Raw genomic sequence first — 52,848 nt, 5'->3', positions numbered from 1 at the left:
AAAAAAAAAAAAATCCCACAAGGACTCAGAGGCAGAGAATATACAAATCAATTTTCACTGCAAAGTAAAGGAGCTGTTACAGTGGAGGATTACTGGACTGAATGTCAATATTATGACATAGTATGAGTGTGTTTCATGTTTGGTAATTGCAATCATTGTTGCTTTTGTTGTGGTCATCCATGTACAATGCTTGGTGTCAGTCTATTTATCTCTTGTAAAAATAAAATACAGTGTGTGTGTGTGAAAAAAAAAAAAAATAACTTCAGCTTGAAAACTTAATGTGTTTCTGCTTGTTGAAATATGGCTTTGTTCTCAAATAATTGTATTTTGGCTTCTTCAAGTAGGGTTGTAAGAAGACAGATGCACATTCCTTTTTTATTTCCCTTTCTCCTCCCTTACCCAAGTATTTTATGTAATGTGCACTCATTTGTTTATTTATTCAGTGAACAATTGCTGAGGGCACCACTACATTGAACAAACTACGCATTCCTGGGTGCTTATGAATCAAACATGATCACTGATGACTGGTCTTATTTTAAATTCAGGTCCACAACGTTCAAATGGGTGTTCCTGGGAGTCTCAGGTGTTCCTTGGCTTGGAGACAACCATCTTCTCCCTGTGTCTCTTCACCTGTCTTCCCTCTGATCATGTCCACCTTTGTGTCCAAATTGCCCCTTTTTATAAGGACAACCAGTCATACTGGATTAATGACTTAATGACCTCGTTAACTTGATCATCTGCAAAGACCCTATTTCCGAACAAGGTCCCACTCACAGGTACTGGGGGTTAGGACTTCAACATCTCCTGGGAGAACGCAATTCAACTCATAACACCTACCATTATCTGAAATCACCTTATTCATTTGTTTACATGTTTATTGTCAAATTCTCTCCTCAAGAATATAAACTATTAGAGCAGTTCACCACTGTATCCTCCCAGACCGAGACGAGTGACTGGCACATAGCAGGTCTTCAATAAATATTTGTTGAATTGATGACAAGATGTTGATTATTCACAATCCCTCAGGCACTACACATACTGATTGTCATATATTCTCCAAGCAGCAGAGCACACAGAGAGTTTACTACGTGCTGGACATTGCTCTTTGTGCTTCATATTATTAGTTCATTTAATCATCACACTACCCTATGTGACGTACACTATTATTCTTATTTTAATCTTTTCTCTTTTTTTTTCTTTTCTTGGCCATGCCACACAGCATGTGGGATCTTGGTTCCCCAACCAAGGATCGAACCCATGTCCCCTGAAGTGGAAGCACGGAGTCCTAACCACTGGACCACCAGGGAATTCCCTATTAATCTCATTTTACAAATATGAAAACAAGGTACAGAGTAGATGAAGAACTTGCTCAAGGTCAGGGTTGGTAAATGACAAAGACAGACTTCCAAACGCACAGTTGTCGTCTCTATAGGCCCTACCTCTCTAGAAGCCCTTTACGTCTCCACGCCTTTCTGAGATGGTGTTAGTGGCAGCCACACAGGAAGAAATGTAGGACTATGAATCGGCCACACGAGGCCTAGGTGAAAATTCTTTGAGGATGATTCCACCCGTCTCCTCTAGAGGGGGTCTCATGCTGAAAGATCCAAGAGGAATAAGGGTTGTAAAGACCATCTCTAATTAGCAATACCAGGAGAAAATCAATCTAGTCCCACATATTACATGTGATGCTAATTATAGGAGGATCGTACACATTTAAAATATTAATAGGAAAGTCACTTCTGGAAGTGGGAACAACTTTCTAAGCAATATAAGTCATCAAGAAAAATAGCAGATTTGAATTCATAAAAACATAAAACGTCTGCACATCTGGAAAACACCTTAGTTAAACAGACCATTCATACAAATTAATGAAACATACTGAGAAAAATACTAAGAACCTAACAGACAAATGAGTAAAGGACACAAACGAATTTCACAAAAGAGGAAAACCTTCACAAAAGAGTCAATATTTACAAGTAACCAATGATATATCAACTAAAATAACAAGGAAGTGCCATTTTTTGCCCTCGTTCCTCAACTATATGATAACTAATACTGGCCAAGGCATCGTGAAATAGGCTCTCTCATACATTACTGGAGGTAGAATATAATTATGTGCAACCACTTTGGAAAACAATTGCTAATGTTAATCAAGAGACCTGAAATAGCCAAACTCAGTAATCCCAGTTGTGAGGTTCTATCATTAGGAAACAGTAAGCTCTTCACTGCAGCATTATTGTAATCACCAAAACTGGAAGCAATGGAAATTTCCAGCAACTAAGAAACACATTAAGGTAGCGCACTTGATGCAGTGTAATGCAGTCATGAGAATGACAATTACAAAAACTGTGTAGCAACATGGGAAAATATTTATTATGTAATGTTAAATTTTAAAAGCAGGATTCAAAAACTACATATAGATTACAAACATAAATACAGCCTTGTTAAAATACATAGGGAAAAAAACATCGTAATGGAAAACATAAAAATTATAGTGTGGTGAGATTATGGGTAATTTCCTGACACTATTGCCCTAACTTCCTGTATTGTTATATTTTCTTTCTGTAAAAAGTTTAATTTTGCTGTAAATGAATTATAGGCTTGTTGTTAAAAAAAAATCTAACAGTACAAACTTGTATGCAGTAGAAGTCTCTGTCCCGTTGTTCAGTGAAGGACACTGCTTGCTGTACATCATTTCATATAACATTTAACATGTCATGTTATATACCACATATTTTACGTTGTTTTTTGTACAAATGGAATCGTATCATGTTTACTGCCTATAACTTTTCTTATTTCAATTGATAATCATCTCTTGCCTCAATTCAGGCAAAACCTCCCAACTGGTCTCCCTGCTTCTACCCTTGCCCTCCTTCAGACCATTCTCAAAGTAGTCAAAGGAACCAAGTAAAAAGCAAGTTACTTCATTCTTTCTAATGGTTGCATAGTATTCTGCTGAATGAACAATACCATAATTTATTTAAACAATCCCTATTACTGAAGGAAATTTAGCCGTGAACTTTCTTGTACATCTATATTTGATCACTTGCATATCTATGAGGAAAATTCCTAGAAAGAAATTTTATGAATCAAAGACTATGAACATTTAAATTTTTGAAAGACATTCCCAAATTGACCTCCAAAAAGATTATGCTAGTTTACGCATGGAGTTCCCCAACTGCTCATCAACACTCGATGTTATCACCTGGTTCAGCCTTTACAATCTCATAAATGAGAAATGCTGCCTGACTTGTTTGATTTTCACTGACTTAAGTACAAGTAAAATGAAATATCTTTTAATTTTTTTAATCAACCATTTGTTTTTCTGTGAGCTTTTTCATATTCTTTGCCCATTTCATTACTGGCCTATCGGTATTTTTATTGATTGAATAGACTTCTGTATATTAAGAAAACTTACCTTCTTTCTTATGAGCTGCAACTATTTTCCATATTTTTCTTTCATAACTTTTTTTTACAGTGTCTTTGATAGTTCAGAAAGTTTCAATTTTTGAGTAAAATTCAGTAGTTTCCTTTTCAGCTTCTGATTTTCATGTCATGCTTAGACAGACCTTCTTTACTTCAAGATTATAAAAAATATTCACTCATGCTTTCATCTAGTACCTTTAATCATTGTATTTTTGACACTGAAATTTGTGACTAACTTGGTATAAAGTGAAGTAGAAGATTCAGCTCACCACCATTAACATGGCTCTTTGGCCCCACCCATCACTTACTAAGTAGTTCATTTCCCCACTGATTTGAAATACTAGCTTTATCACATACTAAATCCCCCTGTACACTTGGTCTATTTTTGAACTCTATTCTGTTCCACTGATATTCCTGCACCAAGACAAAAATGGTTTAGTTTTATAATTTCATAATACGTTTCAATATCTGAAGTGTTCGGCTTTCCCTAATTATAATTGAAATTTTAAAATATAAAATGAAACAATAAAGTTTACCTCCTCACTTTCCCCTCTAAGTGTGTCTACCACTCTCTCGGGCGCCCAGCTCTCCCAACGAGAAACTTTAAAAACTAACACAGCAGTGAATAATGAAAGTGGCTCCGCTCTGAAGTGACAAATCTGAAGAAAAGTCACTGCATTAGAAAACGGGAGAGTGTCCTGACTCCCTCCCAACTCGGTCCTTCCACTTCCCCTCGCAACATCAGCCCGCCGGCCGACGCCTGCCGGGATTCCCAGCTCAGCCTCTAGAGGTGGCAGCCGGTCGGAAGCGAGTGGACCAAGATTGACTCCCAGAGCAGCTGCAGCCGTCGTGACGTCACGTCCGGTCACGGCGGAAGTCCTCCGCTGGCCGATCGGGAAGTAGCTGAAGGCTGGGCGATGGCAGTCCTGGAGGCCCCGCACCCGGACAGACCCGAGGCCACAGTGCCCCCGCGGTAGGCCGGACCAGGGTGGCGGGCTCCGAGGCCCGAGATGAAGAGCGTCGGGGGCTGAACCGCTACCTTAGAAGGGAACCTGGGAACCCTCACGGCCCCTATTGCAGACCCTCCCTGACTTTGAGCTGTAAACTGCCTTTGCCGGGGCTGCCCCGGAAGCAGGTCCGCCTGGTATCCTACCGCTCCTACAGGGAACGGTGCGGGCGGAGATTTTACCCCTTCACCATAATAGTTAGGCTGGTGGTAGCCCCGGGCCGGGGGCTCAAGGCCGCCGATTCTCCCTAACATCGTCTCCTTTCCACCGCCGTAGGGATGGAGGGGTCTAAGACATCCAGCAGCACCATGCAGGTGAGCTTCGTGTGTCAGCGCTGCAGCCAGCCCCTGAAACTGGACACGAGCTTCAAGATCCTGGACCGTGTCACAATCCAGGAGCTCACAGGTCAGCGAGACCCTTAGAGGGTGGTCAAGATCGTTGAAAGTGGGCAGCTTTGGAGATGAAGGTCTTAAAGACTGCACATAGCTTGCCACAGACACGCCCTGTGAGCCTCAGAAGTCGCGTCATCTCTCTGGCTTCTTGTTTTCTTATCAAGAACATAAAAGAATTTTGACACTGTGTGCTTCTGAGAGCTTTCTATAGCAAGGAAAGGTCCTTAGTTTTCTGCTTCTGTTGTTTCAGAGTAAAGGAATATGTACATTTAAAAATAAACGGCAATTGTTGAGGACTTACATACCAAGTGCGTTACATGCACTACTTTTAACCCCTGTGGAGTAGTACAGTTATACTCCCCTATGGAGTAGTAGTAAAATTATCATTTTATCCATGAGGAATTGAGGCTTAGAGAGGTTAAGTGACTCACCCAGTGGCCAACAGCTGATAAGTAGAGGAACAGAGTCTCAAAGTCCCAAGAAGTGAGATGAAGCTAGAAAAAAAGAAAAGACTGAATAGACAGTTAAAATAAGCTCATGGGTCTAGAGTCAACCTGCTTAGATTTAAATCCTGTCATTTACTAGCTGAATGACTTTTTGCAAGTTACTTCATCTCTCTTAACCCTGGTCTCTTGGTTTTCTTTATCTGTAAAATGTAAAACAATCTCAAGGTAGTTGTAAGGATCAAATATGACAGACCATAAATACTTAAGAATATGCTGGGGAAAAGTACTCAGTAAATACTAACTATTATTATTAATACCTGATTTTTCTTTTCTGAGGGGAATTATCTCTTTAATATATTTTAAACTTTTTTTTTTTAATTTTTTTAATGTATGTATGTATGTATGTATTTATGGCTGTGTTGGGTCTTCGTTTCTGTGCTAGGGCTTTCTCTAATTGCGGCAAGTGGGGTCCACTCTTCATCGCGGTGCGCGGGCCTCTCACTATCGCGGCCTCTCTTGTTGCGGAGCACAGGCTCCAGATGCGCAGGCTCAGTAATTGTGGTTCACGGGCCTAGTTGCTCCGCAACATGTGGGAATCTTCCCAGACCAGGGCTCGAACCCGTGTCCCCTGCATTGGCAGGCAGATTCTCAACCACTGCGCCACCAGGGAAGCCCTAAACTTTTTATTATGAAAAATTTCAAACATACAGTCAAGAGAATAGCATAGTGAACTCCCTTGTATCCATCATCCAGCTTCAACAATTAGCTACATCCTGCCATTCTTGTTTTCTCTATACCTCCATTCACCTCCCATCTCCACTCAGTTACTTTGCTCTTTACTTCCTTTTTTTTTTTAAGGTAAATTGTCATAAATTGACAATTTTAAATTGTCAAGTTTTTTGGTTTTTGGCCACGCCGTGCAGCATGTGGGATGTTAGTACCCCAACCAGGGCTGGAACCCGCGCCCACTGCAGTGTAAGTGCGGAGTCTTAACCACTGGACCGCCAGGGAAGTCCCTAATTGTCAAGATTTATACATTACAAATCGTAGCTTTTTTTTTTTGGCTATGCCACACAGCCTGTGGGATGTGGGATCTTACTTCCCCAACCAGGGATTGAATCTGGGCCCTTGGCAGTGAGAGCGCGGAGTCCTAACCACTGGACCGCCAGGGAATTCCCCTTAGCTGTATGTTTTTGACAAGTGTATGCACTCATGTAACTTAGATTTCCATTGTGATGTAGAAAGCTTTCATCTTCCCAGAAAGTTCTCTCATGTTCCTTCCCACTTATTCTGAGGGAAAGGGGATATTAACTTTTGTTATGGAAAACTTCAAAGTTTATGATGAACCCCCATGTACTCATCACTGATCTTCAACAATTATCCATACAAGGACTTCCCTGGTGGCGCAGTGGTTAAGAATCCGCCTGCCAATGTAGGGAACACGGGTTCGAGCCCTGGTCTGGGAAGATCCCACATGCCACGGAGCAACTAAGCCCGTGTGCCACAACTACTGAGCCTGTGCTCTAGAGCCCGCGAACCACAACTGCTGAGCCCATGTGCAACAGCTACTGAAGCCCGCGTGCCTAGAGCCCGTGCTCCGCAACAAGAGAAACCACTGCAGTGAGAAGCCCACGTGCCACAGCAAAGAATAGCCCCCGCTCGCCGCAACTAGAGAAAGCCCGCGTGCAGCAACGAAGACCCAACACAGCCAAAAATTAATTAATTAATTAATTAATTAAAATTATCCATCCATATTTAACCATGTTTTCATCTACAGCCCCATCCATTCCCCTCCCACCCCAAATTATTTAGAAGCAAATCCCAAACATATAAATACCATAAATATTTTAGTAAGTATTTTTGAAAGGTAAGGTGTCTCTTTAAAGACATAATCATACCATTATACTGGAAAAAATTTAATAATCCCTTAATCCAATTTAAGGGGTGTAAGGGAAAAAAGACAACAGATTCTTCTTTCTATAAATTGTACTTTAAGAAAAAGGTGGAGGATATTTCTGATTCTTATACTGTCGTACATGCTTCTGCTCTGAGAAGACTCTTTCTGAAAGCTTCGATATTTTCCTTGCTCTTAGCTCCATTACTTGCCACAGCCCAGGTGAAACCAGGAGAGACCCAGGAGGAAGAGGCTAACTCAGGAGAGGTATGAAAACACTGGAATGCAAGGTGGATTTCTGCAGGGTACTTGGTGCTCTTAGAGCCCCCAGATGTTTCGGATCTCTGGTTAACATGAGACGTTCTGCATGATCAGGCCGCTGTGGATCATTGGAGACACAGAAGTGCACCTGAGGTCACAGGGTTGCTGAATGAGGCCTCCATTCAAAACTGTGAAGAGAGGCTCTTCTTTATTTGAAGTGGAATTATAAGCCATTATAGGTGGGAGATGGGATGACCTGGATACACAGGTCATCCCAGGGCATTCCTGGTTTACCTGGTGTTGTCCTAGCTAATTGTTAATATCCACTCCTCTCTAGTGTCAAAAGTATCTTGGTTTGGACATTGAATTGTGTGACTACACTAGTTAGAAAGGGTTGTCAGTGTTAGAGAATGTGTAATTTTTTTAAATGTGATAACATGAGTGATAATTTTCATTGTCAGAGATCAATGTCATAAGATTTTGATCACATATAAATTATATCAAAGTATGGAAAACACAAAGTATCTACTTTGTTCTATGCCATGGTAAACTTCATTGCAGTCTGCTCTGGCTTTTTCCTTGTGCCATGATTTAGGGCATTCTCTCCCCTACCTTGACTGGTAAATGCAAATATAATAGAGTATAACATAGTTAGGAAATGCTGTTCCTCACAAAAAATCAAATGGGACTTGGGGTTTGTCTGTACCAAGGGTCCTTTCTTAGTGCAAGTATCCAAGGATTGGCTATATAACACCCATTTCTTAAGTCTCTGTGGTTTCTCAGGTCTTGTAGTTATCAATCAAGGGTAAAGCCAAATAGTTCTGAGGCCACTGGGGAAATAGACTCCATCTCTAAGCTGCCAGGATTCTAATGCTCTCTTATTTCCTCCCCAGGAGCCATTTATTGAAACTCGCCAGGATGGTGTCTCTCGCAGATTCATCCCCCCAGCCAGGTGCCTACTACTCCTCAGCCCCCTGTTCCTTGCCAAAGGCCAGTAGAATTTTAATTAAACCCAGAATTGAGACCTGGAGCCAGGTGATGAAGATGAATCATCACCTAGCCTTTTGGCTCTTCCAGAAAAGACATATTCCCTTATACCTGGCCCATCACTTTCCAGTATTGATTGAGTTTTTCCTGTAGCCATTCACACAGTGGGAAAGGACAGTATCTCTCATGATGAAGAATTGAGAAAAGTTGAGAGCGTGATTGACTAATAAAAGAGATGGGCCCTCGAAAAGTTTTAAGGTAGCAAATGTTGTTAGATGTTCAGGTTCTTAGTTATTGATGCATGTGAAGGTGGCTGGCAAGGGGTGTAATATTAAGAAATGGTCTTTCCTGATTCTCCTTACTTTTCTGCTATAGACACACACATATCAGTTTTTGATGCCCCGTCTCCCCCCTTAGTCCATCCAGGCCAACCTTCGTGCTGAGTGTCCCTGTGGAAGACCAGCATGGCCTTCCCTTGGGAGAGAGGTACCCTTGGGAGGTCAGTCGGGCTAGGAGTGGGTATGTGCCTTGAGGCCCCTCAGCCGGTGCTTGAGAGTCTCTGCCACTGGCACTGCAGTAGGTGGAGGAGGCCTCTCTGCTCCCTCATGAGGCCCGTGGGCGGGGGGCTGTCTGCAGGATGATGTCTACAGAAAGTGCCAACAGCTTTACTCTGATCGGGGAGGCATCCGACGGTGGCACCATGGAGAACCTCAGCCGAAGACTGAAGGCAAGTCTGCCTCATTCTGGTGTCAGGCAGTGGGCCTGGCTGGTAGAGGGGGTGCCTGGGCAGGTAGCATGGGGCAAGCCCTACCCTGACTCTCCCACACTTCCAGGTCACTGGGGACCTTTTCGACATCATGTCAGGCCAGACAGATGTGGATCACCCACTATGTGAGGAATGCACAGATACTCTTTTAGACCAGCTGGACACTCAGCTCAACGTCACTGAAAATGAGTGTCAGAACTACAAGTGAGTACCTCCAGAGCCTGGGCCCGGGAACGGAGCTCTGAATCTTAGAGCTCTCACTGCTCTGGGGCTGCGTGGCCCTTACCCAGGAGCTGTGCTCCACACAGATAAAAGGAATAACAGTTTCCCTCTGATAAGCTTTCCCTGCCTGTGTCCTTGGCAGACGCTGCTTGGAAATCTTAGAGCAAATGAATGAAGATGACAGCGAACAGCTCCAGATGGAGCTAAAGGAGCTGGCATTAGAGGAGGAGAGGCTCATCCAAGAGCTGGAAGATGTGGAAAAGAACCGTCAGATAGTGGCAGAAAATCTCGAGAAGGTCCAGGCTGAGGCTGAGAGGTTGGATCAGGAGGAAGCGCAGTGAGTGATCACCCTGTTCTTCTACCTTCCTGCCCTCAAGGCTCCAGGAGCGGACACGGCTTCCAGCTGAATGTGTCTGATTAGTTTGTAAACCGCAGTGAGCTGTCATTCAGCAGCATGTCTGCTCTGGATCCTGCATATTGCTTCCAGGCCCTGTTTCTAGAGGTTGGTTGGGAGGATTACGTATGAAGGGTCAGCATGATTAAGTGGCAAAAGCGTTGGTTAAACAGAGAGCCGAGAACCAGGCCTGTAGTCACAGCTCTGTCCTGTAGGGACCTGGGCTCGTCTGGCTGAGTCAGCCACTGAACCCGGCATCCTCCTCTGGAGAGGTGAGCCTGTTGGCCCACGTTCGTTCTTTTCCGGCTCAGGAATTTCAGTGGTGCTCTTGACCTGAGAGAACCCTCTGTCTAGTGGAGGAGGCAGTGTCCACAGTAACTAAGGGTGGGCAAGTGAAAGACATTGAACAAAGTTAATTTTTTCATGGGATAGTGTAACAAGTTCCATTAGAAATGATGTATACTAACCATTTAAAAGTCAATAAGGATATAGAGGTGAAGTGATAGACGCTCAATTATGGCCAATTCAGGGAAGAAACCACCATTGACTAACTCACCTTGTTTCTGGAAAAGATCAGAAATCCAAGAGGTGTCTGGTCCTGGTTTGGGAGAGTCCTGTTTTCCTCCCCGTTTTCCATATGGGCAGCTGGAATTTGAGACATTTCTGTCCCTCCCAGGCAAAACATCTAGGGCAAGTATGTTCCTGTGAGTGGGATCTTTGCCAAATGTAAAAGATGCTGTAACTAGAAGTGACCATAATCACTAGAAGAAATCATTCAGGGGGGTGGTGGGAGAGACATTTTAGCCCCCAAACAGCCTTTCATGGTCACCTTGGCTGTTCACAGGTATCAAAGGGAATATAGTGAATTTAAACGACAACAGCTAGAACTGGATGATGAGCTGAAGAGTGTAGAAAACCAGATGCGTTACGCCCAGATGCAGCTGGACAAGCTGAAGAAAACCAACGTCTTTAATGCAACCTTCCACATTTGGTAATGAGGGTTGGAGGGTGAGGAGCGTCTGGGAAGCACCACGTACCTGGACGTTAGCTGCTGGCTGCTACGCCAGGGTGCCCACCTCCCACGGAATAGGGGTCTGTGTCATTTTCACCCCATCTAGGTTTCTTTCACTCCTTGTGACGGGGTAGGCACAGTCAGGGGATTGGAATTCTAGAGCTCGGTGACTTCCATTCTTCCAAGGAAAGGGAAGGATTGGAGCTCTCCAGCTACGTGAAAATCTGGTCATCTGCCTGGTGCTGATTTCTTGCCCCCCGGGGTCATTTGTTTATTCATTTATTTGACATTTTATCCATTTCAAATGGTATCTTTTGAGCATCTACTGTGTGGTGGCACTGTGCTAAGCACGAGGAAGGCAACAGCAAGCAACATCCGTTTTGCTTGGGCGAGAAGGCTCGGTAACAGGCACTTGTAATGCAGTGTGGTCGTGGTGAACCCTGGGTGCTGGGAGAACACATAAGGGCACTTTACCCAATGTGAGGAGGCTGCGTGGAACGACTCCCCCAGAGGAGGTTGATGTTTAGGCTGAGATATGGAGTATAAGTCTGCAGAAGAGGGGCGTTGTTCCTGGCAGAGAGAACATCACGTGCAAAGAAACAGAGGAAAGTGGGAGTGGTAATCTCCCACTGAACTGAACGGAGCTTATTGTGACTGGAGATTGAGGGTGAAGCAGAGAACGACAGGATATGAAACTGGAGCGTTACCAGTTCCTAAAGGATCTTGTAGGCCTCATTAAGGGATATGGACTTTGTCCAAAAGGCAGTGGGAGCCACTGAAGCATTTTAGTCAGGAAAGTGACATAAGTACAGTTGCATTTGTGAATGATGGCTTTACCTGTAATGTGAGAAATGACTTGGGGTAAGAGGGCAAGATTGTTGGTAAGGAAACTTGTCAGTAGGAATCTAAACAGGAGAGGGTAGAGTCGTAGCATTGAGTCTGAAGAGAAGTGGACAGATTTAAGAGGTTTAGGAGGTAGACTCAACAGAGCTTGGTGGTGTTGGGGGGAAGGGAGCTGAGAGAGAGAGCATTCAAGGATGATGCCCAGGTTTCTACTTTGGCGTCTGAGCAGCAGGGAGAAAGATGATGACTCACGTTTTAGACATGTGTTTAAAGAACCAAGTAGGGCTTGGATATATGAATCTGGAGATAAGGAGAGAGATTTTATGCCAGGTTTGAGGTGAGAGCAGGAAATTTCAGAATTTGCTAAGTTTTAAATTCTGTCTGTATTTTTCCCTGCCCTTCTCCTGTAGGCACAGTGGACAGTTTGGCACAATCAATAACTTCAGACTGGGTCGCCTGCCCAGTGTCCCCGTGGAATGGAATGAGATCAACGCTGCTTGGGGCCAGACAGTGTTGCTGCTTCATGCCCTGGCCAATAAGATGGGCCTGAAATTTCAGAGGTAAGAAATGTAGTCCTTTCTTGAGTGTGGTGTGTCTGTGATATAATCTGTATCTCCCACCTGGTACTCTTGTCCACTATGGCAAGAGCCCTTGCTCCCAACGAACTGGGAGTATTCTGTCCATGGAGACTGTCTGCTTCTGGTTTTCCCCTCACCACAGGCCCTTTCCAATGACTGAGCAGTCCTTGAACTGCACAACCACAGCAGTGGTCCCCAACTTCCTGTCTCCATAACCTTAGTGTTCCTAAAGCTGTTTTTCAGTTTTTGTTTCTAAATCTAAACCAGGACATACATGCATCCATAAAAGGCCCCCAGATAATTATCTAATAAATGTAGTTTGTTCGGGAAACGAAACCTTTTAAACATGGAGCCCATGGGGAGGTGAGAAAGGAGTGGAAATAATAATAGAGGTCCTCGGGTAGCTGAAGACTGAAAATCACTGGGTTATAATGTCCCAGTAATCACTTTAGGAGGAGTCCTGTATCCATCTCTGTCTGCATCTCCATTTTAGGTATCGACTTGTTCCCTATGGAAACCATTCGTATCTGGAGTCTCTGACAGACAAATCTAAGGTACCCAGGAAGGTCCACTTTCACTGGAATACAGAATCCTTGTACCTCCTAACGGAATGGTTTAGTTTTGATAATGGCATTATTTAGTTTCTTTCTTAGACTGAGATATCTCATGTTGAGCCAATGTCTGGTTCAATGTCCTGTCTAGTTCAGGATTAGCTCTTTGGGGCCTGTAGAGAAAATTAAATTTTTACAGTTGTTGAGAAGGGATATGGGCAGATCAGAGGAGAATGTGTGCACCAGGATGGGGAAGGCATCACTGGGCGGTAGATGTTTAATACATTTCCACTGATGGTGAAACAGTTTCAGGTGCATTGTTATTTGCCCAAGGTTACTGTTGCCAGTGGAATACAGACATAACATGACTTGAGAGATGGATAGGATTGGGAACAATCTCCGGTAGCCTGTGTTAGGGCCACACCTATAGCCAGTTCTCTTTTCTCGGGCAGGAGCTGCCGCTGTACTGTTCTGGGGGGCTGCGGTTTTTCTGGGACAACAAGTTTGACCACGCAATGGTGGCTTTCCTGGACTGTGTGCAGCAGTTCAAAGAAGAGGTTGAGAAAGGCGAGACACGTTTTTGTCTCCCTTACAGGTCAGTATCCCCCGGTGCTGAATGAACCTAGAGCAGGACCAGAGTGAGCAGAATGGAAGGGACAGTAAGGATGGAGGCAAAACTAGTACACATAGTGGGAAAGCAGAAAATGGAGTAAGATCACATTGACACTGATGGGCAGAGACTGATCCAACACTGCAAACAGGACAGAATGTAACCACCTGGTCCCTGGAGAAAAAGAATGTTGACTTAGATGGTGTGGGGGATTTCCTTGGTGCAGAGCTCAAGCCTGCTCTCCAATTTCAGGGAGGTTTTTCCCTTACACCCTTGGAAATATACAGGAGTGCTTCCTTTGATCAAATTTTGTAGGAGCCCAGAGATGGATGGACACCTTAGTTAAGAGAGTAAGGCTGAGCTGCTTCCATCACCCCAAAACAAAGCATTTCTTTTCTTCTGCCTCCCTTCTCTCTCCATAAGTGAGGAATGCCTAGGAAAACAGTGAGGAGTACTGTAACCGTCACTTACCCTCTGCTCCAGGCTTCTCATCTGTTTGGGGGTGTGTCTTGTCCCTGTACTCCGCAATGACAATGAGGCTCTTGTGACAGCCTTCTTGATATTGGGCTTTCAAGCAAATCCAAAATACACTACCATTCCTTGCCAAGAGTTCTTTAGTAGATAAAATGACGTGAATGGTCCCATGATCAAGTCCCTGCCCATTTGCCTGAACTGACTTAACTCGGATCTCAGTTACTAATGAGTTCTGCTGTGTTCATTTGCAGGATGGATGTGGAGAAAGGCAAGATTGAAGACACAGGAGGCAGCGGTGGCTCCTATTCCATCAAAACCCAGTTTAACTCTGAGGAACAGTGGACAAAAGCTCTCAAGTTCATGCTGACGAATCTTAAGTGGGGTCTTGCTTGGGTATCCTCACAGTTTTATAACAAATGACTTTCTTTTTTCCTTAGGGGTTTGTTTGCTTTAAAGGCTTTAAATTTTGTTTTGTTTGCAAAAAAAAAAAAAAAGGGTTAAATTAAATTCGGGTACTATTAAACAGCACATGTTTACAAATACCAAAAAAGAAAAAAATCCACAAAAGCCACTTTATTTTAAAATATAACAGATACTTTCCAGAGCTACAACATGCCATGTATAGTAACTGGCCTTTGTCACAGTTTTGACTCTTAACCCCATGCCTTCCTTTCCCTTTGTCCCCGCAAAACAACTAATTTAAGTTTGCCTTTTTTTTTTTTTTAAACTGAGTTGAATTGAGATTGATGTGTTTTCACTGGATTTTATCTCTCTCAACTTCCTGCACTTAGAATATGAAATAGAAACTTTTGTCTCCACTGAGACTACAAGATGTGTGAGATGCACAGTTGGATAACGTGAGAAAATGACATGTAAGCTTTGGTCACCATGTGAGGTGATCAGAAGCTTGAAATTTAACACTTCTCACTTGATTCTAGTACTGAATGCCTGCTCTGCTCTGTGTTAGAGATATGATATTGTGTTTGATACTGTTTGAGACCTTATGGAGAGATTTAATTATTTGTAATAAAAGATTTACTGCAGTCTGATAACTGCCCAGAGGTGCACTGTTGGGTTTTTCTTTAACTAGAATAGAGTACTTTGTATTCTGGGAGAATTGAGTTCAAGTGCAGGTATGTGGAAAGTCTGTTGAAACATGTTTAGAGATGGGTGTTAGTTTTTTAAAAAGACTCTAATGAAAAGTAGACAGCTGTAGAGAAAGCCCTATTTGTGTAGCTCTCAGTAACAGAACAGAGATGTTTAACTTTAAGGGGAAATAAAGGCTACCTCCTTGATGCTCAGTCAAGGTCACCCAGATGGTCTCAGTTTTTGAGCCCCTGGTTAATACTAATCTCCATGTCTGATGTTCTCCCTTAATAAAATGAACAGTTAAGAGGAAAGCCATAAATATCTTGTTAAACGAAAATAAACTAATTTCACTGATATTCTAATATCTTGTCCCAGCTCTTGGACATTTTCAGTCTGGTACGACGAAAAGGACATGCTTATTCACCTTAACTCTTTCTCTGATGCAGAAAAATAAGCATCAAGTTGGAATATAAAACACAGCTCAGAAGATACTTGGAACTCCTGTACCCTGAGTATGAAAGTAAGGAAAGGGAGAGATGAGTGCAGTGACAGAAGGCTGTTTACTTTGGGTGGATTCCGCCTGCCTTATGTGTTGGAGAAGTAGCAGCCCTCAGTGCTCCGGCCACCAGGTGGGGAGGAACAGGCCGCTGTCGACCTGGAGTGCTGGCTCCCACGCTGTGAGTCAGGATTGCATAAGAGAGTTCGGCAATGCTCTCCAAGGCAATGCCAGTGATGCTTTGCAAATGCCCCGCAACCTTCAGAAACAGAGACAGATTTCTTATTACTAAATAAACGTGTTAGTGCACAGACACATTGCTGGGGCTGTTTTCTCAAGCCAAATGTAAATTTTTTCATTTCTCTGAGCTTACAGAGAAGATTAAATCCAGATCCCAGTGTTTGCCGATGGCCAAATTACACTAGGATACCTTTGCCCTGATAGTGTTAGCATGGAAAGTTTCTGGTAGACATTTCCCTCTGCTGGAGATAAGTTTTGTGAAATATGAGAGGGTTATTTGGGTCTTGACATTTTTTCTATTTGGGAGGATACACTTATTGGACTCTAACATAGTAGCAGATTATCATAATGGGAAATGAACAAGCTGAACTTGGGCCTCCATTTCCAATTTCATAAGAGGAAAACTGGAGAACATTTTTCAGTCCCACCGTAGTTTTTTCTCTCCCAAATCCTGCTTATTCATCCTAATCCTGGGTCTTGGCACTTACCTTTTATAGCTTGTCTTCTGTTTTCCTTTAACTGAGGGGAGAATGCTTTCTATTAAATGAATTCTGACCATGCTGGTCCTGCTCAGTGGTGCATACCTGGCTCCAACACTCATGGTTTTGGATGAAAGCACTTGCTGCAATGATTCCTACTGCCAACAGCATGAAGTCTTCCTTCACGGAAATAAACTTTTCCCTAAGTGATTAAAACCATATTAATTTTGGAGCTAGAATGACACTTGATCTTCCAAATCCTAGGGTTATGGGACTTCAACTATGAGTTGTTTATGTTGATCATGGAATTTTTATAGATGGAAAGAAATGGTCAAATAATAGCTAATTGATTCCCTCTTCCAACCTCCCCCAAGTCAGCGGATTAAAACATGAGCCTCCTGTCTGAATGGTTTACGAACCTTTTGTTGTTCCATCTGTCTCCCTAACAAATGTAACTGTGAGGCTTTTTACCATTCTGACTTTACAGTAATCAAACACTTTTGTCCAAGTTGCAACCCTGTGACTGGCTTTTTTTCCTAAGTGGCTATAAAAGCAGTTCAGTAATCTCAAATTATGAGCAGCTATAAAAGAAGAACTAGGAATGAAAGTATGTTAATTACTAGAAGTCATTTAAATTTTAAAAGTAAAAGCCTTTAGGGTTTTGCTGATTGGGCTCAGTCATCCATCCAAACAACATACTGGATGTTAATTAGAACAAGATAACCCATGCAGGTTATCTGTGGACTGGGTGCCTTGCTAGGTAAATTCCATTTACCAAGTTCTTGTGGTATGTTACCGACTCCCTGTTTCCGGAAGGAGCCTACAATAAAGGAGTTGCCTTACCCTTGCAGCTGACTGGGTGTGGAGTTCTCGATTGAAGCCCTCAGCAGGCTCTCATATACAGGTTCATGGAGAAGATAGACTAGGTCAAGTAGGGTCAGGCAGGTTGCATACAGCTGTGTGGCTGGCACCAAACAGCCGTTGTATCCTGGATGGAGTATGCGCATGGTAAAGAGCATTATGTACCCTCTTCTTGGATCCTAAGCACAGTTGTCATGTGACACAAAGCTGTTGAGCTGCTCATGTGCTTCCTGGTTGCCGTGTTCCACTGTAAGAAACCTCTGTAGCTGGAGGTCGATTTTAAAGGACAAAGGGAGAGGTAGAAAAACCTCCAGCTACAGTATATATACAACTGGAGTGTATTTGTTTGTTCCCCTCTTATCTCACGCCTCTCTACAAAGTCAACTCTTTGATGCTACACTAAGAGTGTGCTTAATGAGGCCAAATATAAACCACGTGCGGAGACTGGCGTTTGTTTCCCTGACAAGTACTAGAGGAAACTACTTTCCTCAGTCAATGCGCGCTTCCTGCTGTTCCTCATTGGCAGGTTCTGCCCACTGCCCTCAAACCCCTAGGCACATTCTTACTGCCTTCTATGGAAGACTCCAACCCACATGCCCGACACACTTAATAAAGTACCTAAAACCTCCAAGAGCATCTCCACGTATGCCAGGGGAGTAGGCAGATTGATTTGGAAGTTCAGGGACTTCAAAACATCAAGCTCTGACTCCAGCAGTTCTTCTTTAGTGTGTAGATACCCTAGAGCCTGGAGGAAATTCAGGACTGTAACGTTGCTGATTTTCTGAGCAAAGAAAACCAAAACAGAGTGAAAGAGCAGGGTGTCAGAATAGAGGTCATACATCTTGGCATAGTAAACAAAGCCCTTCACAATCCAGTCCATGCCTTTATCTCATCTTCTCTCTTGGTAATTCCCCCTTACGCTCTACACTTGTCATATAGAATTACTTGCACTCCCCAAACCCACATGCTCTCCAAGCCTCTACACATGCTCTTTCCTGTATCTGGATCTCCCTCCTCACCCCCAGCACCCCCAACACCCCCACTGCTCTCCTTACCTCTTCTCCCTCTTTCCTTAGGATCCACCCATCTCCCCCACCCTCCCCTGCAAGAAGTCTTTTTCTCTATTGGTTAAAGTGCACGTACCAGGGACTTGCCTGGTGGCGCAGTGGTTAACAACAGGTGGAAGATAATGAATAAATATTCTGTTGTTTGTTCCCCAAAAAAAGTCATTTTCTCTAAATACACTTCCTTGACTCTCCAAGGCTGATTAGGTATATTCAGAGCCCTCTGTATTTACACTAATCAGAACACTTGCTCACATTATTTGCCTGTGTGTCTTCTCCCATTAGGTAATAAATTCTTTGAGAGCACAGACAATATTTTTACTCTTGTAGCCATGGCACCTAGTGCAGCATCTGGCCAGAGAAGACAATAAATATTTGTTGAATAAATGATACTATACAGACATCGCATAGTGATGTGGAAACATTTTATCCTTTATAAATGTAATAGTTTGCCTTTAATACTAATAGGTATGTTGGCAATTCAGGCACCTTAACTGTCCTTGAGTCCAAGGGGAGGAAAGGTGACCTGTATGAATGATGGCATCCGTCCAGCAATTATACTTTGGGAACAGAACTTCAGACTATTTAATAACTGCTTCTGTGTGACTCGTGTGTGTGTGTGTGTGTGTGTGTGTGTGTTTAGGAGGTATGCTTAGGAAGCATAATTACACTCCGGAATTTCTGCATGAGTAGTATCACCTAGCCTAGGAGTGGGTTTCTCAAAGCCACCTTTGTATGAACTGGTTTCTCTCTAACACTCAGGTGCCCATGCGCAACCCCAGCTCCTTACTTTGTAGTGGAAGGAAAGTTTGCTTGCCAGCTGAACACATGACACAAGACGCAGGATAAACTTGTTGAAAAGCTGCTCTTTCAGAGCCCTCCAATTCTGAGGCTCTGTCTTCTCTCTCAGCTGGATTGAGGCTTGCCTGCAGATGTTCTCTGCCTGCTTAATCATAAACCTATAAAGGGAAAGGGGAAAGGAAACAATTCACACTCAAACTAAATGGAGTTTGTGCTTCAAACCATGTTACACCTCATCTTCTCCAATATCAATCGCTGGCTAAAAAATTTTACATTTGCAAGAAAAAGAGGGTGCAAACCAGGTCTCATGGTAAAGGGCAACTAGCTTTTTTTTTTTTTTAAAGGTCTGGGTACATTAGGCATTCTGAGAGGTACCCCTCACAAAGGCCTTATGCTCAGGGCTTTACCTTTCTAGGATTTCTACAGCCTGGTAGCTCACGGATTTCTCCAGACACCATTGTTCAGACAGGAGAAAAACAAACTCTGCCAAAACAGGAAAGAAGAGCTTAATTCATAAGGTGCAACCAAAACGACTCTGTGAACTCTTGGCGTTGTGTAAAAGCCATGATGGGGCCCAGGGAAGAGGGTCAGGAGGTGAGAAAGATGAGACGGAAACAACCCAAGCTGAACCTGTTTCCCTTTGTTGCCAATAGGCAAATGAGAGGCATGAAAAGGAGGCTGACTGCGTGCAAAAACAAAGGCTTACTGAGCCCCCTCAGGGCCCCTTGAGCCTTCCTATGGGTCTCAGCTGATAAAAGGCTTGGCCAGCTACACACAAACAAACCAGCTGGTCTAGTTGGCCTTTACACCATGCTGGGAACCTCCAGCTTCAAGAGAGATTCTTGGATGGATAAAAACCCTAACCCCTGTATTCTGTTTTCAGTGGAATGTTGATAGGAACAGAAAGGTCCCTCCTGGAGCTTTGATATTCTTTATAACACTGTTTGTTTAGTAACCACCCACTGGAGAACTCCCATTGCTTTACAAACACAATTCACCTTACAGCTGGACACCACTTATCTACCACCAGTTTGTTGGGTAAATCTGTGGTGGCTGAGCCTCTCACCAGGAGCAAGCTTGTTACTCTGAAGTGGCTTGTTTGGAAGCAGCATCCCCTAAATCAGGGAACATAGCCCAACTTGGGTGGGGGAAGTCATTGGGAAGGTGGGAAGGGTAAGATACCTTGGCAAGATTTTAGGCTGCCTGTGTTTCTCTTTGAAAGAACAGCCCCAGATAGAATTCTATTTAGTTAGCAATATCATTAGAGGGTGGAAACAAGGATAAACGTTAGTTCTCAAAGCTCCTGCAGAACTAGGAACTTTTAGCATTGATCAGCAAAGAATTACATATAGTCAAATTTCCATTACCATATGTCGTCAGAGAAAATCTGACTTAGAGGAAAAAAAATCTGTAAAAGTTAAGCTAGCACAAGACAGTCTAACAATCTACTTGACAGAGGTTACACATAGATACATGTACAAAACCTTATCATTACAGAGGCCAAAGCTCTGCTAACAGTGTCCAATGAAGAAGATAATTAGTTTAAGCAATTAAGCAAAGTATCCTAGAACACATAATGTGTGTTATTAGCCAGTCCTTTTATTTGCTGGAACTTAGGTTTTATTTCTTTGTTTTCGTGTGTGTGTGTGTGTGTGTGTGTATAGTTGTTTGGTTTTATTTTGTTTTTGATCTGAATCATCTGGGCAATTGTTTCTATTTTCCATTTTAATTTGCCAAGAAAACAGTTTGGGTTAGGTGGAATGGATGAGGGTTACACCTCTCGCCTGCTACTGGCTCCACTTCCGTACAAACATACTCAGATCTATTAACTAAAAGACCCTCCCGTTCTATTCTCTTAAGCTAGGGCTCTATCTCTCTAGCTTCCATGACTGTGAAATTTCTTGAAAGCCTAGCTTACACCTGCTGCTTCCACTTCATCATTCACTCCCTAATGTTCTGCAATTTGGCTTCTATTTTTTACAACTTGCTGAAATGATTGTCTCAAAGGTCAGAAAATACATCCAAATTGTTAAATATCATGGCCCTTTGGCAATCGTCATTCCTGGTGTTCATATCTGTGAAGTATCTGAAATTGCTGACCATGAAACTCTCCTCTTGCTTCCAAAGGTCTCTAGGTTCTGTTCCTAACCCCCCAACCATTCCATTTATTTCCTTCATGACTCTTCCTCCTACTCCACTTTTCTGAACACAAAATGTCTCCCAAGGAACTGTACTGGACCCGCTTCTCTTCTCTCCCTCTAGGAGCTCATCCTCTTCCACAGTTTCAACAGTATCATTATGGAGAGAACTCCCAAACCCTTATCTCTAGTTTGACCTCTCTTCTGACATACTCTTTAAACAGCCTACCAGAAACCTTCCTCTAGATGTCCCACAAGCACTTGAAACTCAGTAGATCTCAAATCAAAGCTATTTTCTTGGGCTTCCCTGGTGGTGCAGTGGTTGAGAATCCGCCTGCCAATGCAGGGGACACGGGTTCGGGCCCTGGTCTGGGAAGATCCCACATGCCGCAGAGCAACTAGGCCCGTGAGCCACAACTACTGAGCCTGCGCGTCTGGAGCCTATGCTCTGCAACAAGAGAGGCCATGATAGTGAGAGGCCTGCGCACAGCGATGAAGAGTGGCCCCCGCTTGCCTCAACTATAGAAAGCCCTCGCACAGAAACGAAGGCCCAACACAGCCAAAACTAAATAAATAAATAAACAAATTTTTAAAAGAAAAGATGACTACTATCTTGAAAAAAAAGAAAAACAAAAACCCAAGCACCCTCTAATGACTAAAAAAAAAAAAGCTATTTTCTTTCCCAAACAAGTCACATTTCCTCCCGTTTTATTTATTTTAATATATGTGTGTGTTTCTCTTAATGGCACCACTATATTTCTAGGCTCAACCCTTTGGCATACTCATCTTCGCCTTCTTCACTTCTTAAAATTCATCCATTGCAGAACCCTAGATTTTACCCTGAAATGTTTTTAATCCAACCTCCCTTGTCATTCCCTCTGCCCTATCACCTAAAAAACTACTCACAAAGACTACACTGGTCTTCCTACCTCCCATCTCTCTCTACTCCAGTCCATCCTTTACATCACAGCCAAAATAATTTTTTCTAAGGCAAAGGTTACAGTTATATCACTCCCATATGAAAAAAAAAAAAAGACAAAAACAAAAACCCTCAGTGCCTTCTTGTTTTCCTATTAAGTCAGGTATAAACTCCTCACTTTGGCGTTCAAAGTTCCACGTGGAATGTCTCCAAACCACTTTCTGGTCTGGATTTCAACTACTCTTCCACAGGTTCTGGCCAACCTGGATGACATGGTACCCACATTCACCCAAAATGTCCCTATTTCCATAGCTTGACTCATGTTATCCCCTTTTAGTAGAACCATGGTCCTGGGAGTTCCCCGGTGGTCTAGTGGTTAGCATTTGGCGCTTTCACTGCAGAGGCCTGGGTTCAATCCCTGGGTGGGGAACTCCCACAAGCCGCCTGGCGCAGCTAAAAAAAAAAAAGAGAGAGAGAGAGAAAGAAACACGGTAAAAAGGAAGGAAAGAAGGAAGGAAGGACGGGAGGAAGACGGTCCGTATCCACCACCTTCACCAGCCAAAATGTTATCCTTCCTTCAGGGTCTACCTCAAATGCCACGAGGCCTGGAGGACTCCTTAATTCATCCTACCCCCACCTCACTCCATCTCTCCTTTCAATCCCCATAAAAGCTTGTTTAATCTGGTATGTCACTTATCTAACCATACTTGTACCTAGTCATTTGCAGATTTGTCCTAATATCCTCCAAAGATTATACACATGGTTTGAAAGCGGGGACTAGATCTCTCGTTCATCTTTCTAACCCAGGAAACAGGGAGAATAAGTACTCTATACGTGTTGAAATAAAGGGTAGGGTGCTGGTGAGTCTTGCTCATCACTGTACCCCCAGCACCTGGCAAAGAGTAGGTACTAACGAGTAGGTAAACTTATTTGAATGAATAAGGGACACTGAATCTCAAGGTCGGTGCCTCAAAGAGAGGTGGTCCAGTCTCCCATAAGCCCAGCTCCCCGGCCTGCATCCCCACCCACGATCCGGGTCTCCCTGAAGCTGCCCATCCGGCCCGCAGCCTCCTGCACGGCTTGCTCATTCTGATGGGCGAAGTGGAGCAGAGCGTCTTCGATTGTCTCTGTGGCAACAGCTCCAAACTGAAAGTCACTGAGCGAGGCCAATCTTGGCCTCACAGGTCGGTCCATTTTCAGAACCTTGTTTGTTGCCCCCGACGTCTCGCTGGATCCGTCCCCCTTAGCTTCCCTTCAGAGTCTTCTGCCACACCCTGGATTCTTCGTCCCCTTCCGTGTGCTTGTCCTCCTGGCCTCAAGTCTGACGAAGACTCATTTCCCAGCACAGCCTCGATCCTTCCACAGCCTTTTCCCCGCCCTAACGGACGCGGACCCTTCAGCCAATCGGAAAGCACGGCCTCTTCCCGCCTGCCCCGCCCTTTCCCTTGGGCCGGGAGCCGCACTCTTTGTGAAAGGAAATGCGGACTACATCTCCCAGCGTTCCCTGCGGCGACCATGGACTGCTATTCCCAGCAAGCCCCGCGCCCCGGGAACTGCGGAGGGCGGAGCGGTAACATGGCGGCCCCGGGAGCTGGAGACCCTCTGGATGCTAAGAGCGGAAAGGCCCCCCTGGCCCAGCGCATCGACCCGACGCGGGAGAAGCTGACTCCTGCGCAACTACAATTCATGCGGCAGGTGCAGCTCGCCCAGTGGCAGAAGATGCTGCCACAGCGGCGGACCCGGAACATCGTGACCGGCCTGGGCATCGGGGCCCTGGTGTTAGCAATTTGTATCCGTCTGGACTGTAGACTCAGGGAGACCGCATTTGGGGGCAGGAGAAGGGCAGCAGAGGCGTGTAGGCGTGCAGTGTGGGGGTGGCAGAAAGAGCCCGAGCTGTGAAAGTCTTGGCTACTTGTAACGCTGAGCCAAGCGTTTAAGTGTACCTTACTTTGTCATTTTAAAGGTGCTCTTTTAATATAATTTATTAATGATAACGGAGTCGGGGTCAGGGCTCAGAAGAGCAGAGGGCAGAAGATCGAATCACTGATTTGGGAGGATGAGAGATCAACAAGGGTGGTTGAGCAAGTCTGGGAAAAGGGAATGTGCATTTTCCACGTGGTTTCCTGAACCCACCTCCCCAGATGGTTACACCTTCTACTCGGTTTCCCAGGAGCGTTTCCTGGATGAGCTGGAAGATGAGGCCAAAGCTGCTCGAGCCCGAGCTCAGGAAAGGGCATCAGGACACTGATCCAGATGGGTATCCTGCATCTCCAACCTGCTGGAGTCCCTTCACATGATGGATGATGCCCCACAACCCTGTAGAAATGGAAGCCTGCTCACAGCATTGCTTTGGACGATGATAGAGCCCAAGTAACCACGGGTTTGTGCATTTGGCCATTGTCAAGGGAACATGCCCACCTCGCACTCACTGTGTGTGGCCACTGACTCCTTTTCCTAGTTTCCTTGTTCGAGGTATCTGACCTTGGCTTTCCCCAAGCTTTCTGACTTTGTGGTTTATCCCCTTCAGGGTCTGGCTGGGAGGGTGGAGAACAAGAGGTGGGCTCTTAATGGGGGTGAGGGTGGCAGCTCTGTGCAGTGTTGGAGCCTAAAGTGGCAAAAATGGGGTCAGGTTGAGAGCAATAAACCGAGTCATCTCTCTTGGAGTCCAATGAGTGTGCTGGGGCTGACACTTCATGCTGGAACGCTCCACAGGCAGTAGCTGCAGCTGTGGCATGGCCCCAGGGAGCCGTAAATGTTTAACTAGAATTGCTTTTTCCATGAGATCTTTCCACCTGATTTAAGGGAGAGATCGTGGTGGGTCACTGGGCTGTTTGAGACTGAACCAGGTCTTGGGGGGAAGGAAGGTCACTCACTCTTCTGTCCTCTACCCTGAGGAACACACTACTCCAACTTTACTGCCTTTTCCCATCTCGAGAGAGAGAGAGGTAGATGAAGGATGAGGGACAAGCAGCTTTCATTCTTTTAACTTCCACTGGGGCCTGCTTGTGTAGGCCTAAGGTGGGGTCTGGGTGGACTCTTAGCTTGGTCAGGTGGATTATTGATCTTGCAGTTTTCTCATGAACTGCTGGCAGGAAGCCAGAAGGCTGGGCTCCACCCCTGCCTTCCGTTGTGAAACGGGAATTCCTTGTAAATCCTCCCCTGCCTTACCCCCAGTTCCTAAGGCCCGACATACAAATTCACCAGGTTCTAGGTTCCAGCATTTTTATTGGCTGCTACTAATTCTGGTGTGAGAACACCCCCTCCTCCTGCCCAGCTGGGAGTGTGCCTTCTAGAAGCATCCGGGCTCGGGTGGGACTGCTTAGTGGTTCACTCTTGGCTGGAGAGGTGGCAGGGATGAGGATGGTAGGCTGCAGAATGTATGCCTTCTACACACAGCAAACAGTTCCCACATGTTTGGCTCTTCCCTATAATGGAACGGCACTCTCCATGCCCCTGGGGCCTCCTACTCCCTCAGTGTTGAGGTCTTCCTTGCAGAGTTGTGTTGGTCAGCAGATTCTGAGAGCACAAGCTCCACGGCGGGCCCTGGTGTGGATGAGACACATGGCTTCTGTTCGGAATTCACTGGAGGGAAAAGAAAAAGTACTGAAGAAACCTCCAGGGTGGGAGGAGGGTGAAGCTGCAGCCAGTTATCTTTCCCTGGGCTCTCCCTCCCTTGGGCCCGCCCTCACCATCCTGCCAACATCCCTGGCGAATGTCACCCCCTTGCTCGCCCGCTGCTCCTGGGAGCCGGTGCTGCTGCCACTCAGGGAGTTCCTTCGCATGATGCCTGGGTGCAGGATGGGGAGGGAGAGCACTGAGTGAGGGAAGGGGCCATGGGGAGAGGGGGCTAGTCCCCCCCAAACTAAGGGGCAGACCCCCAGGGCCTGAAAGAAAGATCACTAGGGACGGGTCTCCAGAAAGATAGGAGTGGGGCAACTGCTGTCTCACCAGGGCCCAGGAGCTCAGAGCGCTGCAGGCTATTGCGCCGGGAGGTGGGGAAGCTGCCCTTGGAGAGGCGGCGCTGGCGGCTAGACAGCATAGCAGCAGGGGCCACGATACCCGGCGGGGGCTGCTTCCCGAGCCTGCTGTACAAGTCCTCAATTTCCTGTTTCTGTAGTGTCTGTAGTGCCTCCACCTCTGACAAGTGCCTGAGGACACATCAGGAGCGTGAGAGGGCTAGCCAAACACTTTGCTCTCCCAAGTCCACCTCTTGACCTCCATCCTCCCCAGACTCACTTCTGCCGAAGACTCCGCAGCTCAGCCCAGAATTCCTCATCCTCCCCACTGCTCTCTGATTCCTCACTGCTCAGACACAGGCTGCTGTAGGAGTAGTTCATCCACACTGGGCTGGGATGGCTCAGGGGGGGAGGGCTGCCCCCGACTCTGGGTTCCTTCCCATCGTCCCCTTCCTCTTCGGCTCCAGCCCCCAGGCCCTCGGCTGCACGGTCACTTTCAGCCAGAGCCTCCCTGGCCTCTGGCCCGCCTCCAGCACTATCCTCCGTGTCTGAGCTCTCCGAGGTCAGCTGAGGGGTTGGAGCCTTCAGGGAGCCAGAGAGAGTGGGGGATGTTGGTTGCAGGGGAAGAGGCTCAGCTGGTTCCTTGGATGAAGTCACTTGGAAGCGCCCAACAAGCTGGGGCTTTCCCTCTGTAGTGAGAGAAGGAAGGAGTCATGGAAGAAGGAAATCAGTGGCAGGATATAAAGTGACTGAGGGACTTCCCTCGTGGCGCAGTGGTTAAGAATCTGCCGCCTGCCAATGCAGGGGGACACAGGTTCAAGCCCTGGTCCGGGAAGATCCCACATGCCACGGAGCAACTAGGCCCATGTGCCACAACTACTGAGCCTGCATTCTAGAGCCCACGAGCCACAACTGCTGAGCCTGCACGCCACAACTACTGAAGCCTGCACGCCTAGAGCCCGTGCTCTGCAACAAGGGAAGCCACCACAATGAGAAGCCCGTGTGCCACAACGAAGAGTAGCCCCCGCTCGACGCAACTAGAGAAAAGCCTGTGCGTAGCAACGAAGACCCAACACAGCCATAAATAAATAAATAAACAAATAAATAAATTTATTTATTAAAAAAAAAAAAAGTGACTGAGGATAACAGGCAGGGGAAGGTCAGTGGTCAGAGGCCTCACCTTCAGAGATGGGAGCCAGTCTGGCTTCACCCAGGAGTGGCCAACCAAGATTTGGGGAGGCCTAAAAAGTGTGGATCCATGAGTAGAGAAATGATCCAGAATGGACCCCACACACACACCCCGCAGTCATCCCTCTTGGTTCCTACTCACCTCACTCTCCATCTCAGCTGTCAGAGGCGAAGGCCTCTCCTGGCCACAAGGAGCAAGGGGAGCTGGAGGGGGCAGGCTGGGTAGGGGACCAGGAGGAGCTGGAGGAGACTGGGACAGGAGCCCAGGGGAGGGGGACAGCAGGGACTGAGCCACAGTCATCACAGCCAGTGAGAACGCACTAGCCAGAGAGAGCAGAGGGGCTGCTGTGGTGGAGGGGAGGGGAGAAGCAGAGGGACAGGGGGGAAAGGAGGCAGGAGCAAGAGTAACCTGGGAACAACTGGGGAGGGGAGAATTCAGTGGAAACTGAGCAGATGGGACTGGAAACTGGGATGCACTGGGGGAGAATGGAAGTGGGGAGCTGGGGGGGTGTGGAGAGAGATCTGAGGGGACCTGGGGAGAAATTGGAGAGAATGAGGAGGAGCTGGGATGACATGGGGGAGAAGTGATGGGGAAGATGGCACTTGGGAAAGCAGGGGATCCAGGAGAAAAGGGGTTTCCAGGAGACGAGGGGGTTCCAGGAGAGGATGGGGAGGCGGAGAAGGCTGCCCAGCTCCTCTGCTCTAGGGTGCTGCTCTGGAACTCTGCTGGGAAGGGAGCGGATGTTGAGATTCCAGTCCTCCATTCCCTATGCCCTTCCCAGGAGCAACCCCAGGGGTTGGGATGAGTAGGGACAGAATGTAGTACATACCACTGGATGGGTCTGGGGGGTACCCTGGGAGGGCAGGCAATGGTGCTGGCTCCTCCTGAGAGAGAGAAATGTCACAGTGGGAAGAGCTGAGTCTTAGGACTCATGAACCTCTAGGAGTCCACAGATGAGTTTCAAGGGATTCAAAAGTGTATTTGAGGGACTTCCCTGGTGGTCCAGTGGTTAAGATTCCGCGCTCCCAATGAAGGGGGCCCGGGTTTGATCCCTGGTCAGGGAACTAGATCCCGCATGCCGCAACTAGGATCCTGCATGCTACAACGAAGATCCTGCGTGCCACAACTAAGACTGGTGCGCCAAATAAATAAATAAATAAATATTTTTTAAAAACTGTATTTGAGAAATATGTAGTGGTAAAGGGGCATGATGTCTGCATCTTACTTAAATGGTTCCCCCCAAAACTGCATGCACACACACAGATAGGGGAGAGAGGAAGAGAGAATGGTAAAGCTCATGTGGCAAAACACAACTGGCAAATCTAGGCAGAGTATCTAGGAATTCTTTGTTCAATTTTTGCAACTTCTCTGTAAGTCTGAAATTTTATTTATTTTTGGCCGCACCGCAAGGCATGTGGGAATCTTAGTTCCCCAACCAGGGATCAAACCCGCGCCCCCTGCATTGGAAGTGTGGAGTCTTAACCACTGGACCACCAGGGAAGTCCCCTCTGTAAGTCTGAAATTGTTTCAAAATAATGAGCTAAAAGTATGCATTGAACACATTTTTCTAGAACAAGAGTCTGTGGCTTTCATCAGATTTCAAATGGGGGAAGAGCCATTGTTTTGGGGTCCCAGAGATGAAGACAAGTTAGATCCAAGGGGACTGGTGAGGGCAGAGACTAATGAAACCTGGAGCAGAGTCCCTTCCCCCTGGAGGTGCCCGGAGGGGTCTGACCTGGGGGCCCAGGGGGTCTTCAGCAGCCTCCACAGGGCCAGTATCTCTCTTCAACAGGGTCTCCACTCGCTGGATAATCTCCCGAATCCGGTTCAGGAATCCAGCTCGCTCCGAGGGCAGAATGAACTCGTTATACACCTGGCGAGAGTCAGCAGGAAGGGGAAGGAGGGCTCTGTTATTCCACTCATCCCTCTCTCCCGGCCCCAGTCTTTAAAAACCAACCCTTCACCCCACCAATTGTGCTCACCACCAACCTAAAACAAGTATTTAGTAAGCATCCATTGTGTGCCAGGCACTGTGTGGCGTAAGGAGAAATACAGCTTAGAGAAAAGGAGGTAACATTCACAGCGTGCATGTATATACCAGATCTTTACATATCTTATCACATTTGACACCAACAACAGCTTTCTGGGGTCTACATTAACACCGCCACTTTAGAGTTATGCTAACCAATGCTCAACGAGGTGAAGTTCAGTCTGCCCAAGACCAGGGCATTTGCACCCAGACCTGTCTAAAGCCAAAATCTGAGTTCTTTACACTGTTGCCTCACATGCTTTTGGACACAATTCCTCCTCTCATAGGGCTTATAAAGTATGCCCCACAGATCCACATACACACACAGCCCCACAAAGTTAAGTAAAAATAAGGCAAAGATGGTAAATGTAACATTCAAGTCCGCAAATGCTTACTGAGCACATACTATGTGCCAGGCATTTGCTAGGTTCTTTGAGGGAACAGGGAAGTATGAAACAAGGTCCTGGTCCTGAAGAAGCCCAAAATCTAGTGGAAGAGACACACACATACATAACTCAATAGACTGCAAGTCAGCCCATGGCAGGTAAGGCGTTTTTGATTGGCGTAGAGATAAAAATGCTATTCCCGAAAGGGGAAAGGGAAAGCTGCTGTTTAATGGGTAGAGATTCAGATTTGCAAGATAAAAAGGTTCCAGAGATCTGTTGCCCAACAGTGTGAATATACTTAACACTACTGAACTGTATACTTGAAAATGGTTGATGGTACATTTTATGTTATGCGTTTTTTAACACAATTTTTAAAAATTCCATTCCAAGAAGAAAGCAGTTCATACCACCTCAGGGGATAGGGCGAAGCTGGGATGGCTCCACAGCTGAGGCTTGAAGGATGAGTAAGAAAAGCAACCCTTTACTGAGGACCTACCATGTGTGGACACTTCCCATACTTTTATCATCATTTCACTTCTTGTACATGCTGTATCACTTCGCATAAATTATATGTTACATCAGAACATCTTTGCAAAATAAGTATTATCCCCTGTGTTTTACTGATGACGTTCCGAGAGGTTAAGAAACTTGCCCAAGTTTGCCAAATCAGTAGATAACAGAGCTGAAGTTTGAACTCAGGTCTTATGTGAAAGTCCACCCTTTCCTCTGTTCCATGCTGTTCTGAGGCAGGAAAGGGCACAGCACATTCACAGCACATTCAAAAAGGGCACAGCACATTCACAAAATAGCGAAGACTGGAGTATAGCTGAGAGTGCTGTGAATTTTAAAGGCCGTGCTCCAGAGTTTGGACGTTACTCTGTAACCATAGGTAGCCTCTACAGATTTGGGGGCAAAAAAGCAACAAGAGGAGATCTAAGTCTCAGGAGAATTCTGCTGCAGAGGAGTGGAGGGTATGCTGGGAAGAAGAGAAAAGAGGGCAGTGGACCCTGGGTTCAGGGACAGGGTCCCTTTGGCTGTGTGGGATCTGAGTGGGGCTTGAAAGCCCAGTAGAGAAAGCACCCAGGGCGAGACCCCCGAGGAGATGGAGCCAGAAGCTGAAAGGCACCCAAGCCTCTTCAGAGGACCATTCAGAAACCAGTGTGGCTGGAGGAAAGATTCTTGAAGGGTTGAGTGGCTTGACAGAAGTTGATAAGCCTGCACGCCAGGTGATAGTTTGTCTTTGTCCCCGACACAAGCTGAATGACATGATGGAGGAGAAGCTTTAGAGAGAGTTCCTGAAGTCTGACGTGTCTTCCATTCCCTTCCCTCTTTCATCCCAGAGGCTGGCATCCACTGCCCCCACTCCACTGAAACTGGTCTCCCACGAAGACCTCCTCCTGACAAAAGCCAGTGTGGTTTTGCCTCAGGCTTCACCCTATGCCTCCTTGAAACAATCTCCTTACTCAGTTTTTAGTAACATCTTCCGGAGCTCCTCCTACCTCTCAGGCTCCATCTCTGTCCTTCGATGACCTATCCCCACCCCCCCATTCCACAACTGGGGGTATCCACTAAGACAAACCTCTATGCCTCAGGCTTTGCAGGCCCACCTTCTCTCACGCTCAACTCTGCTGAGACTCCCAGATCCACCGCTCTCTCCAGCCCTGACTCGTATTCTCTCTGAGAGGATCTTATCTTGCCTGTCTCTCTGTCATTCAAGCTCATCATGATCCCTAAAAAAAAAACAAGCCTACTTTCATTTTCTAACTTCCTCTCTCCTTTGATGGCCTATTGCCATTAGTTCCTCTAAGCTACAACTCGCCCTTGATATCCCCTCTCGCTAACTCCCTCTCGTATCAACTCAGCAAATATTTACTGACCATCTACTATGTACACTGTACCATGTCAATAGATTACTGGATTACAGAGTAATTTATTTTCCCAAAATGACCCTCAGATTCACCCCTTTTCTTCCTCCTCCCCCATAATCCATTCTCTCCTTGGACCACATCCAGCTTCTTGTATCCACCTGCCAACTGGATTCCCTACCCCCAACCCTCTCCCACATCCCACAGCAGAACAGTCTTCTTAAAACCTATTCTCACCATGTTACACTCTAACTCTTAAGACTGTCTATGATCTGGGCTCAACCTCACTTCCACAACTCTCCTACAGGAACCCTTTTCTTTTTGGATTTCTTTTAAATTGAAGTATAGTTGATTTACAATGTTGTGTTAATTTTTGCTGTACAGCAAAGTGATTCAGTTATACATATATACACATTCTTTTTTTTTCATATTCTTTTCCATTATGGTTTATTACAGGACATTGAATATAGTTCTCTGTGCTATACAGTAGGACCTTGTTGCTTCCTATAGGAACTCTTCCAATGACAAAGTCTCCTCATGAAGCCCTCCTGGCCCCATATTTCAAGTCACTCCCTATTTCCATGCCTTTCCTTTGCCATACCTCCAATGCACATGCCCTTTCCACTCTTCACTGCCATTCTGACCCATCTGTCAAGACCTCACGTAAGTCCTACCTCTTCCCCTGCTGCCCCCAACCCATCCTTTACTTACAGCCACAGTATCACGTGTCTAGCGTGCACTTCACTGCACTTATGTATACCCTATGTTAGTCTCAAATTGCTCCAGCTGAGGAGCCAAACCTCACTGGATAAACAGAAACCTCCCCCAAAACAAGGGCAGAGATGTCTTCAGTGTCACTGTGCTGAGGGCCAACCAGCTTTAAAACCCTTGCTGTTGGATGGGGTTGTGGGGGGGAGTTCAGCAACAGGGGACATCAGGAAGGAGACTCTTGTCCCAGATCCAAAGACTCTGTCTTCATCTCTCTCCCCCTCACCATGGCAGCTGCAATCTCTTCCGGGCTGTCCCCATCCAGATCAAATCGGAAGGTCACCATCTTGCTGTTGTGCGTCTGTAGCTGGCACTCAACCACTCTGTCATTCTGGTCTGAGACCTTCAGAGTCAAAAGTCAGCAGAGGGAGGAGGTCAAGCTCTCTGTCTTCATCACGTGTCCCCACCCCACTCCAACCAAATGACAGTGGCCAGACTGCAACTGGAGAGAGGCAGATTCTGCCCCCATAGTCTTGTATTAAAAACATGACTGGCTGACTCTTGGGTACCAGTAGCACACTGCTTCTCCCCTTTTCTGGCTGACTTCCCCTATCCCTCTGACAGTTCCCTCCAGGCCCTGTAGCTTATTCCCCAACACCTGTGCCCCTTCCTTACACTTGTGACCCGAAGCCGGGATCGGGGTCTGCGCCGGAGGTTTTTCCCTGGGGGTCTCCTCATCTGTTCCATCCCTTCTCCCATGTCACTAAGGCCTGATGCTGCATCTGAGGCATAGCTGGAAAAAAAGGAAAAGAAGACAGGAGTGTCAGAGTGGACACTGGGAGCCCAGAGCTCCATATATTTCACCCTAACACCCCAACTCAGACCAGAACTTACCTGTCTCCAGGGGAAAAGTCATTGCCAGGGCCAGAACGTGGAATGGATAGGGCAAAAGCCTGAAATAGGATATGGGTTCATGAGGTCAGGGGAGGATAAATGCTGGACTCCAGGGAGATGGTGTCAAGGGTGCTGGGGTACTTGGTAGAGGGAATTAAGAAGAGGACAAGAGGGGTGGATTTCCAAGGACATGGGGCCATGTCAGGGGTTTGGGTTTTACAGGATGGGAGATAGGTCATAGGATTGGAATGGCTGGGAGCCCCCCATGTGACCCCCTCTCACCGAGGGCAGGCAGAGATGGGACTCAGCGGGGCTGGATGGCACGCCCCTAGGGGGCTGAAGGGCAGGGTCTGAGGCATCCAGGAAGCCGGAGGAGCTGAGGTAGCCATCAGTCTCGCAATCCGCTGGTGGGGAGGGAGGGGATCAAAAAGTGGAAATAAAGGGGAGTGGTGGCCAAGGAGGGAGGCTGTCTAAGCAAGGAGGGGCCTGGAGCTGTGGCAGAGTTCTTTCCCAGAAGGAGCTATGGCTAGATGTGGAAGGCCGGGTAAGTGACAATGCTGTTGGCTTGAACTTCTGGGTAGGGGGCAGAGGCCAAGGGTTCTGGGACCTGGGTCCCAAGGTCAGAGGTGACTTACAGGTGGTAGATGAGTAGCTGGCATGGCGGAAGAGGAAGGGCTGGTGCTGGTCTGCCTCTGGCTCCTCGGGTTCAGGGGGGAAGATACTGGAAGGAGCAGGAGTCATGGGGACAGCTGCTGGTAGGGGCCCTGGCGCTGGGGGGAAGGCCTCCAACTCCTTCGCTTTGCGCAGCTTCTCACGCTTTCGCTGGATGGCAGCAACCCGTTCACGCACTGCACGGGCCACTGGCTGGTAATCAGCTTCGCACACTAAACCCAGGGCCACCTGGAGTTGGGAGGGTGAGGAACACAGTTTGAGATGAGATTCCCCCTCCCCCAACAAAGACCCATCATGACACCTTCTTGAGGCCTCCAGGACATGGGAGAAAGGGAACCAACATTTATTGATTACCCACTGTGTCCATTAACTGGCAGCTCTTCACATTATCAACATTAAATCCTTCCAGAAACCTTCTGAGGTAGATCTTATCAGCCCCATTTTAGAAATAAGTAAACTAAGTGACCAGTTCATGGTTATACAGTAAGTCAATTGCTCTTGGGGGCTGGGGGGGACACTTGGCCATATCTGGAGACATTTTTAGTTGTCACAACTTAGGGGTAGGTACCACTGGCATCTACTGAGTAGATGCCCCAATATCCTACAATGCACAGTACAGTCTCCCAAACAAAGATGTTAGTAGTGTCAAGATCAAGAACCTCTGTATGTAATGGATCAGGATCCGATCTCAGGTCAGGTTTGAGCTATGCTTCGGAGACCCGCTCCTATGCCATATTTCAAACACATTCTCAGGTTCCTGACCCAGACCCACCAAGAGATGATCCCCACCCTTTCAACTGCATTTTTCTATCAAGAATTTCATACTCTTTCCCTTCCCCCCTCAGGCGTTCCAAGACCAGCCCCACGTCTTCTGTCTCCCATATATGCCTCTCCTGGTCCACCAGCTTCTGTTCATCATGTCCTTATTCATTTCAATAGCAAGCTCCGCTGGGCATGTAAAGGTGGTGGGGCAGGGTGATCTGACCTAAAATCTGAACAACCTGAGTCAGTTCTGCCACTTACTTGCTTGGGACCTTGTACAAGATATTCAACCTCTCTGAGCTTTTATTTCCTCATCAATAAATCGGGATAAAGTCACTCCATGCAGGGTTGGTAACAACCATCGAATGCATGGGAAAGGGCTCTAAGCTGCATACAGATGTGGGTGATTAACAAGCTCCCACCACGTGCTAAGCACCGTCAGGGATAGAAAAACCAATACACACAGTCCCTGCCCCCAGGACTTTATAGTCTAGTGGAAGAGAAAGACAGGAATGTATCCTGGTATAAAACAAGACCAATGGGGGCCCCTCCAGTAATGGAGGACCTGCTGAAGTGGGAAAAAAACATTTAATTTTGACTCTAGAGGGGACAGGCTTTCTGAAATGGATGGTTCTGAGTATGAAGGAAGATCGAGAAAAAGACATGGGGGGGATGGGGGATGAAAAAGGGAAAAATAGATAAGCTGGAGAGAAGGGCATTTCAGGAAAACCGAATCAGCAGGAAGTAAAACAGGGAGGTGGAAGGACCCAAGGCTGGAAAAGGAAATCTCCAACTTGTGGAGAACACTAGGTGTGCATGCGGGTGGGGTGCGTTAAGGCCGGAGCTGCAGGGTGACCCTTGCGGGAGATGCCGGGAGGGCTGGGTTGAGCCCCCCTCCTACCACCCAGGCACCACTCCAGCGAGGCACTGGCCCCTCCAGTCGACGTCCAAGTCCAAACGCCCCTCACATGCCCAGCCGCAGGGCAGGCAGTCTGTCCTCCGCTCACCATCTCCTGCGCCACCTCCTCGGCTGCGTCCCGGCCCAGTTGGAACAAGAACTCAATGGCCTGGTTGTCCCGGCGGCGCCCCCCTCTCCGCGCGTCCTCCATGCGCAGCCAGAGCTTGAGGTCCGGTTTCTCTCCGTCGTCCTCCTCCGCCAGCTCCACGTGGACGCCGCGCTCCTCGCGGAAGAAGGCGTGAGCCAGAAGGTCCTGGATGGTGAACCTGAGGGCGGCGCCACCGTGAGCCGAGCCCCACCGCCGCCCGCCCCCCAACCGCCCCCACCCCCATTCTGCCCCCTCCACCCACCTCTCGTTCTTATCCGTGCGGATGCAGCCTTCAATAATCTCCTTCACCTCGGGCATCTTCACCTTGTAGAAGCTGTTCGGCTTTGTGCCCTGAGGAATGGGGTTGCATGAGGCCTCCCGCCCTCTGCGCCCCAGCTCTCTGCTTTACGCACCCGCCCCTGCCCGAGGCAGCAGGGCGGGCAGAGGCAAAAGCACCGCGACTGCTACTAGAAGATGTGATTTCAAATCCCAGTCCCCCCACGTATCGACAGTGTGACCTTGAACAAGTCTCTCGCTGAGCCAGTGTCCTCATTTGTAAAACGCAGGGCAGAACATTTGCCCTGCTCACCCCGCGGGGCAGCAGGAAGGATTTCACATCGATTGGATGTGAAATCGTTTGTAAGCTCTAGAGAGCGCTACACACGACATTATTCTAAATAGCTTGTATTGGAGGGGCCTTGTGTGCATCCAATATCCTTCAGCGTTCACCAGGGCGTCTTTATGTCCAGCCTGTTTTCATTAAGGGAAAGGGCACTGACCGCGGGGTGGCTGGAGCAGGAAAAGTGTAAAGGGGACCTGTAATTCCCTCTCCTCCCTGCCCCCTCTCACCGAAGTGACCTTGCGGTAGATTTGCGCGGCATTCTGGCACTCAGAGTAAGGGTACTCCGAGGTAGCCATCTCCAGCATGCACATGCCAAACGCGTACACGTCCACGGCCTCATCGTATTTTTCCTCGTACATCTCCGGGGCCATGAACTCCGGGGTCCCTGTAGGATCCACAGCAGGTATCAGGCTGCAGTGCCTCCTTTATGGCTTCGTCCCTCCCCTTGAGCGTACAAAAGGCTAGGCAGTTCTGGAGTGCAAGTGACCGACCCCTCCCCGTCCTGTGTGTGTGAGGGTGGGGGATTGGGGGAGGGGTGTGGGGAAAAAGGAATGCCATAGGTCTCCCCATCTTCCCTGTGGGCTTCTACCTCCATGGATCCCGAAAGACACTGCTAGGGGGAGAGGGTCCCCAGGCTCTCTCCTGACATGGGGAGGGCAAGAATGGCAAGGACCCCCGGGAGGGACGCACCGATGACGCTCTTGGCGAAGGAGGCGCGTTTGAGCGTGGCCAGGCCCAGGTCCCCAATCTTAACGGAGCCTGTAGGGCCCGTGATAAAGACGTTGTCACACTTGAGATCCCGGTGCAGGATGGGGGGTACCCGGGAGTGTAGGAAATGAAGCCCCCGAAGGATTTGGCGGCTCCAGCGCTGAAGGACTCGCGGCTTCATCTCGCGGAACCGCCTCAGGTATCTGGGGGAGGGCGCATAGCCACGGTCTTGGTGGGGGACACATAGGCTGGGGAGGGAGACCACCACTGGGAAGTTCCCCGTAGCCCCACCCACTCCCCCGCCTACGCATCTTTTGCCAGCCTCTCCTAACCTAGACCGGCGCCAGTCCTCAAGCAGAAACGCAGTCGGGGGTGTGGTAGGTAGACAGGAGGTTACAAAACGGAGGTCGGGCGGTAAATGCACAGACAGGGCCGCCCCCAAGGTGCTGTGGAAGCGCCAGAAGGGATAACTAACTGCCCCGGGCGTGGGGGAGGGCTTCAGAGAGGAAATAACTTTTATGTTGAGTCTTGAAGGCTGAGTAGGCGTTCAAGGGTGAAAATGGGAAGGGATGAAGACTTTCCAGGCAGAAGGGACACCCGTGCTCAAAGGCACGGAGACAGCAAGTGATGGGGTAGGGTGCGAGGAGCTGCTGGGAATTTGGCTTGTCTGGAACGCAGGCTGGATCCTATAAGGACTTTGTGAGCAGTCCTTAGAGAGTGTGGACTTTATCCTGAGGGCAGTGGGAAAACTCGAAAGGATTTTAAGGAAAGAAGTGACAGTGCCAGATCTCTGCAGGCTGCAGGAAGACAGGATAGCTTGCAGAGGAGAGAGGCAGCGTGGGGGAAGACTCCTTAGGGGGCAGCTGAGGCCTCCAGACGCTCAAGAGAGGAGGATGAGAGATAGTGAGCCTGGTTTTGGACCTGCCTGCAGCGTTTGAGGAGGCTGGGCTCCTCCAGAAGCAGTGGAGACCTCCCACCACCAGTCCTCCCACCAACTCCCACCACCAGGCGCAGAGCTCACGTCTTGAGCGTGCCCGAGGTCATGAGTTCGGTGACCAGCACGATGCAAACCTGGCCCCTCAGCACCGACTTCCACGAGTCGTAGAAGCGGACGATGTTGGGGTGCTGCAGCCCCTTGAGCATCTCCACCTCCTCCGAGAATCGCTGCCGCTCCGCTCGAGACAGTTTCCGAGTCTGTGGGGTAGGGGGTGGGGGTCACAGTCACATCAGGCCCAGGACCCCCACGGAGAGGGGGGATGGGAGCACACGGGGCAGGGCTGAGGGAGAAGTGAGGGTAGGAGCCAACGGATGGGGCTGGGTGGGTGGGATCATTTGTCCACCGATTGTAGATCCCTAATTCCCGGTGTGCCCCCCTGGGCTGCTCCAAGGACACACCCACCATGGGCCTGGGGCCGCCCCCTGGACCCCCTCCTGGACACAAGCGCTTTTATGCAGCCCTGTCCAGGAGCCCTGAAGTCAATAGCGCCTTTGTAGCCGCCCAGGCCGGCCGTGGGGTGGGAGGGGACGCCCAGGGGCTGGCAGCGGGCAGGCAGCAGGCGGGCAGCAGGCAGACGGCAGGCAGAGAATTGGGGCCGGCAAGGGGATTGGCCTCAGAAACTGGGAACTGCTAGATCCAGGCAGGAGGCAGGAGGGCTGCAGAGGGAGGTACAGAGAAAGAGACAAAGGATCCAGGACCAGGTGCCAGGAGACTGCCCCCTGCCCCATGGCTGTCTCGCCTCCCCCATCTCCCTCCTCCATCTCCCTCCTCCACCCCCCCACCCCAGTTTGGCCGCCTTGCCTTGCCTGGCTTAGAGCCTGGGGCGTGGCACTGGCAGGCGCAAGGGGCAAGCCCAGTGCCAGGGCTGGAGGGGAGGACCCTTCCCCCAGGCCCTGTCCTCCCAGTCTGAATCCAAAGCTGCTAGCTCAGACTTAACTGGGTTCTTCCCCTATGGGAAGAAGGTCCTTCCAACCAGCATACCCCTAAAGCCTATGGGGTTCAGCACCTTTGGATCTGAGAAAGGAGAGCTCAGGTAGGCAGCGGGATGAGGAGCAGGACTGGACTCAGGCCAGGGCTGGAGCTCCCTGTCTCCCCTCCCCCAGCTGTGGAGAAGTCCAGAAGTCTGACTGCTTCAGAAGGGGCGTGCGAGGGCCCCGTCCTGCCACAATAGCCCTAAATCATCTGGAAGTGGAGAGGACCCTGCCTCAGCTGCTGGCCTCCATCATTCCAGCCTCCTAATCTGCAAAGATCCAGAGTGAGGGAGCAGGAAGATCAGGGTCACACTGAGGGTCTCAGGACTTAGGGGGAAGGGAGAGGAAGGGAGGAGATAGTAGGTAACCACTGCAGGAAAGTGGTGAGGCCAACCACCCCTCAGGTCTGAACTGGCTCCCTACCCAATTCCCCATCCTATTTTCCACCTCTCAGGGTTGAGTATAGAGCCCGTAAAGTGAGAATGTCTAAATCCATAGGGGAGCCACCATACACCACCTGCCTCAGTTTCTCCTTCTGCAGCCCGGAATCAGCCAGGTCCATGGATCATCAGAACAAGGGGGACAAGAGTGTCTGGATATTTGACTGGAAAAATACATCCCTCTTGCTGCTGTCCCCTGGGTCTCCCATCCCAAGACCTCCAAAGGGTCCCATCCCGTGGCGTCACCGAGGGGGCTCCCAGCCGCACCTGCAGCTCACACCAGGCCACCTCCACCGTGGTGTCGGTGTCCAGCCCTCGATACACCGTCTTGAACGAGCCACGTCCAATCTCGATGTCAAACTTGAGGTATCGGCCGTCCGGGGACGTTGCCACAGCCTGAGTCTCCGTGTCCTCCTTTTCCTCCTGCTCCCGCCGCCGCTCCCGGGCCGCCGCCTCGGTGATCCTCGGCGGTTCCCGGGACCCCGACCCTCCTGCGGAGCCCGCGAGTTCCGGACGCTCGGAGTCTGCGGCCTTCACCGGGGCGCCCGCGGTCCACGTGCCCTCAGTGGGCTCTTCAGAGCTAGGCGGTGGACTCATTGCGGGGCCGGAACCAGCGGAGTCCGGAGGAGCAGGGGGCTCTGGAACGGGTGAGGTTGGCTGGGACCAAGAGCTCAGCAGCCCCAAGTCGACTGAGCTGCGGCGGCTGAGACGGGAGGAGCGCGGCCGGGGCTCAGCCTTCCCGGAGAAGCGGCGCGCCCGGCGAGGGGGCCCGAGGCGGGGCGGCCCCGCCGCGCCAAGAGGCGGCGGGGGCCGCAGGGCCAGGTCGGCCTCCGCCTGGGACATAGGGACCTCGGTCTCTGGGGCCGGGGGTGCCAGCATGAGGAAGGGCCGGGCGCCGCAGGGCGGCTGGAAAGGAGGCGGCCTGACAGAAGCACTGGCTGGGTGCGCAGCGCTCCGGCTGAGCTACTGGGGCCCCAGCCCAGGGTCGCCTGCCCCGCAGCCACGCCCCCGCCACGCCCCCGCCACGCCCCACCCCCCTGAGCCGCCCCCTTGGAGCTGCGAGCGCAGTGGAGCCCGTGGCGCAGCCCCTCACCTCGGCCACCGCCCCGCCCCCGGCCGCTGGCCCTCCTCCCCCCGGCCTCCCGAAGCACCCGCCTTCAGTCTCATTCCGAAGCCGGAGCCGGGTGCGAGGCGGCGGTGTGTCCTCCCGTACTACGAGTGCGCAAACCTGTCTGGGGGAGCACGGTACTGGGACAGGGAGATGAAAAGTGACCGCGGCTCCCCGGCCCTAGAAAGGGGGGTGGTGAAGAGGAGGCTACCACCAGCCTGCACGACCCAGATAAGGTAGCGCCACCCCCTCCTAATCGTCCGGAATGGCCCCAGGCCGACAATACAGAGGTCAATGGAAAGATCTGGTTTTCTCCAACGTCGCAGTCCCTCCGGGCTGCACAGGGATGGGTGTGTGCACCCCAAAGCCAGCCCCTCCCCCAAACCAAGGACCAGGTCACCCATCCTCTCCACCTCCCCACCTTGACCGCATCCTGGCCAGAGTGGCTGTTTTTGCTATGTGGGCTCTCCTTCCTCCCCCTCTGTTTGCCAAAGTTTCTAATAAACCGAAGTCCATATCCGGTTTACTCCCCCTCAGCTCCCCTTGGCCTCAACTACCCCACCCAGAGCAGATGGATGGAGGGAGGGGCTTCAGAGTAGTTCAGGACTTCCACAGGGAGATGGTGAGGGAGGGGGAAGTCATTAAGCTACTCCATTTTAGAGACAGAAAGCAGTCTGTCCCCAAGCTGTGTGCCATCGGCACTCCCCCGCACAGCCCACCCAGCAGATGTAAAACCACAGACTCACTGGAGCCCGCCAGCACGAGAGGACCTTTTCAAAGGCCATAGGCCTTCTCTCCCCTCTCCTAGGCTGGGATTCACTCAGGGGGTTAACACTTCACAGCCCTCCCTTTGCCGACTCCAGTAATAACCGCAGCAGCAGGCAGTAGGGTTAAGCTTTTTAATATCATAAATCAGTGTCCGGCCCCACCTCTCATTGCCAGGCCCCTTCCTGGGCCTCCTATCTTCACATTGCCTGAAAGGCTGCCTGCAGCCAGGGCTTCGCCCATCCCCTAGGAAAGATCCAGCACCAGCCTGAGAGAGGAGGCAGCAGCAGCAGCTAAAGGGGGGGGAGGGGGAAGAAACAGAAGCTTGTGCAGGTGCATGTGTGTATGTACTTACGTGTGTGACACAAATGAAGTTTGTGTTTAGGTTTACAGACCCCAGCTCACGAGAGGAGGTGAGGCAGGGAGCAGCACATCTTTTTTCCCTGGCACCTCAGCCTCGCCCTATCCCAGGGACAGACACATGGGATAAGTGGGAAACCCACCCCTGGACTGCAGCCCTTTGGAGTCTGGTGGAGTCACGGATCCAGTCTGTGGGGACACTTGGTCTGTCTCCCTTTGAAAGCCCTGGAAGGGTGGGAGGTAAGAAGTAAAGGGAGACAGGTTTCTGCTAGAAGAACTTGACGCCTCGGCCATCGCTGACAGTGATGATCTCGGCCTTGTGCTCCTGCTGTAGGGCCTGCAGAGCCCGCAGTAGGGTTGCCTCATCCAGCCCGTGGAACTCTGGACAGGGAGAGATGGGTAGTCAGGGACACTCAGCTCCTTGGGGCTCAAGGCCTCTGAGAGGAGCAGCCCAGCTGGAAACTGAGAACTTTCCAGGACAGCTGTACTGCTACAGCTGCCCCCACCCACCCTTCCTGGGTATTCCTTAGGAGTAAGGAGTGGAAGAAAGCCTGAGTCAACATGAAATGAGAGTTCATGCTTATTCCCCCTTCCTATTTCTTCTGTCAGACTCAACCCACACGCACCCTCGCACTAACCCCCCCGCCCATTAGTGTCTGATATACAAGAGTAACACCGTTTGCTTGTGGGCCACAAAGAAGGGGCCCTGACAATCAAGTGTAGGGAGGTCAAGTCCCTTGTCACTGTACGCTGACCCTAACTGCATCTGTACCCATTGGGAGGACCTGTTCTAACACAAAGAGGTATAGCCATGCCTCTGGCCAGGAGACTGTTAAGGTCCAGCACAGATATCTGCCCTTTCCTAGTGAAAAGGAACAAGGCTGGGAGCCAAGGGCCAGCTGAGTATCTGGAGATATGGCAAGATACTGCAGGGAGATGTGAGAGGCAGGAGGCAAGCCCTAACAGGCTTGCACACCTCACCCCCTGCGGGGGCCCAGCTCTCAAGTCAGGGAGCTTGCTTTCTGAGGAAGCCTCCAGCTTTGCCTGGCCTGAGCGGTGGGCTGGGCAAGGCTGCAGCACTGAAGTCATGGCATGATGGTGGGAGTAGCAAGCAGAGGCCTGCAGGAAACGGGGGGGGAAGCCAAGAGCTGTAAACTCTGTTGGGGCAGCCAGGCCTGGCAGAAAGGGGAGGTGCCCCTTTTTCCCCAGCTCAGATTGGTACTTTTGGTGATCCTGGGGATCAGAATATGAAGTCAGAGATAAAAGAGCTGGAAGAGTATTTACACTATGTAAAAATCAAACAGTATACAAATCCTTGTCTGGCCAGAAACCATAGTATTCTAAAGGGCAGGGGGTGGGGTTGGGGGTGTTGGCCCAATCCCTTCAGCTGACAACCACAGATCTTGAGCCCTCCATAAGAATAAAGGGTGAAAGAAAGCCTGAGTTAGCAAGGAATGAAATTTCAGGCTTAATCTCCTGCCCTAGTTCCTCATTCGGCATCTCTACCGATAATTCTTAACTTTTCATGGGTCACAGATGCCCTTCAAAATCTTATAATATGGACTCTATGCCGAGAAAAATGCACATACACCCCCACAAACAAAATCTGTGGGTTCTCTGCATGTGAATTCAGGTGGTTTATGGAAATCTTGGACATGGGTTAAGAACCTTTGTATTATTTAGTATTTGGAATTTAGAGGCAGAAAAATGGGAAATCTGAATGTCAAGTAAACAAAAATTATCTAGACGGAGGAGGATTCAGATAACAAAACTGGGGAGAAAGGGAAAAGCATTACCCTCATCCTCTGTGTCTTCCCCATTGGTCAGTTCGTATAAGGTGAACACGGAGTTGTTCTGGCCACTCCTGGAAACCTATGGACACAGAAAACAGGGACTGAATAAGAACCAGGAATTTCCTGGGAGAAGGTAAACTCACCAGCTCCACCTCTCTGACCCAGGAATGATACTTGTTCCCAAACGAGGGCTGTCACCTCAGCAGAGGAGTGGCCTAAAACCCACAAACCCTACAGGTGCTATATTTATACATGTACACACATGCTCGGAACCACTAAACCACAGGCCTTCACGTGTCTGAGGAGTGACCTCTCATTCTGGTTGTTTTCCTGTTCAAGAATGGGTGGTGTGTGTTTGTTATATTTGGGTTGTTGATGCTTCTTCCCCTCCTCTCTCCCTTGGGAATGTTTAGGGCTGGTGGTGACAGGGAATGCAGGGGAGAGAGTCTGTCCCCACACCCACACTGTTCAGAAAGTCTCATTTATATTGTGGACAGCCCCATAAGGATGTAATGGGGGAGGGGCTCCAGGTTTTTGTGTTTTTTTCCCTTCCTTTCTCCATTTATCTCCTGTGGCCAGAGGCTCCAGCCAACAATAGTACTCGTGGTTTCCAGGACTGCATTCTCCAAACATGGCCTCACATAGCCTCTGGCCTCCTACAGGCAAAAAAAGGAAAGTTCTTTCCAGCCAGGGAAATTGAGTCATTGAAAGAGGCTTGCCTGGAAGACCTACACTTCCTCTTTCTGCCCCCTCCCACTCTGCTCAGTCTGGATCTGAAAACACCAGGCATCTGCTGAGCACAGATTCATTCTCCTTTGCCATGGGTCACTGCGTCAGAATAGTCTCACCCACTGATAGATGAGCTTCCCCCATTCTTCTGGCCTCCGCCACATGATCAGGAAGCTAGACTTGTTCTTATCCAACCACTCGAGGTTCCCTGCAAAACAGATACTTATGAAAGCACCATGCTCTAAGAAGAGACAATGAGGCAAAAACCAAGGTGGAAGAGAGTGTAAGAGATTCAGCTTTCAGAAAGAGCAATTCAAGAATTGTTTTACTATTACTATCTGCAAGGCATCGATTCTCCTCTTCAGGTCTTGGGGCACAGATGGAGAGATTTCAATTTTGTATACCAATGGGGGAAAAGAACCCAGGGAATTGAGCTATTGTACAGAAAACTCTGGGCTCCAAGCCAGGAGAGGAAAAAAAAAAAAAAGTTCTTAAAAGAAAAGACTTGTGGGGGCTTCGCTTGTGGCGCAGTGGTTGAGAATCCGCCTGCCAATGCAGGGGACACGGGTTCAAGCCCTGGTCCGGGAAGATCCCACATGCCGCGGAGCAACAAAGCCCGCGAGCCACAACCACTGAAGCCCGCGCACCTAGAGCCCGTGCTCTGCAACAAGAGAAGCCACCGCAATGAGAAGCCCGCACACCGCAACAAAGAGTAGCCCCCGCTCGCCACAACTAGAGAAAGCCCCCGCGCAGCAACAAAGACTCAACGCAGCCAAAAATAAAAATTAACTAATTAATTGAAAAAAAAAAAAAAAGCCACTGAAGGGTTTAAAAAAAAAAGAAAGAGGGGCTTCCCTGGTGGCGCAGTGGTTGGGAGTCTGCCTGCTAATGCAGGGGACATGGGTTCGAGCCCTGGTTTGGGAAGATCCCACATGCCGCGGAGCAACTAGGCCCGTGAGCCACAGCTACTGAGCCTGCGCGTCTGGAGCCTGTGCTCCGCAACAAGAGAGGCCGCGACAGTGAGAGGCCTGTGCAACGCGATGAAGAGTGGCCCCCGCTCGCTGTAACTAGAGAAAGCCCTAGCACAGAAACGAAGACCCAACATAGCAATCAATCAATCAATCAATCAATAAAAATAAATAAATCTTTAAAAAAAAAAAAAAAGAAAGAAAGAAAAGACTTGTGCTAATCTGCCCTCAGGAAAACCCAACTAGGACGAAAAATAAGGAATCTGGGGAACTGAACCCACCTTTCTTCCTCAGTTCCTCTAATACAACCTGGATTGATTCCACGGGCAGCTTCCCTGGTTTAAGGTTAAGGGAATGGTATTAATGGAATGAACTGGGTGGGATAAAACTTCTCAGAGCCAGGCTCATGCTACAAACTACCCTTCTTCTCCCACCTACACACATTGACGTGCAATGCCCCAACAGGATATAAACTAGCATTTTCTGCATATTGGGGGGAGGAAGGTAAAGAGAAACTAGTGTAATTAAAAGGAAGAGCTTTAGAGAATGAAAGGTACTATCATTTCTCACCCTCTGTCCTCTCTCCTTCCTCCAGCCATTCTCTAGATATTTTAGGGATGAATCAGGCAGCAAAAGAAAACAACCCTTACTTCCTGGGACAAGGAGAGTAGGCAGAGAAAATTACTAAAGGTAATGCCAGAGTTTGAGCCTCATACAGAGGACAAAAGTTTCAACGAGTCAAAAAGGCTCAGGTTGAAAAACTTGGTACTTGGCTTCAGGGCAGAAATGCTAAGATCTGAATGACACCTGGGTACTCATCACTGCCGCGGACAAGAGGGCTTGGTGCTACATTCGGGTTGGAGTTGTTGGTAAAATGGATGTCAGCTACACAGTCTGGCTCTTTCCCAAGGCCAGTTGGGGTGGGAACCTGCCTTCTGTGGGTGAAGAGGAGTGTGAAGTCTGGGCATGTGGGAAAGTGTGGAAGTGCATGTGTGTGGGGTGTGGAAGAGCCTGAGGGAGGATACGCTGTAGCTTCACGTTGTTGAAGAGCGGGCTCTCCTGAGCTTCCATCACCGTCATGCTGGACTGTTTGTGCAGGCGACAGAAGGACAGGACTAGCGAGCACCAGGCGGCCAGCTGCTTCTGCCGAGTATCCACGTTCGGCTGCAACCTGCCGGGTGAAGCGGGTGGGGCGCAGAATTAGAGGAAGTGAGAGGGCGAGCGGCAGCACTTGCCAGAGGCGCGTTCCCGGGAGAAAGTGAGGGACTGAGGGTGGCGGCGACCGGATCCGTTCTCCCCCTCCCCATTTGAAGCATCAGTGCTGAGCCCGGGGTCCGAGGGAGGGAAGGGAGGCCCAGCGGGGCTTCTCGGGGTCTGAGCCTCACGTAAAGAAGGGCGGGAAGCGATACTGCCACGGCCACTCGAAACTCATCGCCATCGTAGCAGCCCAGGAAACCCGGAACCCGCCGGCAAAGGACTTCCGGTCTCCTCTCCGGCACGTCCGGGCAGAAAGCACAGCAGAAAGGTTCCGGGCTCCTCTGGGGAGAGGGGCGGCCCAACGGGAGGGATCGTCCTCGTCAACCCGTCCCTTGCTATTATCCCCAAATCCTTACCGTCTAGAGCAGAAAGGGCCCTGAGAAGTCTTCTGATTCCACCCCAGAGAAGGGCAGTCACTCCCCCAAAGTGGCACAGTTAGTAGAACAGCAAATAGAACCCAGGTCTCCAGAACCCAGCCTAGGCTTGTTTCCACTATACTAGGCTTCTTTCAATATTAACAGTTGTGTCATTTAACTTCAATCCCTCGCAGTTGCCCTCAATTCCTGTGTCGTTCGACTCCATCATTCCCCAGGAGCTCATTTGTAGCTTTTATCGCTGGAAATGGCTCTGCTTCCATTATTCAGGGCTGCCGTATTTGAGCACAGCCACCTCTCTCTCACCTCTCCCACGTCCTCACCTTTCTAGCCTCAAGTCCCTGGACCCCTTTTGGTCTTATCTGACTCCTTCCCCAGCCTAGACTACTCAATTCTGTCCCCTTGCCTGCCTACTTGCTGCTCAGTTTCCAAACCAGAGTCGTTGATCCCTGCCCACCTCCCCACCCCACCCCCACCTTCTTTTTTTCACGCCTGGGCCCAGGAGTATTACTGAAAAAAAAAAAAAAAATTCACCGGAACCTGCTGACTGAACCCCAGATTCCCTGACTGACCTCATTGCCGGGCAATCAGTGCAGCCCAGTGATGCTTTGTCTTTTATTGGCTCCCTGTGACATCCCTCAAGGTAACTCTTCAAACTTTTCCACACTCATCATGCCATTCCACCTGTTCCCATCTCCTCCATCTCTGCAGAATGCCCTTCCCTTCTATTTTTATGAGATTGAGGCCATGCATGTGAACCTCTTAATCTTTCCTCTCTGTCATCACACTGGATTCATCTCTCAAAAATTTCTCTCACTTTTACTCCTTCCTTTTGGACTCAAAGGAATAAGTATCACTCTTCCTTTACAAGGTCAACCCTTTGGCAGCTGATTGCCTCTCCTTTCCAGTTTCCTCCAGGACTTCTCTGTGTATCATATTCCCTCTTTCCCTTTCCCCTGGCTCCTCTCGTCTACAAACATGCTGACATCATCCCTACTTGAAAATATGTAGTTTCCTTGACTCTACCACCCTCTCAATTTCCTGTCTGATCTCTAACATCTCCCCCACCAAAGTCCATCCTTTACTGTGTACAGTTCCTGGTCCACAGAAGTGCCCAACAAATATTTGTTGAATGAATGAATGAATGAACCATTCAATAGATTATGTTCTCTTGGGACTTCCCTGGTGGTCCAGTGGTTGGGACTTCGCCTTCCAGTGCAGGGGGTGCGGGTTCGATCCCTGGTTGGGGAGCTAAGATCTGACATGCCTCGTGGCCAAAAAACGAAAACATAAAACAGAAGCAGTATTGTGACAAATTCAATAAACTTTAAAAATGGTACACATCAAAAAAAAAAAAATGTTCTCTCAAAGCGTACCATCTCCTTTGCTTCCATGGCACTGCTTTATCCTTGTTCTGCTATCTCTTTGATCTTTCCCTTTGTCTTCTTTTGTCCTCATTGTTTACATGTGGGTGTTTCCTAAAGGACCTTAGCCTTCTTCAGTACACTTTTTCTCCGGGAACTCTCATCCCTTTCATGGCTTCACATGGCATTTCTGTGCAGGGGACTCCTAACCCTATATTTCTAGCTCCAACCCTTTTCTACCACTAGCAGCACCACCACCACTCCCATTTCTAACTCTCTACGGTACATAACAGCTTGTTCCATTGTTATTCATATTATACACCATTTTCTTCAGGCCAGCTTCTCCTTCTAATGGCACCCAGGTTCAAAGCCAGAGTCAGCTCTAACCGCTCCTCTACTTCACCTTCATATCTAAATCCTTCCCCTATTTTTAATAATCTTTCCTAATTTTTATTTTTTTAATTGCTTTTTTTTTCTGCTCACTTCTTTTTTGTTTAATTAATTTATTTATATTTTATTTTTGGCTGCGTTGGGTCTTTGTTGCCACGCATGGGCTTTCTCTAGTTGCGGCGACTGGGGGCTACTCTTTGTTGCGGTGCACGGGCTTCTCATTGAGGTGGCTTCTCTTGTTGCGGAGCACGGGCTCTAGGCACGTGGGCTTCAGTAGCTGTAGCACGCGGGCTCTAGAGTGCAGGCTCAGTAGTTGTGGCGCACGGGCTTAGCTGCTCCACGGCATGTGGGATCTTCCCTGACCGGGGCTCGAACCCGTGTCCCCCACATTGGCAGGAGTATTCTTAACCACTGCGCCACCAGGGAAGTTCCCTACTTTTTAATTATTTTCCATTTCCCCATTCACCACTCCTTTGGTCTATGCCCTTGTTCTCTCAAACCTGGATTATTGCAATAATTTTCTAATTCACCTCCCTTTCGATTCTCTCCCATAGGGGAATGTGCTCCATCTAAGGCCTAGTCAGGTGCCAACTCCAGTCACCCTCCTGTGATCTCACCTCCTGTGATTGCACCTTAGCTCAATGGGCCCCTCCTTCCTTTGCACTCAGAAAACATTTGGCTTGCATCCCTTGCATGACTCTCATCACACACTCCACTGTTTTTGTTTATTTGTGTACATGTCGGCTCCCCTACTAGATGAAAGCCATTGAAAGCAGAAACCAAGCCTTATCTAACCTATCTTCCCAACACAACATGCAATATACAGTGTCTTACACCAACATGCCTTTGATGTATATTAGTAAAACGCATGAAGGCAAATATGGGTCCAAAAGAGCATAGATATATCCTTGGAGAAGACAGATGCATTCATGGAAATAGAGCAAAGATTTCTCTCTGGTGAAAACTCTAAATGTCCTAGGGAATAGGTATGTCTCTAGAGAGACAGATGTGTCCTGAGAGGAGAAGTGTGTCTCAGAGAATAAACAGATATGTTCTAGAAGCATATAGGTATATATCTGTGGAATAGACAGGCATGTCCCAGGAAGTAGATATGCATGTACTCAGGGAGGCTTACATTTCAACAAGGAGAGTTCCTAACGAGGTGCCAGGTGCCACAAGGAATAAACAGGTGTCTTTTTGAAGAACCAAGTTATTCTCTAGACGTTTCTGATGACCTGGCAGGTTTGTCCCAGGGAGAACTGGAGGTGAAGTTTCCATGGGGAGAACTGGGCCTCACCATCCAGGGAACATATAGGAGTGTCCATATACAGAAATGGTGGGTCGCTTAGGTATGTCCCTAAGAAGTGGGAAAGGGAGCATAAGTATGGCTCAAGAAGCTAACAGAAGCATCCAGTGAAGAACTAGTGGTTGCTATGGGAATGACAGGTCTCTCACCACAGGGTTCAGTTTTGAGCTTCTTCCAGGCCACGTCCATCTTCTGGTTGTTAGCTTTAGTGGACACCAGGGGGCAGTGTGTGGCCAGGCTGTAGGCCACACCCACCCAGGGTCCAGGACAATGTAGGATGAGGGCCAAGGACCTGGAGGGGAAGTCCTGTGGCGAGTCTAGTAGAGGAAGCCCCCACTGCCTTCGCCCTCAATCCTCAGGTCCTTAAGGATGGACTCCTGTTGGTCAGATCAGAGCTCCTATTCCCAGGCCCTGGGAGGAAACTGAGGCATGAGGAAAGGGAAAATTAAGGGCTCCTGGGTGGCACCCCCTTCCTTCTTGCAGGAGCCACAGCAAAGAGTCCTCCCTCATCCCACCCCCCTCACCTCCCCAGCTGCTCTCCAGACCGGAAGGGAGTCTCTTCCTGCACGTTTCCTGGAGCTGGGTTTGGATAGACGCAGGAAAGGCCTGGCCTTGGGAGGAGGAAGTATAGGGGTGTGGCCTTCGGGTGGGGGAAGGGGTGGTGGGGGGCAGGTAAGTGAACAAAACAGTGGGCCTATCCAGATTCTTCCAGCTCTGCTGCTCAGAACGGAGGGCCTGTGGGAATAGCAGAGACTCTGGGAAGGACACAGACCCGACTGGGATGGGGAGGGGAACAGTGTACAAAAAAACAGTTTTATTTTGAAGATTACAGAACTTGAGCCTTGACCCCACCCAGCTTCCATTTCCACCGATCTAAGGATCTGCAGTTGGGGTAGGAGTGAGAGAAGGAAGTAGGGAGGGGAGAGACCTGCAGAAGAAAGGAGTAAGATGGCGGCTGAAGAGCTCACGCCACCCTAGGTCTGGGCTTCACTGTCTTTACTCCTCCACACCACAAGGGTGACGAGGAAGGGGATGAGGCAGATGGGGGCTATGATCATGGCCAAGAGCACATCCTCTGGGGGGTCTGAGAAGGGGGGCTGCCCCAGGGAGCAGTTGGCAAAGTGGATCTGGTGAGTCTCAAAGATGATCTGTTCCGCCCAGGGATTGGGGAAGCCCAGGCCAAACTCTTCTGCATTCCTTTCCAAGCAGTCTCGAAGGATGCTGTAAGGCCTGCAGACAGGAGAGGACTAGAGTGAGGGAAGGGTTGGGCCCAAAAAGAGGACTGTCCCACACTCACTCAAGGCCCACAAGGAGCAAGCCCCAGCCCTGGCCCAAGCCGCCCTCCAGCACTGCCCCTACCTGCTAATGAGGGCCCAGTCACACCAATCCTTTTCGATAGAGTCCATTTGAACTTTATAATCATCCCAGCAACGTAGGACATTTGTCTCATACTTCTCCTCCACTGTTTTTCCTGTGGGCAGAGATGCTGCACATTGACCACACCCCTACGCCACCTTCCAAGCCCTCTGGTCCAGGTACTTCCATTGAGGAACCATTGTTCCTGTCTTCAAATATGGGAACTACCCGGACAGCCTCAGAAACCTTCCCAAGCAAGACAGTCCTGGCTGAGGAGAGAGTCTCAGCTCAGGAAAAATTTAATGTCTTCCATGTGCCCAGCACTACCCAGCCTGGCAAGAACTTCCACATACACTTTTTCTGGGATCTTCTAATCCACCTGTGAGGTGGGCCAGCTCAGAGTTGGCTGGAGGCTTTGTGGGATGAGAGGTAGACCACAAGGAACCTCAAGAGAGAACAGAGCAGAACTTAGGGGCACCAGTTGGGTTTGGGGCCTGGCTTGTGAGAAAGGGACACTCCCCACTGACCTCTCTTCTCCTTGCCCTGGGCCACCCTCCCACAGCTGCTGGGTACTCACCTTCTGACTTGAAGCCGTCTGGGGTGGGAAGAAGTTGAGCCAGGGACTCCTGGGGCTTCAGGACAGCTGTGGGCAGAAAAGGGGCAGGGAGATGGGATGATGGGGATCTGGAGCCTGGAGGAAGGGGTGTGTGGGTTGGGGGCTGAGACCCTTGGAAGTCAGGGCTACTCAGAAGAAAAAGAGAAGCAATCCAGGCCCCCACGGGATGCCTCAGCGCCCGGAAGAGAGGGGCTGCACCAATTCATTCCCACTCACATCCAAACCCCTCCCTCCTCGCCAGCTCCAGACCTCCCAAGACCTCTCTGTGGGACCCGGGAACGCCAGCTTTTCCCCAGTGGGAAGCAGCTCGCGCTGCGCCCTCACCGTGGTGGGGCCAGGGACCGTCCAAAGAGCAGCGCTGTCCGCACCCGCACCCCGGGGCCCGTTCCGGTCTTGGCCGTCCAGCCCCTCTCCCCTCCAGGGCCTCCCGCGCCTCCCGCCCGGGCCTCGGAGCGCTGCGCTTACCGCCCAGCAGCAGGAGGAGGCGGAGCGCTGCCGGTCGCCCGGCGCCGGTCGCGGGGAGCCGCGGGCCGCCGGCAGCGCGCTCCGCCCGGAGCGAGGCCATCGCGCGGCGAACAGGCGAGGAGGAGCGGCGGCGCTGAGCCGGGCCCGGGCGGGGGCGCCTATATCCCCGTCCCAAGCCGCAGGAAGCCGCGCCGCTTCCTCGCAGGGGCTGGGACGGCTGCGGCCACGTGGGGGGCGGGGGCGACGCCCGGGGCCGGCGGGCTGAAGGGGGAGTCGCTGCCCCACCCGGCCCTGGCGCCCGCCGCTCCCTCCGCCTGGCCGACGTTGGCTCACCCTTTCTGCTAGCTCACCCTGCGGGGCTGGACAGCTCCCCTCGTAACCCCAGAACCGGGATCCATTTCCTGGGCTCGGCTGCGTGGCGCCCAGGACTCGTCGGGGTCTCTGAGCCTCCGCTCCCCGGACTCTAGCAGCCCCTTCTCTTCCTCCGCGAGGGGGCGGGGGCGTGGGGGGGGCGGGTAGCGAAAAGGGGGAGGGGTTTGGGAGCTCAGAGGGCCTCTGAACGCTGCCGTATCTAAGGCTGGGGGTTGGGGCTGTCCGGGGCCGTGGGGGAAGGGGCCCGTGGAGCTGGGCTCAGAGTTCCCTTTCCTTGGGAACACCCACTGATGTCAGCCCGCCTGCCAAAATCGAGGAGGAGGAGGAGAAGAGGGAGCCAGACCTTCGGAGTCTGGAGAAGGCCTGGGGATAGAGGTAGAGGGGAAAGCAAAGTCCGAATACCCTGCCTTCGAGGCACCCTCTGGGGCCT

At 49.4% G+C, this 52,848-nt stretch overlaps 6 protein-coding genes across 14 annotated transcripts; 2 read left to right on the top strand and 4 right to left on the bottom strand.

Annotated features, from left to right (window-relative positions):
* The first annotated feature begins 4,380 nt into the window (after positions 1 to 4,380).
* Positions 4,381 to 14,920, top strand: BECN1 (beclin 1). Of its 2 annotated transcripts, XM_082441558.1 has the most exons (13): positions 4,381 to 4,399; positions 4,710 to 4,838; positions 7,365 to 7,432; positions 8,320 to 8,378; positions 8,831 to 8,899; positions 9,050 to 9,140; positions 9,247 to 9,383; positions 9,544 to 9,738; positions 10,640 to 10,786; positions 12,061 to 12,210; positions 12,722 to 12,782; positions 13,232 to 13,374; positions 14,115 to 14,920. In XM_082441558.1, the coding sequence occupies exons 2-13, from the start codon at positions 4,712 to 4,714 to the stop codon at positions 14,281 to 14,283; spliced, it is 1,416 nt and encodes a 471-aa protein (XP_082297684.1). In that variant the 5' UTR covers positions 4,381 to 4,399; positions 4,710 to 4,711; the 3' UTR covers positions 14,284 to 14,920. The 2 variants fall into 2 exon arrangements, with proteins under 2 accessions (XP_082297684.1, XP_082297685.1); XM_082441559.1 differs by lacking the exon at positions 8,831 to 8,899.
* Positions 14,343 to 23,399, bottom strand: CNTD1 (cyclin N-terminal domain containing 1). Its single transcript, XM_082441553.1, has 7 exons — positions 22,976 to 23,399; positions 19,301 to 19,376; positions 18,883 to 19,051; positions 17,647 to 17,809; positions 17,011 to 17,155; positions 16,273 to 16,369; positions 14,343 to 15,707 (listed from the first exon to the last, which is right to left on the bottom strand). The coding sequence occupies exons 1-7, from the start codon at positions 23,142 to 23,144 to the stop codon at positions 15,513 to 15,515; spliced, it is 1,014 nt and encodes a 337-aa protein (XP_082297679.1). The 5' UTR covers positions 23,145 to 23,399; the 3' UTR covers positions 14,343 to 15,512.
* An 81-nt stretch (positions 23,400 to 23,480) lies between these two features.
* On the top strand, positions 23,481 to 24,613 carry COA3 (cytochrome c oxidase assembly factor 3). Its single transcript, XM_082441557.1, has 2 exons — positions 23,481 to 23,739; positions 24,092 to 24,613. Exons 1-2 carry the CDS (start codon positions 23,526 to 23,528, stop codon positions 24,196 to 24,198), a joined length of 321 nt encoding a protein of 106 aa, XP_082297683.1. The 5' UTR covers positions 23,481 to 23,525; the 3' UTR covers positions 24,199 to 24,613.
* A 542-nt stretch (positions 24,614 to 25,155) lies between these two features.
* Positions 25,156 to 40,793, bottom strand: WNK4 (WNK lysine deficient protein kinase 4). 8 transcript variants are annotated; one of them, XM_082441541.1, is made up of 20 exons: positions 39,277 to 39,554; positions 38,791 to 38,966; positions 38,187 to 38,440; positions 37,809 to 37,981; positions 36,770 to 36,990; positions 36,307 to 36,464; positions 35,720 to 35,808; positions 35,419 to 35,635; positions 33,613 to 33,877; positions 33,260 to 33,381; positions 32,978 to 33,036; positions 32,759 to 32,876; positions 32,370 to 32,486; positions 28,831 to 28,968; positions 27,925 to 27,979; positions 27,237 to 27,820; positions 27,087 to 27,147; positions 26,187 to 26,595; positions 25,899 to 26,098; positions 25,156 to 25,532 (listed from the first exon to the last, which is right to left on the bottom strand). In XM_082441541.1, exons 3-20 carry the CDS (start codon positions 38,187 to 38,189, stop codon positions 25,414 to 25,416), a joined length of 3,108 nt encoding a protein of 1,035 aa, XP_082297667.1. In that variant the 5' UTR covers positions 38,190 to 38,440; positions 38,791 to 38,966; positions 39,277 to 39,554; the 3' UTR covers positions 25,156 to 25,413. The 8 variants fall into 8 exon arrangements, with proteins under 8 accessions (XP_082297667.1, XP_082297668.1, XP_082297669.1 ...); XM_082441542.1 differs by having other exon boundaries at positions 38,791 to 39,359; positions 39,463 to 39,483; XM_082441543.1 differs by lacking the exon at positions 38,791 to 38,966 and having other exon boundaries at positions 39,463 to 39,602.
* Positions 40,794 to 41,188: 395 nt separating this feature from the next.
* On the bottom strand, positions 41,189 to 46,432 carry VPS25 (vacuolar protein sorting 25 homolog). The gene is made up of 6 exons (XM_082441556.1): positions 46,304 to 46,432; positions 45,944 to 46,089; positions 45,200 to 45,253; positions 44,070 to 44,158; positions 43,225 to 43,300; positions 41,189 to 41,809 (listed from the first exon to the last, which is right to left on the bottom strand). The coding sequence occupies exons 1-6, from the start codon at positions 46,354 to 46,356 to the stop codon at positions 41,697 to 41,699; spliced, it is 531 nt and encodes a 176-aa protein (XP_082297682.1). The 5' UTR covers positions 46,357 to 46,432; the 3' UTR covers positions 41,189 to 41,696.
* Positions 46,433 to 50,403: 3,971 nt separating this feature from the next.
* On the bottom strand, positions 50,404 to 52,382 carry RAMP2 (receptor activity modifying protein 2). The gene is made up of 4 exons (XM_082441555.1): positions 52,047 to 52,382; positions 51,543 to 51,608; positions 50,969 to 51,080; positions 50,404 to 50,839 (listed from the first exon to the last, which is right to left on the bottom strand). The coding sequence occupies exons 1-4, from the start codon at positions 52,144 to 52,146 to the stop codon at positions 50,584 to 50,586; spliced, it is 534 nt and encodes a 177-aa protein (XP_082297681.1). The 5' UTR covers positions 52,147 to 52,382; the 3' UTR covers positions 50,404 to 50,583.
* Positions 52,383 to 52,848: the final 466 nt, after the last annotated feature.

The sequence above is a fragment of the Balaenoptera physalus genome, assembly GCF_965194825.1.
Source record: "Balaenoptera physalus genome assembly, chromosome: 20".
NCBI lineage: Eukaryota > Metazoa > Chordata > Mammalia > Artiodactyla > Balaenopteridae > Balaenoptera > Balaenoptera physalus.
This window is presented reverse-complemented; position numbering and strand designations above follow the sequence as displayed.

What these genes read in the sequence shown, in the direction of transcription:
- BECN1 (XM_082441558.1), top strand. Translation starts at nt 4,712, where the DNA reads ATGGAGGGGTCTAAGACATCCAGCAGCACCATGCAGGTGAGCTTCGTG. An exon ending in AATGAGTGTCAGAACTACAA is followed by an intron (nt 9,384 to 9,543) that starts GTGAGTACCTCC and finishes TGTCCTTGGCAG; the next exon opens with ACGCTGCTTGGAAATCTTAG. An exon ending in CTCTGACAGACAAATCTAAG is followed by an intron (nt 12,783 to 13,231) that starts GTACCCAGGAAG and finishes TTTCTCGGGCAG; the next exon opens with GAGCTGCCGCTGTACTGTTC.
- CNTD1 (XM_082441553.1), bottom strand. Translation starts at nt 23,144, where the DNA reads ATGGACCGACCTGTGAGGCCAAGATTGGCCTCGCTCAGTGACTTTCAG. An exon ending in GATGCTCTTGGAGGTTTTAG is followed by an intron (nt 17,156 to 17,646) that starts GTACTTTATTAA and finishes TACTCCATCCAG; the next exon opens with GATACAACGGCTGTTTGGTG. An exon ending in ACCATGAGTGTTGGAGCCAG is followed by an intron (nt 15,708 to 16,272) that starts GTATGCACCACT and finishes CTGTTTCTGAAG; the next exon opens with GTTGCGGGGCATTTGCAAAG.
- COA3 (XM_082441557.1), top strand. Translation starts at nt 23,526, where the DNA reads ATGGCGGCCCCGGGAGCTGGAGACCCTCTGGATGCTAAGAGCGGAAAG. An exon ending in GGCCCTGGTGTTAGCAATTT is followed by an intron (nt 23,740 to 24,091) that starts GTATCCGTCTGG and finishes CCACCTCCCCAG; the next exon opens with ATGGTTACACCTTCTACTCG.
- WNK4 (XM_082441537.1), bottom strand. Translation starts at nt 40,074, where the DNA reads ATGCTGGCACCCCCGGCCCCAGAGACCGAGGTCCCTATGTCCCAGGCG. An exon ending in CGCACGGATAAGAACGAGAG is followed by an intron (nt 35,636 to 35,719) that starts GTGGGTGGAGGG and finishes CGCCGCCCTCAG; the next exon opens with GTTCACCATCCAGGACCTTC. An exon ending in CCCATCTCTGCCTGCCCTCG is followed by an intron (nt 33,037 to 33,259) that starts GTGAGAGGGGGT and finishes ATCCTATTTCAG; the next exon opens with GCTTTTGCCCTATCCATTCC.
- VPS25 (XM_082441556.1), bottom strand. Translation starts at nt 46,356, where the DNA reads ATGGCGATGAGTTTCGAGTGGCCGTGGCAGTATCGCTTCCCGCCCTTC. An exon ending in CGCTTCCCGCCCTTCTTTAC is followed by an intron (nt 46,090 to 46,303) that starts GTGAGGCTCAGA and finishes TTCACCCGGCAG; the next exon opens with GTTGCAGCCGAACGTGGATA. An exon ending in GGAAGACACAGAGGATGAGG is followed by an intron (nt 41,810 to 43,224) that starts GTAATGCTTTTC and finishes CTCCCTGTCCAG; the next exon opens with AGTTCCACGGGCTGGATGAG.
- RAMP2 (XM_082441555.1), bottom strand. Translation starts at nt 52,146, where the DNA reads ATGGCCTCGCTCCGGGCGGAGCGCGCTGCCGGCGGCCCGCGGCTCCCC. An exon ending in CCTCCTCCTGCTGCTGGGCG is followed by an intron (nt 51,609 to 52,046) that starts GTAAGCGCAGCG and finishes TTCTGCCCACAG; the next exon opens with CTGTCCTGAAGCCCCAGGAG. An exon ending in GACTGGGCCCTCATTAGCAG is followed by an intron (nt 50,840 to 50,968) that starts GTAGGGGCAGTG and finishes TCCTGTCTGCAG; the next exon opens with GCCTTACAGCATCCTTCGAG.